At 38.2% G+C, this 72,089-nt stretch overlaps 1 protein-coding gene across 1 annotated transcript; it reads right to left on the bottom strand.

Moving 5' to 3' along the window:
• Positions 1-16,671: 16,671 nt before the first annotated feature.
• On the bottom strand, positions 16,672-69,543 carry LOC131230287 (uncharacterized). Its single transcript, XM_058226131.1, has 5 exons — positions 69,300-69,543; positions 55,571-55,703; positions 20,613-20,737; positions 20,299-20,445; positions 16,672-17,022 (listed from the first exon to the last, which is right to left on the bottom strand). The coding sequence occupies exons 1-5, from the start codon at positions 69,483-69,485 to the stop codon at positions 16,888-16,890; spliced, it is 726 nt and encodes a 241-aa protein (XP_058082114.1). The 5' UTR covers positions 69,486-69,543; the 3' UTR covers positions 16,672-16,887.
• Positions 69,544-72,089: the final 2,546 nt, after the last annotated feature.

The raw sequence follows: 72,089 nt of genomic DNA, 5'->3' as shown, positions 1-72,089 counted from the left end.
ACATACAACGCAACCTCATATGTATTAGCCGGTCATCTTCTTATGGAGAAGAGGTGTCGTTTATTTTGGACCCCCTATGCGGCCCATTATATTGATCTTATGTTAGATATAGGTAGGTTATTTATAAATGTAATTGCATGGGCTAGAAGAATTACGGTTTTTATGTATAAACACGTCATTCTTCTCAGTTGAATGAGAAAACACATTAAGGGTAACTTGCTATGTCTAGTAATCACCCGTTTGCTACAGGCTTTTTAACACTACAAAGATTACATATTTTAAAAAATAGAACTTATAAGCTTTATAGTATCTGATGAAGGCTGAAGGGAAACAAGTTCAACAAACAATCTTTTCCTAAAGTTTTTTGACACAAGTAGTAAATACGCTAAAAACATCTGAGCCATTAGTCACTGTGTTGCAATTAGTGGATGGGGATGAGAAACCTGTAATGGGTTACATATATGATGCGATGGAGAGGGCGAGATATAAGATCATTGACTATTTTAATTATAGAGAGCGTGATTACAAGCCAATTATAGATATAATAGATAGAAGATGGGGTAACCAAATATCATCTCCATTCTATTCAGCTGCTTACATCATTAACCTAGCCTACTTATTCGCTTCTTTTGATCCAGAAGAAATACTTATTATGCATATGGTTGGATTTATTAATGTATTGGAAAGAATGAATCTAGATAAAAAAGAACGAGACAAGATCTCAGCTTTACTGGACTTTTATACAAAGAATGAGGGCATATTTTCAAGGGATATTGTCATCAGGCATCGGACAATGAAATTGCCCAGTAAGTACTATAAATGCCTTACAAATATTATTATTATTTTATTTTATTTTGCAATATCATCTACAAAGTGACTCTAACCTACTTAAACTATTTTTCTCAGTTGACTGGTGGGCTGAACCTGAACAGGAAGGATCCAACTCTAAAGAAGCCTATTTAATTCATTGTTTAATTGGTTTTATTTTACTCAAATATATTGCAAGGGCATATAAAATTATTTATCTATTAACTTAGGAAAGTTATCCTTACTTTCTTATATTTTATTCATCTTTTTTCTTATTTTTCTCCTATTTTTCTATTTTTTTAATTTATATATATATGCAACTACATATGTGATTGTGCGATCACATGTGCACACAGGCATATGCAATCGCACACAATCGCATATGTGATTTGACAACATTGATTTTAGGCGGATCTTCATTAAGCTTCAGTTATTTTGATCGATCAATGGTGGATCCCTTAGATCTTGGCCTAAATTAATAGATCACATAATTAGGCATAAGTTTTAGGGGATCGGGTCTTTGCATTAGCTTCCTAAGGTATTTAATCAAATTTGTATAGTTCTTTAATGGTAACACCATGTATTTATTAGGATTGAGTATCGTGAAATATGCGATGTGTTACAATCTTCTTTCTTAATTGACTATTTAACTCTAATTTATAGAACTTAAGCTTGTTAAAAGAGAAGATTCAAGCCAGACTAATCCATTTTGAATCTCCTGCCCATACACCCAAAATCCAACTCTTCTTCTCCATAACTTCTTACTCTCTTCTCCTTCTTCAACTCTCTTTTCTCTCTTTCCTTAAGCAGGTTCTCAGCACATAAGAGTATTGGAGTAAAAGACCTCTTCCTTCGAGAATTATCCTATTTCTAGAGCTTTTAGTTGGCGATCTTGTAAAATTGAGGAAGATGAGAGGCATTTAAAAGAGTAGAGCTTAAAATTAAGAGGACTATTCTCATCCATTAGATGCAAGGACAAGGTGGTCTTTGCTTCTTTTAGATAAAAATATGTACTTAGTAAAGAATCTCTCCAAATTTTGCTATATTGGATATTTTTAAAATTTTCTTATTTAAGCACTTTTTAAAAGATCCTTTGGTTTATTCATGAATAAAAGAGAATTAAAAAGAGTTACTTAATCCCATTCAAGAAAGGGTACATTAAATTAAGCCCAAAATTCTCTAAAATTAACTAAAGAAGTCCTTCAACCCTCTTGATAGTCATTCATCACTATGGCCCCATGGATCTTATGATCCCAAACCCATTTCACATGATTATATATATATATATATATATATATATATATATATATATATATATATATATATATATATATATATATATATATATATATATATATGGAGTGATAGAAGTCTTGAAAATCTAAGATAAGGTCATGGCAAGACGAGCTATTTATCATTATGATAGGTGTCAAGTGGAGGTGCGGTGATGTATGCCGTTGAGGCATCCTAACAGACCGAGATGTATGAACTTTATTCCTACATGACCTGATCAATTCGATCAAGCATTCGCCATCTATTTTCACTGTTCAATAGTTAAAAAAAAAAAAAAAAAACCAAAAGCTCTGCCCTCCCTCTCTATCTATCCAAGGGATGGAAGGGCAGAAGACTTTGGTTTCCCTTCTAGTCAAGAATTGGGGCCTCAGTAGCCAATATGCCATTCTCTAATGCCTCTCTTCGTTATATATATATATATATATATAGGGAAAAGTTTCTATGCGCTCGACCTCACGAGTCCGTCCCATGAGTTCGAGTTGTGTGGGCACCACCGTGATGCGTTTCGAACGTCTACCCCATCAATTAGATGCACCATTCCATTGTGGGCCTGGGTCTCAAAAATCAAGTCAATATGTGACTTGTGTGGGCCACACCACATACAGAAGTGGAGAGGGGCCATGCACCATTAAAACATTCATAACCATTTTTTGGGCCCACCGAGATGTGGTTTGCAAATCCAGCCCATCCATTATGTGTCCCACTTGGATGAGGGTTCAGACCAAGTTTCAGATGCATGCAAATTTCAGGTGGGCCCCACCAAGTGCTTTTATATGTTTTAATGGTGTCTTCACATGATTTTAGATGGTATGGCCCACCTGAGTTCCGTATACGGCTGATTTTTGGGATATCCCATAATTTAAAGGGGACCCATCAAATGGACGGTGTTGATGGTCAACACGCATCATGGTGGGGCCCACACAGCTCGACCTCATGGGAGTTATCGTGAGGTCAAGCGCCATATATATATATATATATATATATATATATATATATATATTGGAAAGCTCTTTCTATGCTTGCCATAATGGGAAGGTAGATCAAGAACAATAGTAATCAATGATTATGGATAGAATTTTGATTATCGCCACTCATCTTACTTTGATTCATTGAGACACATTTTCCTGAGGGACCACTTTTCACTATCCATGGGCCTATTCACCAAAAGCCACTCTGATGCTTATGGGACTTTCCAGATACTTCATAATAGCCTCCAAATGAGTCACTCTTTTATAAACATTTATGCACATTTCACAAGGGAGAGTAAGAATTACTCACACACTGGCCGAGTGTTTATCATACAAAACTTCTTATAGATGGTTCTCCATATTCTAAAGCTAACTCACCTAGTGTAGGGTGTCTAAATATATCATTCAAAACCGGTATGCTTCGCTCAATACATACTTGTATCGCTCATGAATGATAAGGCAGTATCTGCCTGAAACATTTCAATGCAAGGGCGATATGGTATGGTATCACGCGATGATGAATGAATACACGAGTACTTGTACTCAACAGACATAGTTAAAACCTGGCTTGGTATGGCACACTTGAGTTTTGAAATAACATGAATTTTGGTGTGTTCCTTCATCTTGATTGAGCTCACTAGATGAATGGATTCGATGGCACAACGTGGACCCCACACATGGGAACTATTAACTTTGGTGTGGCCTGCCTGAATTTTGGATCAACACGATTTTTGGGTTCCATATGGTGAATATGAAGCAGTCCAGTAGATGGTCTCTCAAAATTTTGGATCAGCATGATTGTATGTGGCACCTTATGCATTTTGTATATGCTATCTAAATCATTCAAAAGATGAGACCAATACGATGAATGGACATCCCAAAAATTAGACCATCTTAAAACTCTGATGAGCCGCAATATGTGATTTTATGCATCATTTTACATGGTGTGGCCTAACCTGAGTTTCGGATCAGCCTGTTTTTTTTTTAAAAAAAAAAAAAAATCTAAGGAGAGAATGAGGGTGTGAACATGATGGAAGAGTGGATGTCATGCACCCAAAACAACGAAGCTCACACAAAAAATTATAAAGCTTATTCAATAATGATAGAAGAACCACCATCTTCTATCTTTGCCTATTTTCATATTTTCAGTTGAATGGGAATCACTATTTTAAGATGTGTTTCTTTTTCCAATTACCTAAGTTAATGAAAGAAAATAGGGAATGATTACAATTTGCTTTACTTATCTAGTAATGTCAACTATATTTTTCTATCGGTTGTTTTAGCCTTATAAAATTAAACACATTGAAACTTTATAATGTAAAATTGTAATGATTATAAATGTATTTATCTCTCTTTTATTACATATCCATTGATTCTCGATTTATATGCCATAATATTTATTTAAACAAACATTGGAAATAATAATGATTACTCACTTACAATAATTTACCATGGGTGGAAAAATAATAAGGCCCTTGGTTTAATCTTAGGCTTTTTATATAAATTCGCGTAAAGTTTCATGGAAGCATCGAAATAGCACCACTTTTCAAATCACTTTTTTTAACACCAAATACACATTTTTGTATTTTCATGTGATAAAAATGCCTTTAAACACTTTTTTTTTTTTTATTATTATCTATACATGTACCTACTTTTATTATTACTCTCCAGCTAACTCTTCTACCAATGCACTTTGATGATCTTTCATGCTTTCCCTCTGACAAACTTTCGTGTGTTCCGACTACTATCTACAGCATAAACTCATACTTCAGAAAAACAGGTTCTTCTTCTTCTTTTAGCTATTATGTTGAAAAGGGCTTGTTTGAAAAGAAAATGAATGAAAAATATTACAAATATTCTACTTTTAAAAAATGAGTTATTTTTTTTCTTCTTCTGTAAAAGAGTTTACTTAGATAAATCTTTTGCCAAGAAATAGAAAGAAAGGAGAGAAAAAAAGAAAAAAAAAAAAAGATAGCAAAACTTCCACTTTAAAAGATTTGTCTTTCATCATTCTGCAAAGACTCCACTTAGATGGGTCTGCTTATGAAAAAATCAATATAAGAAAAGATAAAATATCAAAAACTCTACTTTTAGAAGATGGATTCTTCTTCTTTCTTCAAAAGATTAGACTTAGATTAATCTTTTGCCAAGAGCTGGACTATGAGCTCATTTTTTATAGGCTAAAGAGTGCCCAAATGAGAAAAATTCTAAAGTCAATTAAAAATTTATTAAATTATCTTTCCAAACAACTTAAGATCATCGCAATCTAACCTATAACAAGGGAGTTATAACCATTTTCATGGGATTGCGCAATGTTGAAAACAAGAGCGAACGTGATTTAGAATTTGGGTCCACTTTTTAAAGATCAAATGGTCTCCTAATGATATGATTTCAAAGTCATTCGAAAGTTCATCAAACTATCTTTCCAACAAGCATAAAATCACACTGTCTAACCTATAACGAGTGAGTTATAACCATTTTATGGGATTGTATGAAGCTGGAAATTAGAGCAAATTTTATTATGGACTTTAGACCCACTTTTAAATAGTCAAATGGTGTTCAAATGAGACTATTTTAAATCTATTTGAAAATTTATCAAATTATCTTTTTAATGAGCATAAGATCACCCCAATCCGACTTATAATGAGGGAGTTATAACCATTTAGTGGAATCGCACAATGCCGGAAACAAGAGTGAATGCAACCGAATGTTCCATGGAATTTGAACCCAATTTGAATAGTCAAATGGTGTCCAAATGAAATTATTCTAACATTTATCCAATTATTTTTCCAATGAGAAGTAGATCATCCTGATTAAACCTCTAATGAGGCAGTTATAACATTTTCGTAAGATCATGCGATACTGAAAATGAGAGCAAATGCAACCAAACACCACCATGGACTTCATGCCTACTTTTGAAATTTTAAATGATGTTTAAATGATATGATTCTAAATCTATTTGAAAGTCCATTAAATTATCATTCCACTGAGTATAATACCAACATGATCTAACTAGTAACAAGAGCGCTGTGACAGTTTTCGTGGGATTGCTCCCTCGTTACAAGTCAGATCATGATGATCTTGTGTTCGTAAGAAGAATAATTTGATAAACTTTTAATTATCTTTGGTATCATCTCATTTAGACACCATTTAATAGTTCAAAATTGAGCTCAAAGTCTATAATGTCATTCAGTCGCGTTCGCTCTCATTTTTAATATCGTTCAATCTCACGAAAATGATTATAACTCTTTCATTATAGGTCCGATGTGAGTGATCTTATACTTATTAGAAAGATAACTCGATGAACTTTCGAATAGTTTTGGAATCATCGTATTTGGATACTATTTGATAATTCAAAAGTGGGCTCAAATTTCATGATGGCATTCACATTTGTTCCTGCATTGCCCGATCCCAAAAAAGTAGTAACTCTCTCATTACATGTCATATAGGGGTGATCTTGGGCTCGTTGGAAAGATAATTTCACAAGATTTGAAATAGGACATGAATCATCTCATTTGAACATTGTTTGACCTTTTAAAACTGGGCTCAAACTCAAGCTCACAAACATGATTTTAAAGAAAGAATAATAACCTATCTTGTTAAAGTCAACATTTTAGTATATATTTTTTTTTCATCTCATCTCATCTTAGTTTTTTTTTTTTTTCCTTAAAAAGCTTAGAGCTCATATTTCTGAGGTAATAGTTTTGCGGATGAGAGTAGTTGGAAAGCACAAAAGATTGGCGGAGAATAGTTAGAAAGCATAAAAAATCACTGGATTGCAATGATAAAAAAAGAGTTAGCTAGATATTAGTGATAAATGAAGTTACGCCATTTGATATTTCAAATTTAGACCGAAAGTTATGCTCACTAACTTCTTTTAATAAAGAAGAAGAACTCATCTTCTGAAAGTAAAACTTTCGCAATATCATCTTCATCCCATTTCCTCTCATTTTCTTTCCAGACAAGCTTATATCATTTTATTTTTTTTTCTGAAGTAATAGTTGTGCCGAAGACAATTATTGAAAAGTATAAAAGGTTACTAAAGAATAGTCAAAAAGCATAAAAGATCGCCACAATGTAATAATAAAAGAAGAGTTAACTGAAAAGTAGTAATAAAAGAAGGTCCAAATATATAAAACAAGCTATATAAGCTTTTATTGACACAAGGCTCGATGCATGGCATTTTCCTCAAGCGAAGATTCAAAATTGTTAGACACAAAAAATTAATGATACGAAGAGCAATGCTTCCGCAAGCTTGATTTATTTAGGTAAAAAGCCATTTTTAATCTTTTTAGCCAATGGAATTTAGTTACAGGATATTACAGGAATATTTAAAATAAATGATTAATTAAAAAAATCCACCTCCATGGTGAGTCACATCAAATCAATGGATAGGATCACTCACCGCCATGGTGTTTGTATGACATCTCCCCCATCTATCAAGGTTGTCCCACCCTAAAATTAGGATGCCCCAAAATGAAGTTGACCCAACTATTAAGTGGGGCACACAATAAAAAAAAAAACCACGAACAAACCACCCAAAAAAACTCAACATTCACGGTGTTATCCCTTACTTTCATGGCCAGATCAACCTGATTTTAAGAGCATCTTATTTTCATGATGTGACAACTTTGCTAGACGGTGAGATGTCATACAAACATCATGGTGGCCCCACACGCTAACTAGTTGAAAGCACACATAAGTTGTGTGTGAGCATTTCTCCTACCAAATGTTGAAAGTAAACCTTTTTATTTTTTTATTTTTTTTAACAACCGTCTTTTTAAGGCCACTGGTTATGCAGCTGGAATTGTCATTTGAAGTGCGAACCTTAAATCAATTTTGCATGGAACATGTCATCCACATAAGCGGTCGCATCGCTACATATCACAAGAAAACACTACCTTTCATTTCAAAATCATAGTTTTAGATAGAGTTATAGAAACATTGGACAAGGTTAGATTAAAATTTTTTATTTTTAGTAAAATTTACTATTTTATTTAGTCACAATTTAGGAATAACATTATGAATTTAAGATTTTGCACACTTGAGATGTACGGTGATCTTCCTCATTACATCCTTGAGAAATCCAATACGTCCATCAGTTTCTAAGGCTCACAGTAGGACAGGAGCTAAAAAATGAAGCATATCCAGAACTCATTTGGGCCCTATGACAAGAAAAAATGAAAATACATGTGCGACCGCAATAAATGTGATCTTCCCAGGTGTATTATGGTGCATCTACACATCCAAAATATCAGGCCGATCCAACCGTTAGATGGACCACCATGTAAATTTCGTGGCTTTTGTAAGGTTGTCCATAATTTTATATAGTTTGGCCCACCTAACGAACGTACGGGCTTGACTTTTAGGGCATGACAATCACTATGCTGAAGCTCACGTAATTCATGGGTTGGATGGCATATACACATCATGGTGGACCCCACTATAGAAAACAATGGACAACCATCTAAAAACCTATTAAATTCACGTGGCACACGTGATGGTTGGATTGGCTGATCTTCTGGATAGGTGCCATACAATGACTCCGATGGGCACTTGTAGGATTAGAAATGGTTTGCTTAAGAACCCACCTCATATAGACAAGTATACCATTTCTCATGGGGCCCACTATGTTGTATAAGTAAAATCTACACCATTCATCAGGTTTTATCCTCGATTTTAGTCCCTAAGGCCGAAAATCAGATAGATCGACAGCTCGGATGGGTCACACCAGATGGAACAATGAGGATGGGATACTAACCATATGGTATTTATCTTTCATCACACCCGTTAATCAGGTGTTAATCACCAGGATGAAGAGAATATACAAAAACAAACCTGATGTTTCTTCTTCATCTATGGTAAAAATAATACTTCTCACCTGATGGGCGGCGTGGATTTTACATATGCAATATGATGGACCCCACAGCTTGGGTGTTGGAGAAGATTCCTGTCCCTATCATGAACATCACCTGGCAAAATATCAGGCCAGTCTGCCCACCAGGTGGGCCATTGTTGGAATCAAAAGGTATGTCTCAACATACAGGTGTGGCCCACCGTTTGCATGGTAGGCAAGTAATTGGCATGTTGATGAGGAAAGATGGTACGGCATGACGAGTTTTGGTGCAGCAGTTGTAGGCCATTACTTCTCTTGGTGGGTATCCCGTCCCAACTGTTTTCATGTGTTGTGGACCACCTGATTCACGGATTGTCCTAATTTTTTAATCTAGGGTCTAAAATTGTGGGACACATCTGATGGTCGGTTTGGATCCCTGCAACACATCACTGTGGGCCAAAAATGTATAGGGACCGCACACACAAAGGCAAGATTCTCCCGACTTTTGCATGACCAAAATACACTTGCTGTGATCAAAATGCCCATGTTAATGCTGCACTTGCCGTATGAAATTTTGTTGTGAGGGTTCTTTCGTAAAGGAGCTTTGTCTATGGCCTAACCGTTTTGGGATCATAAGATCAACGGTCCGGATCATCAAGATATGGACCTCACTTGTACAACCAAGCGACCCTATAGCATGCATTTCCTAGGATAATATCCATGGCCTATATTGTGAGTAGGCTAGCTGAGACTATCTCATGAGTGGACTGTCAGAGTTTTATCCTACAATAAAACTCTCCGCCATGGATGAACCATTCCCAGAATAATATCTTGAGTTCTCAATTCTAACCTTCCTGTTGTTGGGATGCAAATACATGGTTAAAAATAAGTGCACAAAGAAACCACATTCAATGGAAGAAAGATCAAAAGATTCGACGGCTAGATGTTCCAATTTTTGGAGATTTTGGGCGAATTGTCCATGCATGCTAGGGGTTATTAAATCAATGGCTTGGGTGGACCAACCATGGAGCCACATCTACAAACTAAGTTACCAACAGGGAATTTGACCAATGGAAGAAAGATCATTAATATATTTTATTAATATATATTTTTAATCGGTTATATCATATGTAGATGAATTGGGTCTAGCTCCATGAGCTCACGGGTAGGCAGATTGTTTCAACACGGAGATCATGGATTGAGTGCCCATGTAGGGTGGGGGTGGGTGTGCTCCCACCTTTCTTGAAAATAAAAATAAAAGGAAATAAACTATAAAAATAAAGGAAGAGAAAACATATAGTGCCAGCTGATATATTGAAAAGTCCTAGTGACCAAACTCTTCCATGTTGATGAGACACGCTTTCATGCACTGACAACATCTTCTTTAAAAAATAATAATAATAATAATAATAAAATTTAAAGATGAGCAATATCATTAGGCCAAAGCCAAAAAGAAGAAGAACAAGAACAAGAAACTAACAAGAGTAAAACCAAACATAGAGTGGGAGAGAACAGAAAAAGAAACAAAGCACAGCACAAACTTGGGAACAAAACAACCCACAACTGGCAGACTGCACCCAACAAAAACTCAAAGAATTCCACTCAGTGAGATCCTGAAATACAACACCAAGAACCCCATAGGACGACCCACTCCTATTGCAAAAGCGACAATTATTTCTTTTTGCCCAAATGGCCCAAAGGGTACACGAGTTGAACTGAGTCGAACTCGGCTCGGCTCGGCCAGTAGCTAACCCCAAAGGGTACACCAAGTGATTGTTAACATTGCATCCAATCCAATTTTTCATGTATGGACTAAACATGTTAAAGTCTATTTTCACTTTGTCTGAGAAGTTATTGTTCAGAATCATTTATACACCTCATGTGCCTTCCAAAGACTAGCCAGTGGATGTTTTCACAAAGATTGTAGAAGAAACGTCTCTAGTAGATTGTATTCAAGCTGGGCATGCATCATAATTATACTCCAGCTTAAGGGAGAGTATTAGCATAAAGTAGGCGTGTGTGCGCACGCACATTGTAGGTTTGTAGTTGCCGGGACCATGATACCTATTTTTGGCTTATAAATAAGAGAAGGGGGATAGCTCTATCTCACCCTGATTAAAACACTGATTGTCCCTATGACACTCTTCTTCCCATTAATAGCTTCAATAAGATTTAGAATTTCCTCTTTCTTGACTTTATCTTGCTCAAATTTGAGCTGCTACAATCCTTGATCTTCAACTTGTGATACTCGGCTTTCTTGAAGCATCTAAAACCTTACCATCCTTCCACCTCATAATTACACCTAGGGCTGTTCACGAGTCAAATCTAAACGAGGTAGGCCTTATGAAGAAGCACCACTTGCACCAACCCACAAAATGCATTTCCAATTCTATTGAAATGATAAATATCGAGCTTACACACAATCAATCAACTCAACTCGACTCGAAGCTCGAACTCGAGCTCGACTCGACTCGATTAATAAATATATTAAATATTATATTATATTATATTATATTTTATATATATATATATATATATATATATATATATATATATATATATATATATATATATATATATATATATATATAAATTTTAAGTTTAAACTTAAAAATTAAAAAAATTAAAAACAAACCCTAGATTCTCTACCCGACCACGCGCACCCCTTCCCTTTCCCTTTCTTCCTTTCCCTTTCTTCGTTTCAGCTCAACAATAGTATGATTTCAATCTCTTGAGATCTACTTCTTAGGCGAGAAACCTAAGAAATTCGAGATAGGTTCTTCTCAGATTTGTTAGAGTTTCAAGGAAATCCAATGATCTGATTGACTAGAGCTCTTTACTTGGATTTTTGCTCTGTGTTCTGCTCTGTTTCTTTTCTAGTATTTGGATTGTTGCTGGTGGAAGAAGATCAAGAACAGATCGATTCTTACAGGTTTCCTCATCCGATTTGAAGCTTTTTTTGGTTTTTTCATCGAGTTTTGCTTTGATTCTCTTAAGATTTTTGAATTTTTCATCAATGGAGGAGGATCAAGAACAAAATCCATTACTCTCTCACCCAACAAGCTCGAGCTCGATTCGAGGTAAACTCAACTCGACTCGAACCACTAGCTCGACTCGACCTCGACTCGACAGCTTTGGCAAACAAGCCAAGCTTCAATGTTGAGCTCGAGGCCAAGCTCGAGCTCGAGCTCGAACTCGAGTACATCATGGACAAGCCAAGCCAAGCTTGGCCCAACTCGACTCGACTCAGCTCGATGCCCACCTCTAATTACACCCACCATTCTTCAATTGTTTGAATACAATCCTCCTCTTCCAACCGCAAATTTTCAAATCTAAATGAGGTAGGCCCTATGAAGAAGCACCACTTGCACTGACCCCACAAAATACATTTCCAATTCTGTTGAAATGATAAATATCGAGCTTACACACAATCAACCTCCCTTGAGACCAGGTGAGCGACTCCCAGCCAAAGGAAGATTAGTTTGTTATGACCGACAAAGTCGGGAAATTTCCTCATCAAGTACTAACTCGGTTTCTTGCTAGCTTTTCATCAGTAAAAATGATTTGTATTAATGTCCCCCAAATACACAACAGGAGTTTCCATCTCATGTTCACCCCCCAACAGTTCAGACCAGAACTGGGACCACAAACTTGGATTATTTGGACCATAGACAACAAATAGTGCACAACTAAAATTCTCGTCAATCAGTCTGCAGACAATTAATACTGAGAAGGATCCTACACAGTCCACCTCCACCAAGATTCTAACTTTGTTCCATATCAGTATGATACCCCTGGCTGAAAGTGCAGGTAAGTAGACCTAACCTTTGTCATTATATCCCCTTTGCTCATCAACAGTGGAGTGGTTCTCCCGACCCAGCTTCAAGTCCTGTATCAGCACAATATTTTATTTTCTTTTTAGTCTTTTAGGGCCCATTTGGATACCACCAAATAAGTTACTTATTCTACTTACAGCAGTAGATAAGTGACTTATTTCAGAAAAGTTTGGTTTATGATTAGTCATAACTTTTTTACTTAAAAGTACATAATCACTTCCGTTAATTTTTTTAGCTTTTCTACTTTTCTTAAGCTGCTGAAGAGAGGCATCAGGAGAGATGAAAGAGAGGAAGCTGATAAGTATGTTGTTTGCCAAACATACTTATCTTCTTAATAAGTAGAAACTAAGATAAGCTACTTGTGGAATAAGTAGCTTATCTTAAGCAACTTACAATCCAAAGAGGCCCTTAGCATGTCTACAATCAGAATTCCTGAGCCCTCTAACAATCCACGACACAAACTTCCTTAAACACAAGATTACCCCATTTCCTTCCTTTAGATCTCTTTCTAGCCTTCAACCCAGACAACTCCATCGCTTTTTCATTGTTAACCAAACCGAGAAAGCCTGTCAGTTCCCACTTTCCTCTCTTTTTTTGCTGCTGGAGAATGTATTGCATCACTTTGATCTTCATTCATGTCATCTAAATTAACAAGAAGCTTATCGAGATCCCAATTTTCCGGACCATAGGAAAGACCATGCATGCAATTGAACTCCCCATCAGACAGTTTCCACAGTTCTCATTCACAATCAAGGGTTCTTCTGGTTTCTTCTAAGGGCGTGTTTGGATCGCAGGCCCAAGATGTATTGCATTGTTTTATTTTAAAATAATACATTAACGCCCGTTTGAATTTGAATTGATATCTGCCATACACGCGCTGCCCGTGTATGTCGCCGAACCAGAAAATGAAGGCCACGCATCTCTGTGCAGTTGTCTCTTCACATCGTGCAGTGCAACGACTTCGTTGCGTTGCACTGCCTTCGAAAAAAAAAAAGAAGAAGCTTTTTCTCTCTGGTGTTTCGAGAGACTATAGCGCACACAGAGCCTCCAACAGGACAAACCGTCAACTGCAACCCATTTCTCATCCAACAGGATGTTTGTGGTCTTGACCTCGCAATGGATGATGGTGTGTTTGGCCCCAGTATGGAGGTAATGCAGGCCACAGGCTGCACCAATGCAGATCTCGAGCCGCTGCTTCCATGGCAGCGGCGGCTTCTGCGTCTGGTAGAGGTGCTCCAGGAGGGTCCCGTGGGCCATGTAATCATAGACCAGGATCATCTTACAATTCTCCTCACAGTAGCCAATCAGGGAGACGAGGTGGCGATGGCGGAGCTTAGAGAGCATCTCGATCTCGGTTTGGAACTCATGGACAACTTGCTTGGAGAGCGGGTTCCCACGCTTGATGGCAACCTTCATGGTGCCAGCATCAATGTCACCCTTGTAGACCTTACCGAATCCACCTACCCTGAGGAGAAGAGCCTCATTGAAGTCGTTCGTCGCTGCTTTGATCTCAGCGAAGGAAAAGTGGCGGCAGAGGTTTGATGGTGTCGATTGATTGAACACTGTTTCCTAAGTAGATGGACGGTTTGGATGAAACACATACATCATGGTGGGCCCCCAGAGCATCGAACACCATCCATTGGGTGGTTTCAGGTTTTAGTAGCCAATCCGTGGTCCATAGCAAGTATTGTACGTGGTATGTGTTATAGACACTTTCTCACTACGGAGTCCGATCCTTCAACAAACATTGAATTAGGTATATCTGCTGATTACGTTTCCAAGGTCACTCCATACCAAACATTTTACTGATGAAGGATAAACCACATGGATACAGTGTACAATGTCCAGAGTATACGCATTGTACAGTATTACATCGCAATACAGTACTATACGCGAATCCAAACACGCCCTAAAGGTTCTTCTCGCCCACCATAATGGCTTTCTTCAATCCGGCCGCACATCCCTGCTTTCACATCCATTTCATCTTGAATTTCATAGACCATCGCACTGACCAGAAAGGATAATGCTCCCTCCTAGTTAAGGAAGAGAGGACAAATCAAGCTTAGGTTTTAAAAAACTGTTTCAGGGAGGCTCCTGCAAGGATAATTCATCAAATCCACCACAATCGTGTTTCACCAAGACTATTCTTCCTGCCCATGTCCCTGCCCTTAGCACTTCACACAAGCATTAGCCAATTCACTGAATAAACTGATGCTGCGCCAAACCTCAACCTGATTGATGAAGGCTGTGGATCCCCTCCCTTGACTCCATCCTAGACCTGTCTCACTTTTGCACCTGCACTGATGTTGCAAGTCCTCAACACACATCCCTCCCCGAAACCAAAACAAAGCAACTTGGCATGTTAGCCATAAGTAACCATGTGAATGGATAAGTGGCTCCGCAAAGTAACATGCACAAAATATCACTGCAATTTGTCATCTCCTTATACAACAAGAAATGAGAACTAATCTTGTAACAATACATCCACAAAACTCAACTTCGAAATGGAAACAAAATCCTTCATGCGGCTATTTTGTAGGAACGTAACACCATATAGTGGTAAAGGTTTCAATGTTTTTAATCTTGCCTTAAATAGAGAGGAAAAGAGAACTACTCACCAGCTAACCATTTTCCTCATGACCTGCAATTTTATAGCCAGTAATTGTATTATAATTATGATTATTAGATCTGTGTTACTTTTGGGCCATGCCCCATCCACAATGTGACCTTCAATTTGGACAATTAGAATCACTTTGCATTTATGGGCCTTGCAATCTTACATAGGTTTAGATTCTTCTAGTAAGGATGGGCGGGAGCCATAGTTTAAGAACTCGAAAACTTGACTTGACGCGATGTACCTGATTGGGTCAACTCAAATACTCGATCAAGTCCTTGAATCAATATTTTAAAATTTTTAAATTTAACATATTCAGTGGATGATGACTCAAGGCCAATGATGACTGTCCTAGCCCAACCCAGCCCATTGACACCCGAGTTGAGTTTCTTAGGGACTCAACTTGAAATCCATCAAGTTAACTCAGCTGAGTTTTGAATCAAGACAATGAGTTTTAGAATCATGGTCTTCACCAGATACTATCACATTTTTCAAGCAAGCACCATCAAGAAACATGGGTGCAAGCCTGATAAGTTAATGAGGCATTATAAAATGCTCTAGCAGAAAGGCCTTTGAATTTCGGTTTTCAGTTCATACAAGTGAAGCCAATGGTTCAATGACCCAAAACATCAAAACAATTAGCCCTGCTGTGGATGGACTATGCACCAAAATCCCCCAAATCAGAAGAGCTTTCCTTGGTTAAATGTTATCCATAGCTTTATTTTAACTCTTACTGTCTATCGGTTGACACCTATTGAAGGGTTAGGAATCTTCCAACCAGCAAACCTTTTTGGTGCATAGCCATCCATAGTGGGGTCCGTCATATCAACTGTTTGGATCACTGAACCATGGACCCCACTTGGCCCTGGTACTGTACAATCTTTGAACTTGAATCCCTGAGCATTTCAGAATACCTCAAAGATAAACCAACCAAACAATACAACAAATAAATCAGCTGCAAATGTGTGAATGATTTCATCTAAATGCCACCGCATATTTCCGTGCAGCACGCAGCTGCAATATCCAAGCCATCTCTGCCAGGTGGGTCCAACCTTGAAGATGTTCTCACCCAAAACTCAAGCAGGTTAACCCATAAGGAGGGTCGTAATGTTAGAAACAAGTGGGGGAATTAGAAAACAAGTGGGGGAATTAGAAAACCTCAGCCAAGTTTTGTTCAGCTGTATATTTCTTTCGAAACTGTGGCATCTACATGGTGGGAGCCTCTTGATGGATGGACTAGATCTTGTAGATATGTGCCATGTTAGCACATACAGTGGCATGTTTTCGAGATGCCTCATACCATGTAAGCATAGCAAAGCTCAGAAAGGAGAGTCCTTTTGCGGATTATCACTCAGGCAGGATACTTGAACATGACTGCCATACTCATTTGTCGTCCAAATGTAACAGAAGAAAGACTTAGGATGGTGCACATTTTTCTAAGATTTTCTTATAACTCTCATATATTAGATAATTTACTTGGGTGCGTTTGCTTACTGATGATTATGTTCCTTTGAGATAATATTACTCCTGCAGTTAATCTTCGAGCATGGCCTTAGCAGCATCGATCAATAATGGTCTGAGATCTCCAGAAGCTCGACCTAGCACAGTGTATCCCTCCTTGTCTTCTACGTCAACTTCTGCCCCGTGCCTTATCAGAAGAAGAGCGGCCTATCAGAACACATCACCAGATATGTTAGAGGAAAACAAATTTCTCTCTTTTTCATCCCCCTCCCTTTGTGCTAAGCCCAGACATGTATAAGGCAGTTCATGTACTCACATGCATGTGCTGGCATGGCACATACATGTGGGATCCAATCCATCCACCAGAGTACAGACATGCCCTGTTCAAGAATCAGCTCAGTCCACTAGTAGTGCAGGGCAGAGTTTACACAACAATTGTGTGGCTGAGAAAGCTTGGCGGAAATTTTCTAACCTGTCCACCTGTTTCTAATGCCTTGGCCCACCTGCTGAGCAGACCAGCTTTATTTTTTGAGCCAGACATCTAAAGGACCAGATGCGCCAGATGGGATGGTTTGGATGTTGCACTTGTCTGCCATGGGGGCACACATAGTAGCATGTACATGGCATGCCTTGTACATGCACATGGGTCAAGCAAAGCTCTACTTTCTTTTTTCCCTCTTTACATTTCTCAATCTGATGGAACTCTATCAGCTGTGATACAATTTTATATCTGCCATTTTCAGCCTTTTCCCTCGAAAGAGGAAATTTATGAACCTCAAACCTAACATACGCAGTGTACTCAGGTTTTCAGATTGTACAAGTGGGCGCATGGTTCAGCGACACTGACCATTGATTTGTTGTGCGCTAACATGGGTAGACTATACCCCAAAATATCCTAAACCAAGAGATCTTAGCCACCAATTGGGCCATTTTTTCAGTTGAATGTGGATTTTTTACTCATCTCTTCTCGATCATCTATTTGCAGGCCACAAATTGAAGATTAGGATTGTACTATTTAGGATGGTTCGTTCATGGTAGAGCAAGACAGACTTTTGTTCTGGATCACTGAACTATGGGCGCCATTTGTACAAACTGAAAACTTGAGTACTCTCTGCATATCCTTGGGTCGAGAATCACATAATTCCTATCCACTAAATGCCCATTGACTTCCTCCAATCAGTGTTCGAAATATCAGTATTGCGTTACGTATCACACGTTGGGATACGGATACGTATCGGTTATTGCATGAGATATATCGGTTGTATTGCGTAATGTATCATTGTTGTTGGAAACATGGGAAAGCATTGAGAAATTGGCCGAATTTTTCAATGAAACTTCAGTGATTGTTAAAAAAGACATCAATACACACTTATAAATCAAAACATTACAAAAAATAAGTGCACATAATAGGTTTTCTTTATATGGGGTCCTAATCTATGAGTTGTCTAACTGAATTGATGCAAGTATATTCAAAGTCTATTCATATAATTTATAAATGTAAGAAGACGTGTGGAAACACAAGCAATACATTTAAAAGCAAAAGAATAATCACTAGATCAGGTTACATACATGTTTCACTTTATGTTTGGACGCAAAGATTGCGACCAATTTGCGAGAAATTAGAAATTTTTGATTTTTTTCAATTTTCTGCAACTCAGCCCATCTCCTCCAAATCTCGAAATCGAAGCTCCCAATCCATGATTTTTGTGTTTTTTTTTTTCATGCAAAACATGAAAAATCTTGGATTTGTAACAATTTGACATTGATTTAACATGATTTATAGAAAAATAAAATTTGATCAAAAATCGAAAATGCTCACCGGATTGAACATGTGGGATATATCCCACTACTTGTGTGTTTCGCATTGCATAGGTGGGATAAAAGATATATTGTAGGATATATCGGCCGATATCATCGATACTTAAAACACTGCCTCCAATCAGAGTTTACAAGAAAAAGTATTACACGTCCTTCATAAGCAGAAAAACTTGGACTTCATAGTTGCTTGTTTCTCTGCATCCAACATATAATATTGCTTCTATGCTGCATTTGACAAGGATGGGGTAGCTAGTCTTGTGTGCAAGCCTTTTAAATTGGGAAGTGATGCAATTTCTTTATCTACCCCAGAGGGAAAATTACTGACTGATAAGTTCCTCTACATATCAAAGTCAATGTGTTAAGTATTGATATTGCTGATGGCTGACCGACCGACCGACTTTTAGATTCAATGCGCTCATTTGTCACAGTGATGATGTCCAAGATAGCAGAACTTCATAAAACCCCCTGGAAAGGAGAGAGGATAGTATGAACAACCTCCTTTAACCTAATTGAGAGGATTTTTGCCAAGATTCGTTATTCCCGCTAAGCTAGCCGGACGGGAGTCTTTAAATTTCCGTGGCCCCTTTGATTTTCTAGATGAGGGTTATAAAATTCATATTTAAAATTATATTTCTCCATTATGACACATACAAATTCTACAATATATATGAGAAACTTTCCTTAATAACCTCCCAACAAACTCAAACATATGCCATAGTAAAACCATTTGAACCTGGAGCCTTGTAAATCTACCATAACGCCTTGAGAACCTCACTCTTCATTACAATCTCTTCTTAGCCAAGCGAGGAACTTTTCGAGGAGCCTCGTAAAAGCTAGCCCATTGTCTACCCAAAGTAATTTGTTCCTTCATGTAAAGCTCTCTACAAAATTCCACAATCTCTTCCTTGATTTGCATAGGATCTTCAACTAGATAACCATTTATAAACAACTTGGTCAGACACTTGGACAAAATAGGGACTTCCTTTCCTCAAGAATTGAACTCTAGATCAAATAGGGTTTTATTATTAACAACTTTTAGCAAATTATACCAGTTTGGCTACAATTATGAATTGTAACTAATCGTTCTCATACTCATTCCAATATCCTCAAATTTTGGATTTAGAGACTATGCATATATCCAGCTCACACAGGTTGAGATGATCTGTAACCATGGCTAGTAGGCTTTTTGAGTAGAACACAGTACATCAACATTAATTGTTGCCACCCAACACTTATAGCACCATACCTTGGAATCACCAAATTGATTTTGTTCCCTAAACATGATAGTTTCATGCCTTGAATTCACCATGCCGGTGGGTGGTGGGTAGGCATATGTGCATGTGGTGTTGGGGGATCAGGGGTGGCTTGGAGCTCGATCAACATAGTGGTAAAGGCTAACAACGATCATTGAATCCAAGCTAGCAATCCTGGAAATTATTAAAGGGATGATTCCTGTCGCTAATATTCTTAAGCTAAAACAAATACGATGGCGGAAATATGGCTAACCCGGGAGTTAGCATCCCTATTTATGTGGCATCCCCCGCCGCGAACGTTGATACCAGGTTGTATCATCTTACATTTGTTTGCAATAAAGAATTAAAACATCAAAAAAGCAAAAACAAACCAAAAAAAAAACTATCCTTGAGAGGCTCTAACATCATTTACCTGTTTGTTTTCGCATACCACCGCATTCATAAGAGGTGTCTGGCCTGCTTTATCAACCACATCAATCTCCGCTCCTTCCTCTATCAATAGCTCACACAATTCTGAGTTACCAGTACTTGCTGCCCGATGCAATGGTGTACAACCGACCTGGATTATATGTATTTCAGAACAACACTGATAGAAGAGAATAAATGCAGGTAGAAAGTGGGATAGATTCAGAAGGATGCATGTTGAAAACTAGATTAGAAGGAAACTCTTCCCATATAAATTGGACTTTTGGATGTAAGGAACAAATCCTGAAAAAAGTTACAAACCTTGTCCTTCTGATTAAGCTTTGAACCATGGGATATCAGAATTTCAGCTATTTTCAACCACCCTTTGCTCGCAGCATAATGAAGAGCAGTTCGACCGCCATTATTTGCCAAATTGACAGAAGCACCTGAAAATGGTCATTCCCTGTTTAGCACAGATTCCAGGTTCTTTTTTATAACAAGCAAGAAAGCAAAAGTATTACTAATTAAAAGGCATTTCTAGAACAGGGTCAGAAAGGCCCAATCATGCACACAACTAGAATTAAGATCTAAGTTCCAACCAATGTTTGTGGTATCGATAATATCAGGCGACATTATCGGTATCGCAGTTGGGTGATACGATACAGGCCTGAAATGTAGAAAATTCCATGTATCGCATGTTATCGGCAATGTATCGCGATATTATCATCAATTTCTCTTTGTGAAGTTCCAGCGTGTTGACAATCAATGTTATCAAATGTGATCGTATATGCACATGAAAATCGCATATGCAACCAGTGTGCATATGTGATCGCATAATAATCAAACGATCGCATGGTCAGAAATCTGACCGTTGGTGCTTTATTTTTTTATTTAAAAAAAAAAAAATCACTTTTTGCCTCCCCCCCAAATTTGCAACTTCCATTCACTCCAATACTCTCTTTTACTCCTACTTTCAAATCTCTCTTACGTTCTCCTAGTTTCAAGTTTCATCTTTCAACTCTCAAGTTCCAACTTCATACTTTCAACTTTCAATCAAGATTCAGGAAGCAAGAATACATTGAAGATTCTACGAGACCACAACCACATTTCTCTCTCATTCAAGTTTCAACTATCATTCTACATTTCTCTCTTTCTAGTTTGAAGTTTCTAGTTTCTACATTTACTCTCTAGTCTCTAATCTCTTCGAACATACATTTCTATTTCTCGCTTACATTCATTCTCTAGATAGTTACATTCATTCTACATAGTTACATAATCTCTCTCTTTCTCTACATTCATTCTACATAGTTACATAATCTCTCTCTCTCTCTCTCTCTCTCTCTCTCTCCTACAACTATAAGTGTAACTCTAACACCCTCTCTCCTTTTCTTTTCTCCCCCTTTCTTCTCTTCTACTACTAGTGTAAATGTGTGTAACTCTCTCCCTCTCATTTATTATATACTCTTAGTCTTTGCATCTTAGAACTTAAATGTTAAAACTTAAAACACCACCAATACACCATGCCTTCTTCTTCCCAATATTCTTCCATGGAACCTAAGTCGAATGACCGAGGTTGGAAGTACGAGCACTATCGTAGTGCTACGGAAATGATTCACATACTATGTGACTTATATGGGTATGTAAGTTCCGATGGCATTGCGCAGCACAGGCAACACCTTGTACATACACTGGGGTAAAATGCAAGAGCATGTGGCAAAATTACTCCAAAAAATTGAAGAAAAATCATGGAGTACATGGATAAACAATTAAGAAAGAAATGCGATAGTGCACTATTTTGATGGGAATTTATGGAACAAGAAGCATACGAGAATAAAAAAATAGTTGATGTAGATGAAGCTACCCCCCAACATCGACAGGTCAGTCTAGACTACCAACCTCAAAAAGAGCTCTTGGGCATGGACCCATGGATAGATGGTGTAGACTCCCCGAGGATGTGGTCAACCAATTGGGTCGGGGCAAAGGGCCCGCTCAAACAACATTAGAAAACTTTTATAAACAAAAAGATAGAAAAATCATTGTTCAATATATCACTAAGTGGTCCGATACACGTGGTTGTGGGTGATTGCGTGTATCCGCAGGGATTAGTCTCACTTCAAAAAAGAGGTGGGGACACCCACTGTCATAAAAAATTAAAAATTAAAAATTAAAAATTGAAAAGCTTCAAAGTTATGGTTGAGTCAATAGGTCAATTTGAACTTGGGCTTAAACCTTCTTTATATCACAAAATGAGGGAGACATGCCTCAAATTCAAGGTTGATTACACATGATCTTTCATAGCCGAATATAAGGAATCGTGAAAAACCTATGGTTGTTCACTCATGGCCGACGGATGGACTGATAAATTCAATTGGACTCTTATAAACTTTCTGGTGAATTGTTCAGTTGGGACAATGTTCTTGATGTCCATGGATACATCGGATCATCGACATACTAGAGATTACTTTTAAAGTACTAGATATTGTAGTTGAGGAAGTAAGAGAGGAATATCTTGTCCAGGTAATTGCAAACAACACAGCCTTGTATGTAGTTGTTGGTCGTCTTCTTATGTTAAAATATATAAGTAGGTTATTTTTAAAAGTAATTATGAACAAATATGTCATTCTTCTCCATCAAATGACCAAAAGCATTGGGTGTAAATTGCAACATCCTGTAGTCACCCGTTTCACTACAGCTTTCTTAACACTACAAAGATTGCACTAAAAAAATCCGAACCTAGAAGCTTTGTATTGTCGGCAAATTGGACAAATGAGCCTTGGTCAAAGAAGGCTGAAGGGAAGCTAATTCAACAAACCATCATTTCGCAAAACTTTTGGACACAAGTGTTAAAGGCACTAAAAGCGTCTGAACAGTTGGTCACTATGTTGCGATTGGTAGACGAAGATGAGAAGCCACCAATGAGTTACACACACACACACACACACACACACACACACACACGATGGAGATGATGAGAAATAAAATCATTGACCATTTTAACCATACAGGGCGTAATTACAGGCCAATTTTAGATATTATAGATAGAAGATGGGCAGCCAAATGTCATTTCCATTGTATTTGGCTACCTACATCCTTAACCCAGCCTGTTTATTCACTTTCCCCGGTCCTGTAGAATCATAGACTACGCATGTGTTTGGATTTATTGACGTGTTGAAAAGAATGGTTCTGGATAAAGAAGAACATCATAAAATCTCAGCTCTACTGGACTTCTATATAAAGAGATGGCATATTCTCAAGGGATATAGTCATCAGGCATAGGACCAACGTTGTCATGTGCGATCGCACATTCGCATATGCGCACACATGTGCACAAATCGCATATGCGACAGTGGCATATGCGATCACTGCACATGTGGCATATGCGATCGCATACAACATATGCGATTATATAGTTGCCAACAGTCAGAAATCTGACCGTTGGAATTTCTTTTTTTTAATCCTGATTTTTTCTCTATAAAAAGGGATTCTAAGCACTCCTACATGCACTCAAAGCTCAAAATCTCTCTCTATCTCTATTTTGCTCTCTCACTCTCTCTTACACAATTCCAAGCCCCAAACTCCACTCCTCCATCCATATTTCTTTCAAGATTGAAGTTTCAATCAAGGGACAAGTACGTACATCTACAAGGATTCAAGAATCAAGATTCAAGAGACATTATAAGACAGCTAAGCTCTCCATCATCCATTGAATTGAACTCTCTTTCTAGTTTCTAATTTTTCCAAGTTATAAATATTCACACAACACACCCACCACTCTCTCTTTCTATCTCAATCTCGCTTAAAGTTCATAATCATATCCAAGTTCTAAGTTTTCTAACAACTTCTAACATTTATTTTTTTTTAGTTTGTTACTATGTTACAAGTTACAAGTTACAAGTTAGTGTTGTGTTAGTGACTTATTGTTACAACTTACAACTTACAACAACATAACTTTACAAGTCTACATTCTACATAATTCTAGAATCAAGATCAAGGCTCAAGGGTCAAGGACTCAAGGCAAAAGTGAAAACTGAAGATAACTTAGACAAGAAGTAAAGATTGAAGAATTTGGAACCTCTTTTTAAATTTGTATTTGTAATTTTGTTTGTGTGTAAATCTCTCTCTCCCGTCTTTTACTACAAGTATACAAGTTTAACTCAACTCTTTCTCTCTTTCTACTTTTCTTTTCCCTCTTCTTCTCCCTTTCTACAAGTGTAACTCAACTCTCTCTCTCTCTCTCTCTCTCTCTCTCTCTCTCTCTCGCAAGTCCCATCTCTTTAGTCTCTTTACTCTTAGTCTCTTACTTTAATTTTTACTTTTTAGTTTACTTTCTAGTTACTTTTTAGTACTAGGCTACTAGCAATCAATACACACACCACCAACATAATGTCTTCTTCCCAATCTTACTCTTTGAAACCAAAGTCGAATGACCCAGGTTGGAAGTATGGGCACTACTGTACTGTTTCGGATAAGACTCACATAGTATGTGAATTATGTGGGTATGTGGGTTCCGAGGGCATTGCAAGACACAAGCAATACCTTGCACATTTACCGGGGTCAAATGCAAAAGCATGCGACAAAATTACTCCAGAAATCCTACAGGAGATCATGGTGTATATGGAAAAACAGTTAAGAAAGAGATGCGATAGTGCCCTACGTCAGGAGAAGTATTTGAAACAAGATGCATGTGAAGATATAAACGTAGTTAATGTAGATGAAGCTAGTCCCACTCCCCCTACTTCAACAGGCCAATCTAAACTACAAGTACAACCAACGGTCTCAAAAATAACCGGAGGGCATGGGCCCATAAATAGATGGTGTAGACCACATCCCGAGTATGTGATCGACCAAAGGAGTCGTCGAGGTAAAGGACCGACTCAAACAACTTTAGAGAACCAGTATAAATAAAAAGATAAGAAAACCACTATTCAATATATTGCTAAGTGGTTTTACTAAACCGGCATTGCTTTCAATGTCGTTAAATCGAGAAGCTTCAAAGTAATGGTTAAGGCTATAGATCAATTTGGACCTGGGCTTAAACCTCCTTCATATCATGAAATGAGAGAGACATGCCTGAAAGCTGAAATTGAATATACACGATCCTTCATAACTGAATATAAGGAATCGTAGAAAACATATGGATGTTCACTAATGGCCGATGGATGGATAGATAGATCTGGTCAGTCTCTCATTAACTTTTTTGTAAATTGTCCAGCTGGGACAATGTTCTTGAAGTCCGTGGATGCATTAGGCCATTCATACACAGGAGAATACTTGTTTAGTTTACTAGATAATGTAGTTGAGGAAATAGGTGAGGAATATGTTATACAAGTAATTACAGACAACGCAACCTCGTATGTAATAGTTAGACGTTTTCTTATGGAGAAGAGGCGTCGTTTATTTTGGACCCCTTGTGCGGCCCATTGTGTTGATCTTATGCTAGAAGATATAGATAAGTTATTTATAAGTGTGATTGGAAGGGCTAGAAGAATCACGATCTTTATGTACGAACACACCCTTCTTCTCAGTCAAATGAGAAAACACATTGGGGGTAACTTGCTACGTCCAGCAATCACCTGTTTCACTACAGCCTTTTTAACACTACAAAGATTACATGCAAAAAAATCAGAACTTATAAGCTTTGTAGTGTCGGCCGATATTACAAGCAAGCCTTGGTCAAAGAAGGCTGAAGGGAAACAGGTTCAACAAACAATCCTTTCACAAAGTTTTTAGACACAAGTGGTAAAAGCACTAAAAGCATCCGAGCCCTTAGTCACTGTGTTGCGATTGGTGGACAGGGATGAGAAGCCTACAATGGGCTACATATATAATGCGACGAAGAGGGCGAAAAATAAAATCATGGACCATTTTAACTATAAAGACCGTGATTACAAGCCAATTTTAGAAATTATGGATAGAAGATGGGGCAGCCAAATGTCATCTCCATTGTATTCGGCTGCTTACATCCTTAACCCAGCCTGTTTATTCACTTCCGCTGATCCAGCAGAAGTACTTACCATGCATATGGTTGGATTTATTGATGTCTTGGAAAGAATGATTCCAGATAGAGAAGAACAGGACAAGATTTCAACTTTGCTGGACTTCTATACAAAGAGTGAGGGAATATTCTCAAGGGATATCGTAATAAGGCATCGGACAATGAAATTACCTAGTAAGTACTACTATGAATGTCAGTCTTAGTGTCTTACAAATAGTTTTTCTACAAAGTGTCTCTAACCTACTTAAACTGTTTTTCTCAGTTGACTGATGGGCTGCCTATGGAGTAGACCCGAACAGGAAGAATCCAGCTCTAAAGAAGCTGACTATGAGGATTTTTGGACTCACGTGTTCTACCAATGGTTGCGAGCTCAATTGGAGCACGTTCGAGGCGATAAGTTTAGTAATTATAAACTTTATTCTTTTATTGTAAGGCCTAAGCTCAATTAATTACCTAAATAGCTAATGCCAAATGTGCTTTCTTTCATGCAGATTCATACTAAGCAAAGGAATCGCCTTGAGCAAAAAAAGCTCAACGACTTAGTTTTTGTTCAATATAATCAAAAATTGCGAAAGCGATTCTAAACTAGGAAAGAAAAGCCTGGTTTCTTTGACCATATCTACTCGGATGAGTTAGATACAGATAACGAGTGGCTCGTAGAGACGGAGGACCCGGTATTTGCTAGAGAGAACCTTACATGGGCGTAAGTTGAAGATGGCATACGGATCGACACCTGGTGAAGGTACCACTTGAAGGCGAAGGATGGGGGGAGCTGTGGGGCGAGTAGCAGCCGTCAACCCGTTGAAGAGATTAAGGAGATGGTAATAATGATCAAGCTGAAGATCTATCATTGGATGTTAATGAAGCATTAGTACATACAAATGATGAAGAAACGAAAGAAGAAAAAGTGTATGTGGAAGAAAGAGATGACTCGGATGATGATGGTACTGGTGATCTGCCACAATGGCAAATAGATCAATGTATGTAGTATATGATTAGATGAATAATAAATAAACTTCTTCATTTTATTTACTAAGTGTGTTGATGTAGTGTTGAATGTTGATATTTCATATTTGTTAAATGATAAGTTAACTATATTGTAGAATGTAGAATTGTTGATGAATGATGACTTAATATTTAATTCATTATGTAATTGGTTTTATTTTACTTAAATTAAATGTATTGCAAGGGCCAATGGCATATAATAATTTATTCATTTTTTTCTTAATTTATCCCTATTTTTCTGATTTTTTTTAATTTTTTGAAAAATGTTAAAAAATAATAATAATAATAAAATGTGCGACCGCATATGCGATTGTGCGATCGCATATGCGCACAGGCATATGCAATCGCGCACGATCGCATATGCGATTTAACAACATTGCATAGGACAATGAAACTACCCAATAAGTATGAATGTTTTAGACTCCTACAAATAGTTTTTTAGAATCTAATCTACAAAGTCTAACCTACTTAAACTGTTTTTCTCAACTGGCTGTCGGGTCGCCTATGGAATGGACCTAAACAGGAAGAATCCAACTCTAAAGAAGTTGGCCATGAGGATTCTTGTACTCACATGTTCTGCTAGTGGTTGCAAGCACAACTGAAGTACAATCGAGGCGGTAAGTTTTGAAATTTGAAAATATTATAATTTAGGATAATTTATAAATAAGTCCTAGTAAGTTGATGCCTAATGCGCTTTCTTTCATGCGGATTCACATTAAGAAAATAAATCATCTTGAACAAAAGAAACCCAACGACTTTGTCTTCGTCCAATACAATCATAAGTTGTGAGAACAATTCCAAGCTAGGCGAGAAAAGGCTAGTTTTTATGACCCTATTTGTTTAGATGAGCTGGATGCAGATAATGAATGACCCAAGTTGAAAATGCTGCATACGGATCAGCACCTGGAGCAAGTACTTCCACTCGAAGGCAGAGGAGAGGGGAGAGAGCAGTAGCAGTCAGCTGGTGGAAGAGATTAACGAGATACAAGGCGGAGATTATGATCAAGCCGAAGATCAATCATTGGATGTTGATGAAGTATTAGTACGTATGGATGATGCAGAAACAGAAGAAGATGAAATATATGCGGAAGAAAGAGATGACTTCAATGACAACATCGATGATGACGATGGTGGTGATCAAATGCCACAATGGCAAAAAGAGCTATATATATATATATATATATATATATATATATATATATATATATATATAGATATATATATATATATATATATATATATATATATATAGCATTAGACATTTAGACTATTAGCATTATTTTCTAAGTAGAGTATAATCATTGTTAAGCAATGTTTTAAATAGCGGAAGCGTGTTGTGTAGCGTTCGACCCTCTGTAGAGTGTAGCGTAAGCTACACAATACTTCTATTTTTTAATTTATATAAATATATAGTAAGAAAAAAGAAAAATATATAAATGTCACATTCTTCAAAATAAAAATCCCACAGTTAAGAGCATCCAAGTACAATACAAATGTCACATTCCTCAATGGACCCCACGCTGTGGGCCATGCCATACACACACCACAATGGACTCCACGCATGTAGGCCATGGCATAAAACACCACAGAGGACCCCACACATGTGAGCCATGGCATAGAACACCACGATGGACCCCACGCATGTGTCCCACGTGATGGTTGGATGGGTCAAATCCATGCCGTACACACCACAACCCCCATACATGAGAACCGACCTCCTAAAAAGAAACAAAAATTGAAAAAATGAAAAAATAACCGCAACTTTTTAGCATAAATAAAAAGAAAACTCATTAGTAATGATTAAAGGGCCAAAACATCCTTAAATAGGGATTTAATCAACTGAAAATGGATTTTTGAGAGCTACGTGTCCACGCGGCTGCGAAAAGAGGGATACGTGATTTTTCTCTTATTTGGGCTTCAATGCTCCTGAAAATCCAGCAAGATGATGCTCTTGTAGGTCCGATTGAATGCCAAAAATCAGATCTGAGAAAGGGTTGTTCGAAAGTTTGGAATCAAAGCTTCAAAATGGAAGCACCCGCAGCTATTGCGGCACTGCAATGGGGTTGTTCGAAAGCCCTATTTCAATTGTTTTGAGTTAAAAAACAAAACTCTTATAATGTGAGTCTCCCATCATCTACTCAAAGGGAAAAATGCCCAGCCACGACCATTTTAAAATAACTTTTTAACTAAAAGAACTTTTATTTTAAAAATCTTACGACAGTCCTGAGGCGAACGCTATGTATGCTACACGCTACGTATGTGTAGCGTACGCTACTGCTCATTCACGCTATTTCATACGCTACGTAGCGTTTTTTGTACGTTACACGCTACACTACAGCCCTATTCAATACACTGTTGTAAAGTTGTAACTAGTAAATTATATTTGTACAATAATTAATAACTAGTTGATTGTGTTGTTATTACTTATTAACTACATTGTTGAAAGTTGATGTACCTAAATTCATTGTTTAATTGATTTTATCTCTCAAAAGTATTTTAAATATGTAATTAGTTACTATTAACTTGGAGTTCCCCCTAATTTCCTTTTTTTTTATTTCTCCTTTTTTTTAATTTTTCAAAAAATATATATATGCAATCACATGCGATTGTGCGATTGCATATGTGCATGGGCATATGTGGTCGCACATGATCACATATGCGATTCAACATCATTGTTGATGATATATGTCAATATCAACAGATATCGTCGATGCTTCACAGGAACCGACCGCATTTCTCCCAAAAACCCATTCTACCTCATTTTTTCACTATTTTCTTTCAATCTTTCCTCTTCTAAACATATTTTAGGTGGATTTTGGTCAAACCTTTGCAATCTTTTCATAGAAAAACGTAGATTTGAAAGCGGAATCAAGATTTGAAAGGATTTGGAGCCAATTCTCATTTGGTGAGTTTTTTTTTTTAGAAGCAACAACCTTTATTAAAAAGTCGTAAAGTGCACAAAGAATACAACTCTCGCTACAAAGCGGATAAAGAATACAACCCCCACCGCTCAACTCAAACAAAAGAGCCGGTGGTGGCCACCTTTACATGCACCACCCAACTCAACACAAAGTTCTTCACTTTACAAATAACCTCTTCTATAACAGCCCTTTCATTCCGAAAACAACGCACATTTCAGGATCCCCATAAAGCCCAACAAACCGCCATTAAAAGCAATCTCCATATAACCTTTCCAGCTTTACCTACTCCACCGCCATGCCAAGCCCAAATCAACTCACTAACAGACTTTGGCATAACCCAATCCACATTCAAGGCTTTTAAGAAGTGGTCCCAAACACACCACACACCAAGCAAAGGAGCAATGGATAAAAATGTGGTCGATAGACTCCTCATTAGCCATACACATCAGGCGAATGTTTGGCAACACAAGGGATCTTTTTTGCAGATTATCAATTGTGAGAATCCTCTTTCATACCAAGAGCCAAACAAAGACCACCACACAAGGAGCTCTGTAATACCAAAAGTGGAAGGGGTGGGGCAGGATGATCTGCAAGGGAGTTTCTGCAATCATCTCATACAAAGACTTAACCGAAAATTTACCAAGACGATGCCTCGACCAATACATCGAGTCATCCTGGAGGTTCATGGGCTAAACAGAACTTAGGAACCTCAAAAGCTCTATAAACTCAGTTATCTCGTCTTCTAACAAGTTTCCTCTACAATGCAGGGCCTGTACCATTGTTCCCTCAATGATAGAGAAACAGTCAACCACTAAAATCGACGAATCCGAAACAAGACGAGCGATCATCGGAAAGAGATGTTGAAGTGTATGATCCCCACACCAACGATCGGTCCATAAACGAATGCGATTTCCTTTTCCAAGCTTGAAGCGAATCCCTCTCTTCACTAAGTGCAATGTTCGAATTATCTCCGATATTATCTTTATCTCTAGCTCAGCGATACCGATAATACTGGTAGCGATATCGATAACGCTGGTAGTATCAGAAATTCCAGGTATTAGCAATGTATTGCTATGTATCGCCAACATATCAATATCGCTAATGTAATCGTCAATATTTTCAACTATGTAAATTTTAGGTGTCGCTTGTATTGCCAATGCATCAATATCGCCAATATATCACTAATATTTTTGACTATGTAAATTCTAGGTAATGCTTGTATCATAAGTGTATTTACTATATTTCAATAATATTGCCAACGTATTGATATCATCAAAATTTTGTTTACATGGTTGCATGTAGTGTTCAATTTGCCATTGATAATATTTTGATATTATCGATATCGCAACATGCGAGATATTAAGACCACAATCTTTCATTTCCTTTCCAATTGTTGATGATTTCATGGTGAAATATCATGTGTCGTTGATATTTTGCAATATCGATGGATGTTTGGATGGAAGTTTGGATGGTTAAATAGACTAGAGGGGATGGTTAGATTTCTTACACCAACACATGCTTTTAAGGGCCCATTAAATGGAAACTTGTTATGTATGCATTCTTTTGCAATTTTATTTTATTTCTAAATATGCAAATATGTACATTTTAACATCTCCTAAAGTTTCACTAAAAATTCCATCATTTTTCCCATGTTTCCTCACATTACCAGATATCAGTGATATTATCGGCGATATCGATATTGTTTCCATATCCCTGGCCAGCGAAACTTGTAGCGATACCGATACTTCGAACACTGACTAAGTGTTCGATATTTGCCACCTCTTTCCAAATCACTAATGCTCTATATATTGAGGAATTCTTCACGAATCATCCGCATTCCAGGTTTCCGTACTTGGATGTTATTACCTGTCTCCACAGCCTGCCTTCCTCCTTTCCAAACTGCCAAACCCATTTCCCAAGAAGGGCGGTATTCAACACCCCCAGTGGTTTTATGCCGGCCCCTCCCTCTTTAGCTAGTTAACAACCTTCATCCCACCTCAGAAGATGGAACTTTCTTTTATCGCTCGCACCCTCCCATAGGAAATTCCTTCTCGGCTTCTCCAACTTATCCAGCACCACCTTGGGGCATTTGAAGAGGGACAGGAAGTAAATGGGCATGTTAAAGAATGCCAACTTCGGGAGATTGAGCATACCCCCTGAAAATAAACAATGACACTTCCATGTGGCCAACTTCCTCTCGATTCTTTCTACCACCCTATCCCAAAAGTGTTTAGCAGGCTTTCCTATACATAATGGCAATCCAAGGTAAATAGAGGGGAAGGATCTTGTCTTACACCCGAAAATGCCAACAAAGCGGGCAAGATCCTCGTCACAAACATGCACTCCAAGCATCTCAGCTTTGGCCACATTCATCTTCAAGCCCAAAATGGCTTCGAAATAGACCAGGATCTTTCGAAGATTATCCATAGACATCTCCTTAGCCTCATAAAAGAGGAGTGTATCATCAGCATATTGAAGATGGGAAATATGGATATCGGTCTCCTGAATATCAAAACCTCTGAACAACCAGTTTTCTACCCCTTTAGCCAACATACCCTTGAGAGCCTCCCCCACAACCACGAACAAATACAGCAAAAGCGGATCTCCCTATCTCGGACCACAAGAAGCTTTGAAGAATCCTTTTGGGGAGCCATTGACCATCACTGAGAAGGATGCAGACTCACTGCAGGCCTTAATCCACCCTCTCCACTTCATACCAAAACCCAACCAGCATGTAATCTAAGAAGCTCTAATTTACGTGATCATACATCTTTTCAATGTCCAACTTGAAAACTAACCCTGGATTCTTCTCCTTGAATCTAGAATTGATGCATTCGTGGGCCAATAAAGCGCTATCCAGGATTTGTATACCCGACACAAACGCCCCTTGGTTCTCGAACATAACAAAAGACTGTCATCCAAAACCTGGAAGCGAGAATCTTAGCCAGAATCTTGTATGGACCCCCTATAAGATTGATAGGCCAGATATCTTTCAAGTTATCTGCCCCATCAACCTTAGGGATTGGAGATTTTTTTAAAAATGCCCCAAGCTCAAAAGAAAGGCAGCTCCTTTCCCAAAATTCGACCAGATAGTCCATGATATCTTTCTTAACTACTGCTAAAATCTCTGAAAGAAGAGAATAGGAAATCCATCCGGGCTCGACACCTTCTCCCCACACATGGAACCAACTATTGCTTTGACCTCCTCTTCCGAAAACGGCTTCTCCAATTCAGACCCGACCTCGGGGGAAATCCTATTAAAGTGCAAGTTTTCCAACCTAGGTCTCACCCACTGCTCTTCGGTCAAAGGGGATTCATAAAAGGAGATAATAGCGTGGCAAATCTTGTCCTTCTCCGAAGTGAGAGCTCCATCAACCATAAGAGAGAAAATTCTATTAGCACGCACCCTCATACTAGCAATGCTATGGAAAACAATGAGTGTTTTTGTCCCCTACTTTTGACCACATCGCTCTCGAACTTTGACGCCACTTAATTTCCTCCTCTTTAGCCTGATTCGCATATAAAAGGGAGAGATCTGCATATTTAGCTATCTCTTCCGGGGTTAAGCTACCAACCTCCTCGAGCAAATCAATTTCATATATCTATTCCACCATCTTGTTGAATTCCTCCTCCCTTTTTACCAAGGACTTCTTTCTTCCAAACTATTAGCTTTTCTTTAAGCATTTTTAATTTTTTGAAGATTCTAAATATGACATATCCGTTAACCACAAAGAACAACCACCACTCCTCCACAAGCTGACTGAACCCTTCTACTTCCAACCAGGTTGCCTCAAACCAGAAAGGTCTTGGGCCCCAATTTTCTTTTGTGACTTCCAGGACGACCGACCATATCCGAGAATCTTGACATAGAATAAGTCACCCTCCTTCCGCCAAGCTTCTCATGAGAGAAACGGAAGATGATGAAGTCGCCCCCTATGCACTAGGGATACGCCCATCTCTGACTAATTCCATCAAACTCTACCCAGAACTGGTCCCAAATAGAATATTTACAAGGCACAGAGACAACAGAGAAGACCCATTTCAATCCAGATGAAACTTCTTGCAACAGAATAGAAAGAGAGAGAGCCTAAATAAACATCCACCTTTTTCCAAACGTCGGATTTCCAGGCCACGAGGATCCCCCCAGTTGATCCCAAAGCATTAAGAGAAACCCGATCAACACCATTGAACCCCTAGATAGAGTTGATCATACCTTTGTCCGCAGATTGGAGCTTGGCTTCTTGAATTGCAATAATGTCGGCCTTCGACTTCTTGCATAGCTTCTTGACCTGGGCCTTCTTGGCGTTGCTCCCCAAACCACGAACATTCTAGGACATTATAATCATTTATCACCCATCTTCCCCGATCTTGCCCTTTTCGAACCGCTACCTTTGGCTACAACATCGTAGTTTATGGAACTTTCCAGACTCGACAACTCTCTTCAACCCTTAGGAGACTTTCTAGTTTTCAGCATCTAGTGATATGGGTGTCGTTCAAGGTATGCAAAATCAATTACGTATCGGCCATCCCCCCTTATTTTTTGGATCGTAATGGCCGTTATTGCCCCATTACGGTAAAAAAAATGGCTACTTTTTTTTCCCCCTTTTTAAGTTGCGATTTTTGTCATTTTTTAGTACTTTTCTCTTCCAAATTCTTCATAAACCATTCTACCGCAAATTCTAACCACTCTTAGCTTGAATTTGAAGATTAAAACAAGTTATTTCAAGGATTTTGTTGAATCGAAGCTCTATGGACTATTTTCCAGAAAATCTTTAAAAATAGGTATTTATACCTCTTTTTTAAATCTCCGTTGTTATGGTTGAATACGATGTGTTATTCCAATTAGAACATGGGAATGTGCATTTTACAGATTATGCAACTGATTTTCTATTATTATTTTTCGGACTATTTTCAGCCTTTTTAAAAAATTAAGAAAAATATATATTTTTTCAATTTTTTTTATTTTAATGGTTAAATATGATGTGTTAATCATAGTAGAACATATCAATATGCATTTAACATATTATGCAACTAATTTTTTATTTTTTATTTTTTTAATTTTCGGACTATTTTCGTCCATTTTTTTTAATTAGAAAAAATCATTTTTTCAATGTTTTTCTATTTTAATAGTTGAATATGATGTGTTAATCATATTGAACATATCAATCTGCATTTAACATATTATGCAATTGATTTTACATGTCTTTTGATTTTTTTAATTTTCGGACTATTTTCGGCCAATTTTTAAAAATTATGAAAAATCATTTTTTTCAATGTATTTCTGTTCTAATGGTTGAATATGATGTATTAATCATAGTAGAACATATCAATGAGCATTTAATAGATTATGCAACTGATTTTTTATTTTTATTTTTTTTTAATTTTCGGACTATTTTCAACCGATTTTTTAAAATAACGAAAAATCATTTTTTTTCAATGTATTTCTTTTTTAATGGTTGAATATGATGTATTAATCATAGTAGAACATATCAATGTGCATTTAACAGATTATGCTAGTATTTTTTTCATTTTTTTTTTCGGATTATTTTCGGCCGATTTTTAAAAAATTATGAAAAGTCATTTTTTTAAATTGTATTCATGTTTTAATGGTTGAATATGATGTCTTAATTAGAGCCAGGCATCGGTCCTGATCGGAACGGATTGCATTGATTTTACATGTCTTTTGATTTTTTTTATTTTCAACCAATTTTTAAAAATTATGAAAAATAAATTTTTTCAATGTATTTATGTTTTAATGGTTAAATATGATGCGTTAACTATAGTAGAACATATCAATGTGCATTTAACAGATTATGCAACTGATTTTATTTTTTTATTTTTTTAATTTTCAGACTATTTCAGCCGATTTTTAAAAATTACAAAAAAACATTTTTTCAATGTATTTCTATTTTAATGGTTGAATATGATGTGTTAAACATAGTAAAACATATCAATGTGCATTTAACATATTCTGCAATTGATTTTATATATATATATATATATATATATATATATATATATATATTGGATTAGTGACTTTATTTTTATATTTTTTTATTTTGGATAGGTTTTGGAGCTTCGTAGGGTTTATAACATAATTTCTTCTTTATTGATTAGATTTAGAAGTTCGAACTTTATTTTATTAATCTATTTACATTAAGTTTTGAGATTTAATTAATTCATTCTCCTATAAAAACTGTATTTAAACTTAGAGAATCGAGTAGACTCTCACATAGGCCATATCTACCTAAGAAAATGTCTGGGTCTAGCCAACAAGGAAGTGAGGATATTGGAGGGCAACATTGTCAGAAGATAGGTGGTACTATGCACCAAATGAAGAGCAACTATTGTGACAAACTAATAACTGATGGAATTACGTGACTCAAACAACATTTGGCACTTCGGAGGGGTCGAGTTGCGGGATTTACTAGAGTACCAAAAGAGATAATGACCTCAATGCAAGCTAATTTGGATGAATCAAAGGGTAAACATGCTGCTGGGCAGAAGAAAAAAGATGAGATTTTGGAGGTGGCTCGACATGTGTTTGGTCCTGAATATATGGGCGTTCACGACGAAAATATTATTGATTCCGACGAAGATTCAGATCGGGAAGTAACTATAGTTAGGAGAAAGAGCTTGCATTTTACTCGCGAAGAGGAATGACATCAACGCATGTTTAGCACGAGGGGGGGTCTATACGTGATACGGGGGAGGGGTCGTAGTGCAAGTGGAGGTGGGGGTAGGTTGGGTGGATTACGACGTGCAGCCAATGGGAGGCATCTTCACCTGATGGCCATGTACATTTGGACTAAGAAGTAAATGATCCCAGGAAACCCTTTATTGATCCAATCCTGTTTAGGAAAGAATCAACTAAACAAAAGAATATAAAACAAATATGGAGTAGAACTTCCATTGAGAAGCTAGGTAGGGCAACAGCAAAGTTATTTATACATGCCAACATACCTCCTAATGCAACCAATTCTCCATATTGGCAGGTGGTAATTGATGCAGCAGCAGAAGCAGGTGAAGGAATTAAAGCTCCCACGGCTAGGGAGATTAGGGAGAAATGGACAGATGCAAAGTATGCGGATGTGAAAGCATACGTGGCTACCTTTAGACCCATATGGCAGGGCAAAGGATGCACGATTATGTGCGATGGTTGGACTGGCTCAACCAAACGCAGCATGATCAACTTCATGGTGTACTGCCACTTGGAAACTGTGTACCATAAGTCAATTGATGCCTCGGTCGAAACAAAAAATTCTAATTATATTTTTTCCCTAATAGATAAAGTGGTGGATGAGATTGGAGAGGAGAATGTGGTGCAGATTGTGACAGATAACGAAGCAACATAAAAGGTTGCAGGACATAAGTTGATGATAAAGAGACTATATATTTTGGTCACCATGTATTGCCCATTGTATTGATCTGAAGATATTGGGAAGAAGAGTGTTGGGGAAATTGTTGAAAGGGCAAGACAAGTGACGATATTTATTTACAATCATAATCAAGTAGTCGCAATAATGAGGAAATTCATGAAGGGACGAGAGTTGTTAAGGCCAGCGGCGACTAAATTCGTAACAAACTTTATAGCCTTTGAGAGTTTATACCAGCATAGGGGAGAGTTGAGTGAGATGTTCGCTTCCCAAGATTGACTCAATACAAAATATGATAAGAAAATATCACGGACACCGGTTGATGTTGTGAACACCATACGGGACAACAAAATATTGGAAGAATGTCAAGAGAATCCTAAAAGTGATTGAGTGACTAATGAGGGTACTCCGTCATGTTGAAACCGATGAAGCACCTACCATGGGCTTCCTCTACGATGTTAGAGATAAGGCGAAGTTGGCAATTCAACGTGATTGTACGAGCTGGGAGTCTTATTGGAAGATGATCGACAAGAAATGGACAACACAACTCTATCACAATCTTCATGCAGCAGGTTACTACCTAAATCCTAGGTACAGATATGCCCAATCACTTGTTGTGGATAATGAAGTTCGTGTCAGGCTAAAGAATGTGATAAAGAGATTAGAGCCTGACTTAGATATGCAAATAAAGGGGTTGAATGAATTAGATACATTTGGAAATCACCAGGGTAGCTTTGGAGATACTCTTGCACAGTACGCAGTATCTAAGTTTCAACCAGCCGAATGATGGATCAATTTCAGAGAGAGTAAAAAGGCTTTCCAAAAAATTGCAATGAAAGTTCTAAGCCAGACAACATCTTCTAGCTGCGAAAGGAATTGGAGTTGTTTTACACTTATTCATTCAAAGAATAGGAATAGATTGCAGACTAGGACGTTAGATAGACTTGTCTTCATGCACTACAACATGAGGCTAAGAATGCGATGACATCATATGAGCATTGCAGCAAGCATTAGTGACACAGACTACTGTCTAATAAACTTGGACAATATTTATGATGAGGACGACCCGCTTCTACCTTGGTTGGAAGCAAGGGAAAAACTGATTGAAGAGAATAGTGAAGAATTGAAAGTTGATGACCTAATAATATGCACAGCGCAGCAAGAGAGTCATGAAGTTGTGTTGGACCCAAAAAGAGGGCCAGCTTTCATGAAAAGTTCGGCTCAAGTTCAACGGAAGAGTATGAGTAGTAGTAGCAACGAGACTGAGTCGAATGATCATGCCGGTGGTGGTGGTGATGCCCCTAATGCTGGTCCCACTTCTAGTGTTTCTCAGCACACCATACAACCGTCTACAGATCACGAAGCCGATGAACATCAACAAGGTACACAAGGTCGGACTTATGAGTGTATTAAGTTACTATACAGCTAACAGGAGGAGGCTAGGTCTAGTGGTACACCGAGAAGTCCAGAACATCAGCAGGCCCATGGTCCCAGGCATTATGATGGATATTCTTATGGCCAATGGGATTATAGTTATACTAAGCTTGTTCCGTCACATTCATGTTGGAGTAGTCCTCCTAATTCATATCCATATGATTATAGATATCCAGATCAAAATCCAAGTTACTTATCACAAACACATTCTCAATCTCAATATTCTCAACAGCTTGAATATGGGCACCAATACGGCTATTCAACAGGCACCGGTGGATATCCTTACTCAGGGTCGAAGTCGTTGCCTAGTCAGGATCAGTCATTATCTAGTTTCGTTGACCTGGTTTTTCCCTCTGGCACGGGATATTCTGGATATCCAGCACCTTTTTTTTTTTTTGGTGGGTTAGCTTGTTAGTACACACCCAACTGTCAGTACACACTCCATTGTTAGCCACCCCCACTAGGGAATCGATACCAAGACCTTATCATTGAAATGAGGTATCTTCACTCAGTCTACCACTTGAGCTATGGATCAAGGTGTGATATGCAGCACCTATTCCACAGCTGCAGCCTGATGATGACGATGACGTTGAGGTGGACGTCAAGCAACCACAAAGCAGATTTTCATTTTGGTGGTGAGTGGTGACTCGTGAATTTTATTATAGTGACTGTAAGTATATATTTTTATTAAGGTAAGTATTGTTATATACCCATTAGTCTATTATCCATACATTCACCAAGCAAGCACACACTTGAAACTGCCGAACTTGTACTTAAAATAACCCCCCCTGACAACCAATCAAGTAATCCTGAATCAAGTTGCAGGGGAGTATATCAGCCACTACTAATTATATATATATATATATATATATATATATATATATATATATATATATATATATATATGTATGTATATATATAGATATAGACATGAGGCTGACAAGATAGGAATCACAGGATAGGAGAAGTCTCTGACATGTTGAAGACTTTAAAATAAAATAAACATTGTAATTTATGTAAGTCTGGAGACCTCACTCCTCAGGTATGTTAATAACTTAATAAAGAATAAATTATGAAAAACAATTGCAAACACCTACACGTGAGATATTTTGATATAACATTTATTCTAACATATCTATCATTGATATTAGATAGTTATAAAATTAAATATATGAGTTTTGCAGTCAATTCCAGGTTGTCAGATTCATAAATTCATCAGAGAACCCGATACAACTTCTCACCAAATAGTGGACCGTTACACCACCATAAACATGTTCAAAATTATAAATGAATGCATATTTGGAATATTTAGAATATTCCGAATTTAATGGATATTTTTTTCAGATTTTTCTAACAAAAAAAATTGACCGTCACAGGCCCCGTATCGGCCTTTATGGCCCCGTATCGGCCGATACGGGCCGTATCCGTATTGGTAATGGTGGGGACCGTTACACCCACCATTACCACAATGGTACACCTTGGTGTCGTTGCTTAGCCTTATTTTGCACAAAATGATAAAAATCATATACATCATCATCCCTTGTGTCGTATGTCATGCCGACCATACCACCTACTCTGTCCAGAACAGCTTTAGTCCACTGGAAATGCTCTGTTATTGCCCCATGATCTGGCCTTGAAACTGGCTGACCGTTGAGATAGCAAACGGAGGACGAGATTGCAGCGATCTTTCGACACGCAAAGGGGCAAAGACCAACCTTTCAACACACAGAGGAGTGACCACGAGAGCATCTTTGAGAAGGGCCTCATCTAACGATTGAACTTCCTCTAACATCCCTCCAGGTTCAGATGAAGCCCTTGTCACAAATTTTGATGCATACATAGCCCCTTGAGAGCCATCCGATTCGAATCCCACTCCTGCTCCTCTCTGGCGTAAATCGCTTCCCTAAGCAAAAGTCACTAGGGCCGCCTCCAGATAGGAAGCACAGCAAACCATCCCTTGTCAATGCTCCTCCAGAGAAGAAATAGTGTTGAGAGCAATAAAAGAGGGTCTCCTCTAATAAAGTTTGTTAGATCTGGGTTCAAACATGCTAATGTCTCTCGCATGAGCAAGAAACTAAAAAACATTTGCGTGTGTGAAGTTAATATCGGGAGAAGCTGAGTGAGCGAGAGTTCCCGCCGCACGCTCGACCGAGTCCTCCGAGTGATACGTGTTGGTATATGAGCCTCCTTCATCTTCTGAATCGAACGAAGCATCAGACGAACGGCTCATCAGGCATAACCCTCTCGTTGCGTGACACATGTCTTCCCGAAGTGTGACATCGCGCCAGTTGTCCCCTTCTTCCGAAACTCCACAACACAAGTCTTCCTAGGGGGCCATTGGTCCAACTCAAACAGCTTGGATCAGAACGGGTTTGGGTTCCGAAGAAAGTTCAAATAGATGGTTCAGGAGGGCATAGTTGTCTATTGATGCTCTCATGTCATAAGGAAGGCCACGCATCATTCCCTGCCTCTCTCCTTCAACATCGACTTCCTTCCTGCCAATGATATTAGACATGTATCCTCTCTGGTTTATGGTGTTCCTATGGAGCATCGAATTTATGGTTCCTCACCTCTGTTGCTTCGGATTCCATGGATTCCCAACCTTTCTCCCTTCTCTTTCATCCTCCAGTATCCCCCCCAATGGAGCCAAAAACCTTCTACCAACTCCCACTGGACCCACATCTCCACATTCCTCTCTCCGACCATCGCCAACACAATTTTCGAGTCTCATAATTCCTTCTTCCTAATACGGACTCTGGCCACCCCCACCTCGTTGTTTTCCGTCATCGGATCTAATGTCACTTCACCAAGGTAGGAGGCTACAACGATGTAAAATCTGTGAAGCTTAACTCAAAGGGGATCCCCCAGATGAAGAACCATGCATCATCCTACCCAAAAAGAGTGCTCCTCCCATCTTAGGATCTGAAGAATAGGTCCATTCTTCTGAATGGCTCCCGCCAAAAGAAGCACATCAACCCTAGTCTCCATACGCAATTTGATCCAGACCTCTTTGGAACTAATCAGTTTAAGCATATACATCTTCGACGACAATCTACAAGAATCATACACCCCGATCCATAGCTCAAGTGGTAGACTGAGTGAAAGATATCTCGTTTCAACACCAAGGTCTTGGCATTGATTCCCTAGTGGGGGTGGCTAACAATGGAGTGTGAACTGACAGTGGGTGTACTAACCAGCTAACCAAAAAAAAAAAAAATCTACAAGAATCATCATCATCAAGCCATTCCCTAATCTAATTGAGGTTAACCCCTTCCTTAGTGATGGCAACCACCGAGTGATGAATTCCCAACCCCCAAAAAACTTTCAATAGATACTAACTTCTCTTCTCTGAAAGCTTCTCAGTCTGCTCCTCCATTTCACGTCCGCTTGATCCCACCAAGGGTTGGCTTTCCAGAAGTGCTTCTCTAAAGGATGATGCTATTTACCCCTGTCCTGTGAGGGCTGCAGCATTGTTGGGCAAATCTTCACCCCCTCCGGAGCCCTTCACGATTGTTCCAAGGTCTGAGATTCAACCACATGCTTCCCTCTGTTGTTGTTGAGCTCAGGGCCAAAGCGCACCCTCTGGACCAGCAGCTTCATCCCACCAAAGCTCTCCCCGTGAAGCAGCTTCACTGCTCTAGCAAGCTCCTCTTCCGAGCTCACCCAAACGAATGCAAACCCTCGGATCACTCCCGAGACTCTTATCTCTCGGAATCACCACGTCCATGATCACCCTAGCTCTGTCGAACACCCTGGAGAAATTGATGGGAAGCCAACCCTTAGGGAATTCGAAAACGAATAAAGTTGGGTACTCAGTCAAAGAAGGTTTCTTCCTATCATTCAGTGCATCCTTCTTTTTCCTTTTTTGTACCATCTTCCAGGAGCCCCCGTCTTCATCGCCTTCAAGATCATCCCCTTCCTTTGCTTGGGTCCCTGCATCTACTATTCCTTTTCCATTTCCTTTGATCCCATAGCTCCTATAATGCCACATTCCCACTCGAGATGCCTTTCCATCTCCACTACCTCATTGCCACTTTTTTATAGGACAACAAGAGTGAAATTGAGGAATTAGTTAAAATTGTTGACTAAGAAGTTTCCCAAAATGACCAAATAACTCATTTAGTGAGTTATTTTACATTTTGATCCATTTTTTTTAATCATACAAAATTAGTATGAAAATGTAAAAAATCCTTCATTCTTCATATTTTGCATGGAAAATCAAGGTTTTGAACCTTCGATTTCGAGATTTGAGAGTAAGCGATCCGATTTGGGAGAAATTGGGGAAAATTCAAACTTTTCCACAATTTCTCCCAAATTGCTTGCAATCTTATACTTCAAACACAAAATCAAACATGTATGAGGCCAGATCTACTGATTCATAAAAATAAAATTAAAAAATTTGTGAATTTTCAGGGAAAAAAAAAAGAAGTTATTTTTAATTTTATTTTTTGAAAGTATTTTTTAATTAAAGAATAATTAAAAAAATATTAAAATATTTTTTTCCTTTTTAAATTTCACTTCTATCAGTTGTCAATTGAGTCCAATTTCATAGTATTTAGGAGTGTTTGATGAAATGATCACCATATTCACTCTAATTTCAATCACCATATTCACTCTAATTTCGATCATCATATACAATCCAATTTTGAAATTTGAGGGCAGGAGGTCCAATTTGAGGGAAATTGGGGAAATTTCACAATTTTCCCAATTTCTCCCAAATTGGTTGCATTCTTACACTCCAAACAAGAAATCAAGCATGTACAAGGCATGATCTATTGATTCATGTCTCTTTTTTTTAGAAAAAAATAATTAAAAATTATTTAAAAAATAAACAAATAAAAAATCATTGTATTGGTTGTTTCCATCTCATGTCTTCGTACATTTATAACTGTTATGAACTCACTTTGAATATAGAAGCATCAGTTCAGTCAGATGGCACATAGCTTCGGACCCTATCCAAGGAAACCTATTATGTGCACTTTTTTTTTGTAAAAAGTGTATATTAATGTCTTTTTTAACAATCCTTGCAGTTTCACTGAAAAAATCGACCAAATTGCCAATGTTTCCCAAAAAGTGTGATACATTACCCAATACAAAAGATATACCCCATGCGATAACCGATACATATATGTATCCCAAGGGTACAGTACGTAGTGCGATACCAATACGGTAAACACTAGTTTCGACACAGCACATAAATTCCACCCTACAGTTTGAAAGCATATTGCACAATTTCCTTCTCTAGGGGATATGTAAGATGAGACCAACTAAAATAAAAGAAACATTATGCCCAGTCTGCTGGGACTATGGAAGGAGCCACAGATGGGCCAGTTTCCTTTTAAGGATCTGCTCTAAAAGCAAATACTATAAAGTAGCCTGGCAGATTAGAAATCTCTCAAAACAATCACTTCACTTGAAAAGATTGTCAAATGGAGGTAGGAAGCATAAAGAAATGCCATCTGGAGAAGAAACCCAAACAATTAACAAATAGTTCCACATTGAAATAGGAATTCAACCGAGTAAATTACATGTTCCCATATTGCACCTCAAAAACAGGTGGACATCCACCCGACCCTTTTAAGGACACTAAGGCAAAAAAAAAAAAAAAAGGCTTCAGAATGAGGGAATCATCATCACAAGTTTAGAGCAGTAAATCATATTGTTCATCAACCCAGAAATTTATCATAATAGCTAAGAACTACAAAATGTGAGTGCCAACACACGGACATAATCGCCAACCATCAAAGCCTTATCCCAACCAAATGGGATCGGCTACCAAATGTAATCACCAACCAATGGGACTAATTATTCTTGTTAAGAGTTAGTTGGATGAGGCTATTCTTGTAATTTCCACATACCATGATGGTACCTGTTAATCTGTAATCTTTTCAGTAGGCTTGAGAAGATCTTTAGGATCTTTGTAAATAAGCTTGAGAATATTTTTAGAAACTGTTTAGATAGATTTGGGAATAATCCCATTAATACTAGACCTTTGTACTCTTTCCATTAATTCAATAGAGAAAACAATTCACATCTTATACAACTCAGTTATTCATTTGTGTGGCCCGCAAATCTAATCCCCTCCATCTTTAGCGTCTACTACCTCCCATTCTCCTACTCTAATCTCATGCTCATGGTTTCTTTCCTTCCTCTTTCCTTTCCTGTTCTACTAGATTTGTTCTTACCAATCCCCTTCTCTCCCTTTAGAATCTCAAACTCTTTCATTTAAAAGAACTATGGTTTCTCTCATAAACTCAATAGTTTTTTAAATACCGATGATATTGACCGATATACCATTTTTCCTACAAGTGCAATATGATATATGATCGAAATATATATCATATTATATATCTTCCTATGATATATGATCAAAATATATATCATATTATATATCTTCCAATAAATTACGAAATTGATAAGTTGCAAAATTGCACTGTCTCACGAAATTTCATAAGTTTCAATGCAACATCATAACTCAGTGTAAATTAGAACCAAAAAACAAAAAAACAAAAAAATTATTTTTTGCCCAAATTTTTCTGGGGAGTCCCTTTGTAGTTGTGTTCTAACATGGCTTGAATTGTGCCACATCAAAACATAGATATGGTGAAGAAATTACAAACAGAGAGTTTCGGGCTGAACCCCAAAAGTGAGAAAAATACATTTTTAAAAAATTTGAATTTGTTGGTTTCAACAAATAAACAATTTTGAAATCCATATTTACAGATGACTTTGATGCGCTCAAATGAATTTCAAGCAAGAAATTTGGATTTCCAAGGTGAAAAACAAAACAAATTGAGGAAATCTGAATTTCTCAAGTTTTTAACCTATAGAGCTGTTACATAAGGGTAGAAAAAATCAATGTTGATGTGTGTAAGCCAATCTACATAGTCGCTGGAGTTTTTCATTTTTTTTGGAAAAAATATTTTTTAGAATAATTATTTGATACATTTTTACAATAATCTGTGTTATAATAGAGATATGAACTCATTGTGGACGTAATTGTATTCTTTCATAGTGCTTTATTGGTTGTATTGTGTCACATTTGAATGATATGAACTCATTATTTATACAACTGTATCATTCAAGTCTAACAATGCAGAGTTAAACAATGGATAAGCACAAGCATAGTTCTTTGTAATGTTTTGAGCTCTAAGCATCAGCCATGTGTCTGTTAACATCTCCTGAAGTCTAGCTGAATTTTTCAATCATTTTTCTAAATTTTTATTCAAACTGCGAAACTTTACATGTTATCTGCAATATTTCCCAACATATCCAGTGATATTTTCCCTTCTTGAAGGTGGAGTATCATGTTGGTAAGATACGCCCAGATCCATAGCTCAACTGGCAGACTGAGTGGAGATACCTCGTTTCAACACTTGAGGTCATGGTATCAATCCGTAGCAGGGGTGGCTAACATGGAGTGTGTGTACTGACATGGGTGTGTACTAACAAGCTAACCCAAAAAAATAATAATAATAATAATAATAATTAATAAATAAAAAATCATGTTGCTAAGATGTTTAAAACCTTGCTCCCCTTCTCCCTCTTTTAGCTTCTTGATGGGGACATCACGCGCACACGCGCACTCACGCCGCCCCCCCTACGCACGTACGTACATAGAAGGAGGACCCCACCATCGATCTAGCTCGATGACGCCGTCCAGGGAGGGCCTCCTAGCTAGAAGTCAAGTTTTGGTTCAGAAAAGTGGCCCGATAGTCAAGAAAAGCCCACCATGAGATCTCATGATCGTGGCCCACTCATCGGATTGGTTTTATATTTTAGGTTTTGCTTATTGTTATTATTTAGAACATCGTGAACGCTTTAGATTTCCTTGTTTGGTTTTTATTTTAGTTTACTTCATCGCCAAGTAATAGGTGTCGCACATGGTGCGAGTTATTGGGTATAGGGTTCTCCCTATAAATAGGCACCCCTTGTAGTTCTTTTCATTGATTGAAGTTAATAAAAAAAATTCCTGCTTTATTTTTCTGCTCTCTTCGTGAGTTGTGAAAGAATTCAAAAGTGGGTGCGAAGCCCTCCCTTTTCGAAGGGCTAACTACCGTGGTGCGAAGCCACATCGATCCCAATTCACCCCCATCTTCCATCATCTTTTTTTCCATCTTCCCCCATCATCCGTACTTCGAATTTGTCCTTTTGTTGCATCAGATTTCTTTATTACAGCGGATTTCCAGATTACAGCCCGCAGGCGAGCTGAAACTTCGGCAGAGCACCACGCACAAACCGTACATCGGATCGAGCTGAGATTTGGGGGTTTTGGAGTCCATCCCTGGCCGACCAGGGCCAAGGTGGCCTTTTTCTGAATAGTGGGCCCCACACACGTGCGGCCGGGATCACACGCACGTTCGTCTGGGCCATTGTTGTTGTCCACACGCGGGATCATCTTTTGGCTCAGGTTTTTATCCTCTTTTATCCTCTCATAGCCGTTTTTCATGAATCTTAACCCTAGATTACATGATCCCTAATTGATTTGCCCCTTTTTATCACCTTAGGGTTCCTTGAATTGAAATTAGGGAATCCCTTGGATTAGGGACTAATTTTTATGCATGAGTAGTTGATTTTATTTCCCTTTGACATCGTTTGGTTTATAATTTTTATTGGTCCAGTCCTAGCCTGTGTCGGCTTGGACCCGCATAGATTCCCCTTTTTAATTGAATGTTTGGATTTTCATGTGGGACGTGGAATTTGTGTGATTGTTTCTGAATTGGTAGGATCTAAGCCTGAAATCTTGCATATCATATTTAATTTTCCATGTCCTGCATCAGTTCTCCTCTCTTACTTGACCTTATTCCACCCCACCCCTCCCTTTTCTCCTTTTCCCTATCCCTTCCTCTCTCTTTATCCAAGCCCAAGCCCCCCTGCCCCTGCCCCTTAAGAAGAAAAAGAAGAAGAAGAAGAAAATTTTATTGAATCTTCTCAAACATCTACATTTTCTCCCTCTGATTTTCTTGCTACATCTTCTATTTTATTTCAGCCTCAAATATGACCAACATAGTTTTCATTAAATTGACATACCACAAATACCTTTTGTTGAAAAAGTTGGTTTCTTCCTCTCCTTCACCTACAAGGACTTGAGCAACTTGTCGGTGGCCCATAGCCTTCTCCATCTTTCACCTGACCCCTGCTAACCCAAAACTTCAAAAGTGAAATTGTGTGGATCAATTCATTTTGTCCAACATCAATGCCACTTGAACTAGGAAGTACTCACATTGGTTATTGGTCTAATCACAAGACGTGTGGCAAGACCAAAATGGTTCTATAGGTTCATGCTTCCTTTTAAGAAGTCAGGAATTGTGACTTTCGAAACCAGCTTCAAAACATGAAACCCTATTCCATTTGGGGCCTGGGCCCTCTTAAAGTGTAACAGCTTTGAAGCTAGCCAGCTGAAAAACTATTGAGAGCGCTAGCATGCAATGGCTTTTGAGCAGTTGTTGCTTGCTGGCTTCAAAGCTCATTAGTAAAAAGGGCTATGACTACCAATTGATTTTTATTTTATTTTTTTAAAGGTGGCTCTAGAAGTGCATCGGTCCATCATTTCCTACAACCGAGAATACTTTGGCTGGTTTCCCAATTGAGATCTGTAGAATCGGGATGGTGGAAGGTGGTAGCTGGCTTGCTTCAAAACAATCATGACTATGACTATCTATTAAAGTCAAAGGCGCTAACACGTTTATATATAGACACTTTGAAGCCATCTTCAAAAAAGCCCCTATCATGTGCCACCATTTAAAAAAATAAAATAAAATTAAATCGTACTAAAGAAAAATGAAATGAAATGAAATGATTGAAATTCTAAGTACATCAATCTGAAAGAAGGAAGAGAGATCAAACAGCGTCCCCTATTCCGACGACAAATGGCAGTGAGCTTAACTACACTCCCTGCAGGATTAGAGTCTCTCTATAGCGGGAGGCCTCACAACCCTGGAATGTGCTCTCCTTCCGATAGGGGTCCTTAGCACAGTGTCAGTCGAAGCTATGAATATTTTTAACCCTTGAATTTTGTCGCCTCTTCCTTAGTCTTTGGTGGATCAGGCTAGGCCTCTCCTTCCTTTAATGGGGGAATACACAACTCCATTACGATCCAACTAACCGAAGTTGATGGATCGACAACAGCCTAGCTGTGTGGTTGGTGCCACCTCCCGTGTGCTAGTTGTGCATTCATCGGATGCTTATTCGCCTACTCTTTCACTGATTGATGACTAAATACCAGGGATTCATTCCATAGAGACATGCACGTCGGCTTGATTCCACCCACTTCGCCATTCGAAGTACTACCTATGCCTTCCCTTTCTATAACATACTCAAGCACTGTCTTAGTGATTAAAAGAAGGTCAGAAAGGCCACCTTTGCCCAAAGGGATCAATTCTCGCTCGATAGAATACAGGATTTTCATTGTGGAATCTGACTGAGTTGTCCAGCCCACTTACGGATGGACAACCGGCAGTAATCCTTGGCAAAAAGGTCACTCACTACTCACGTTCGATTGATCAGGGTGTAGCATTGATTCTGACCCTCTATTTCCATAGCGAAGAAAGGCTCTTGCTCGAAATGCGTGACTACAGTGCACCTATCGCCCTAACACAGCACTCTAAAATGCATGTTGGGTTGGTCCAACCAAGAAAGGCATGGGAGTTCCAATGAAGGGAAGTGGTCGCTCACTAAACTCGTTGCCTGACCTCATCTTAAGAGTTAATACCACCTTTATTCAATAGTCTCTGGAAAGCATGCTTTATCTAAGGGCGTGTTTGGAAACTCGTATTGCATTGCATTATATGCTATTAACACAATGATTATTGTTGCAGTACTGGTCTGGAAAAACCATGGCATTTTGACCATTAAATCCCATGTTTAGGATCGAATTCTCCCTTTGGGAAAAACACTGTATTATAAGAAACCAACGTCTGGTGGACACTTGAATTGTAATAAACAAACTAGATTTCACATATAATGTTTGTCAGTCGTCACTCATATTCATATGCAAGTCAAGTGTCACGTGTAAAAGGCGCATATGGATGGCATGGATAAAACAAATGCATCAACTTGGGGCCCACAAATGTAGTGGATTTCGAAATCCATCAGAAATCACGTTGTATCTCCCGTTGAGGCTGGAAGGTCAAATACCTAAATTAATTCAATCCTTCCCATCGATTCCGAACGCCGGATGGAATTTATATCCAACCAAATGTGATTCAATACTTTGAAATTTTGCATGCCAAACACACCCTAAGTCTCTTCACCATGGCTCTTCATCCATCTCTGACTACTTTTACAGCAACAAGAGCATTTGTGATCATCTCGGCACTATTGACTATTTCATCTCTCTTGTAGACATTACAGTGGGCATACACTGGCATTGGACCAGATGTAAGGAATGTAAGTCATTTATTGACTCTCTTCTCTCTCCCCCACTAATACTTACCTTCGCCAAGCTATTTGCCACTCTTCTCCAAAAAGAAGTTCATCTTCAGCAACATTCTACTTAGAGCCTAGTCAGCCCTTAGTTCTCATCCTTATTGTGCCTATAGTGATAGCTGTGAAAATAGTGGCAACTTTATGGACCGGGACTTGGAACAATGGCATTGGACCAGATATGAGGAATGTAAGTCATAGACTCTATTCTCTCTCCCCCACTAGTACTTACCTTCGCCAAGCTATATACCACTCTTCTTCAACAAGAAGGTCATATTCAGCAACATCCTACATTAGAGCCTAGTCAGCCCTTAGCTCTAATCCTTAGGGCCTACTTGGAACGTGAGATTAGGTGAGATTATGTGGTATGGAATTGCATTTGGTCCAATGTAAATTCCATCCGGCATTTGGAAACGATGGGAAGAATTGGATTAATTTAGCTATCATATCATCAAATTCAGCAGGAGAGATGGTGGGATTTCTAGTGGATTTTGAAATCCACTACATCCGTGGGCCCCACATTAATGCATGTGTTTTGTCCACGCCGTCCATCCATATGTCCCATTTACACATGACAATTAAGTTGCATATGCATATAAATGGTTGGCATGAGTTGTGAAATCTAGTATGTTGATTACAATACCATGGTGCACCAAATGTAGGCTTCACTTAATACGGTGTTTTTCTCAAAGGAAGAATTTGATCCCAAACATGAGATTGGACGGTCAAAATACAATGGTATTTCCAGACATATAATCATTGTGTAATAATGGTGTTAATTCCACCTAATGCAATTCAATACCATTTAATCCCTGCATTCCAAACAGGCTCTTAGTGTGGCCATAGTAGTGGATGTGACTGGTAGTGGCAACTTTTATGGACCAGGACTTGGAAATCATTTATGAAGTGTACTCGACTATTAAGAACTTGTTTGATGCAATTACCCAAGCATATGGAAACGCATTAGACGCATCCAATTATTAGAGGAGAAATTCAATTCCACTAAAATGAAAGAATCAGATTTCATGATTGATCACATGCACAAAATAACGGTGAACGAGAAAGAGCTAGCAGCACTTGGAAATCCCTTTCTAGACAAGATGCAAGCTTCCACCCTTTTACAAAGCCTACCAGATTCATGGGAACCTGCATTGGTGGGTACAAGTGTCAGGCAGGCTAGTCACTATGCGGGAACTACACATGATGTTGGCCATGGAAGCCAACAATGTGAAAAGAAGGGATCTTCATCTTCACAAGTGAATCTTACTTAAGCCACTCCTACACAAGTCAGTGTCTCCCATCAATCTGTTTCACATGTAAATGTAACCCAAGTCTCTTCTTCTTATGAAAAACCACACGTCCCTGGTCTTGTTGAAAAGGACTTCAAACCAAATACTAGCAACAAGAAGGGCAAATTAATAAGAAAAAAGAAAGGAAAATGTTATAATTGTGGAAAACCGGGACATCACATGGCTGAATGTTGCTCTAAAAATAACAATTAGAAATAATGGTCCAAGGGACCCAAGATGTGGTCTTGGAATCAATGCTTGCCAACTGTGACGCAGATGCTTGATGGATCAATTCAGCTTCATCCATGCACGTTGCGATCATATAAAATACACGGGAAATAACACATACAGTGATGTCATGGGCACAATCTGATCTCAGCGCCCCAACTTAATGAAAAGGGTTACAAAGTCCATTTTCAATCGAGAAAGTCCATTTTCAATCGAGAAAGGTATCTGTGGAGAAACATTGGATAATTTTGTTTTGGGCGACCAAGTTTGATGGGTTGTGTCTTTTGAACAAAGATTCTAGAAATAAAAATGATCTTCTTCTGCCTATTTCAGCGAGTCTTCTGATATAGTTATTACAAGTAGAAAATGCTCAATGTTTCTTAATTGTTTATTTGATATAAGCGTTTAGGACATAAAATGAAACGTATGTCCAACTGTGCATTAATACCTAAATTAAATATAGATTTCATAGCTTGCAAACCTTATTTATCAAGCAAAATGCCTAGGAAACCTTTTGGAAAGACCATTAGATCTAATGAATTGTGAAGCATAATATGTTCAAATATTTGTGGACATACGAATGTAAAAACACAAAGGTATAACCTACTCTATACCCTTCACTGATGACTATTCTAAATATGGTCAAGTATATTTAATTCACAAGAAATCAGATGCATTAAATATCTTTAAAGAATACAGAACAGAGGTGAAAAAATAATTAGGAAAAGAAATTAAAATCCTTAGAACAAATAGAGGTGGAGAACAGGGTTTTGATATGTTTGGGGAATATTGTAAAAATGATGGGATAATCTATCAAAATACAATGCCTCACATATCACAACAAAATGATGTTGCTGAGTGTAGAAACAGAACACTTTTAGACATGTTCAGAAGCATGTTGATTCATTCAAACTTACGTACCCAATTTTGGGGAGAAGGCGAGAAGCCTTGTATACTGCCATATACATCTTAAATAAAGCTACTTCCAAACCAATTACAGATATGCCATATGCGTTATAGACTTGTAGAAAACCATATTTAAGCAATCATAGAACCAAATGAGACCCAAAAACTATTCCTAAAGATAAAGAAAATGCAAGCTCAAGAAGAAATAGTAGTGCCACCACAACCTAAAGAAGACACTATAATCAGATTATTAAGAGAAAAGAATCCACGATCATATACAAAAAGATTTTTATGCTTTAGTCAATGAAGAACCATTAGAACCTGATCCTATAAATTGTAAAAAAATAAAATAAAATCTGAGGATGCAATTGAATGGCAAAAAGTGATAGATGAAGAGAGAGTCAATTATTAAGAATGAAGTATGAGACTTAGTGGAATTACCAAACAATGGAGAAGTTATAAGATGCAATTGGGTACTGAAGAAGAAATTAAAATTGGATGGATCAATGAAAAATATAAGGCTAGATTAGTGGCTAAATGATACACCCAACAAGAAATAGATTATGATGAAACATATTCTCCAGTTGGAAGATTCACATCCATTGGAATATTAATGGCTATTGTTGCCCATCTAAACTTAAAATTACATCAAATAAATGTCAAAACAACCTTACTAATTGGAGAACTTGTATTTTATGATGTCAAAACAACCTTACTAATTGGAGAACTTGAATTTTCAACATAAAATAATGGCCCATAACCTCATTTGATATGAAAAGGATGGGAGAAGCCTCCTATGTTTTACGAATTCAAATAACTCGAGATAGAGAGAAAAGGAAATTGAACTTTATCTCAAGAACCGTATCTTGAGAATGTCTTGAAAATGTTTAAAATAAATAACTGTAAATCCATAAGCTCGCTCATATGTAAAGGGACATAATTTTCAACGAAAATGGCTCCTGATGATAAAGAAAGAAGAAATGAAATGAAGGACAAACCCTTTGCATAGGCTGGGGGAAGCATAATGTATACAATGTTACGTACTACACAGCTGACTTAAGCATTGCAATAGGCTTGGTTAGTAGATATCAAAACAATACACGAATTGCTCATTGGTTAGTGATTAAGCCCATTATGCGATTGTAATCAAGGAACTAAAAGTAATAAATTATGTTATCAAGATGATCAATTGTCAATTAAAGGATTTGTTAATGCTTTTCTGAAGATATAGATGATAAAAAAATCCACTACAAGATACGTGTTCACCATAAGATATGGAGCTATATCTTGGTGTAGTAAACAGTAAGGTTGTGTAGCTACATACACAATGGAGGCGGAACGCATCACCTATAGTATGACAGCTAATGAATCTATTTGGATCCAAGGATTCATAAATTACTTAAAACTGAAGGAAATCCCTGAACAACCAATACATTTTTACGTAGTAACCAGTATAAAGACTGGAGTGGTACTAAGCTCAAAAGAAAAACACATTGAAATACAATATTTTTACATATATTATGTTCTACAAAAGGATAAGATACCAATAAATGTTTTACCATCTAACGAAATGATTGCAGACCCATTAACAAAAGCAATGACTAATGAAGATTTCAAAAAACATGTGTTCCTTATGGGTTTGAGAACTGAATGATGATGAGCGAAATCAGTCAGGTAGCCATCAATCATTACATTACAGCAATAGATAATGGAAAAAGCATCATAAAAGGTAGCCATCAATCATTAGATTACAGCAATAGATGATGGAAAAAGCATCCTCATATTGTAGGATAAAAGGATAGATGCTGCTACATCAGGGAGAGTTATACTTGTTTTGGGTACATCATAATCAAGATCAAACTACATTATATTGTTACCGTCCAGATAAATTAACAGACAGATTGAATCACTCATTATTGAAGAAGAAAAAAAAAAAACTTGTAGAAGTGATATTGGCCATAATGGCCAGGAGAGAGATGTTGACACGTGTGGCCATGCCTCTTTATCTCATTGAAACGATCCTCATTTCTCCTATGACAAAAGCAAGAGGACTCAGTCGTGCGGAGAATGTGTTTGAACAGGGAACAGTTTCTCCCAGATTACAACAGCAAAACCCAATCGGTTAGAAAAACAAAGTCTATAAATGTATAGCCATGGTTGAATGAAGAAACAACAACAAAAGGGAGGAAACATGGGGGAAAACAAAAAACCGTTTGTGGAGATAATTGACGCTCTCAGCAATCCAGGGCCTACCGGCAAACCCTCCCTATTTGACCTACCTCCACACCACACACCATTGGGACAACAAGTTGATCAAGGATGCCATAAGGCTGGTGATCTCCTGTGGGTATTGGATATTTCACGAATGGGTATGTATGATATATATATATATATATATATATATATATATATATATATATGGCCATTTACACATGTTGTGTAACACATGCCAACATGTATCACTCCAAAATTGTCAATGTTCCCCGCTCAACATATGATAAGATTTACTTCAGGCCTTATCAAGTTAGCCAATAAAGGATGCATTTTTTACAATGCTTGGTGCTCAACAACAGTAAAGCAAAAGCCAAACATTTGACTGCTTAATTCCTATCTTGAAAATAACACACCTTCACTTATGTTCCAAGAGCATTATTCACAACTCATAACATCTAATGAGTTACTGGACAATGGAAAGCCTCACCTCTGCTTAGTAAAATCTCAACAATTTCCATATGGCCGCAGCTAACAGCAGAATGAATCGGAGCCCAACCTTCTTCATCAGTGCTATTTATGCCACTGATAGACGGATCACCAGCTGACAATATACTGACAACCTGTTTCCAAGTACGAGAATATGAATAAAGCAAAACCAACCACCTAACGGAGGTCTTAGCAAGAGAAACAACTGTCCTAAACTAAATAAATCAACATGATGTTTACAGAAAAAGTGAGCAACATGAAGCCAATGAACAATTCAAAACTTTGAACAGCACATAATTGAGCGTGCCTATCATACATGTCGATATTATGTGTTAAGATTCATTTGTACGTATACATACTTTATATGTTTCTTTGAACCTTTGTCTACAACACGATTTCTGTCGAACAATAGAATTTAGTTTTTTGAAACATAACTTAGCCATAAACAGTAAATGGAAAGAAATTTATGGATCTGCGATGAGCAACAAGCCTATGACACATGTTGATATTGGTGTGTGTACAATAATGGGTCTGTGTATTTGCACTTTAAATGTTTCTTTGACCCTTGTCTACAACTTGATAGCTGTTAGAGACAACGGGATTTTAATTTTTTCACACACTGAACTTCATAATCAAAGAGGTACATGAAAAGAAATGCACCAATCTGTGATGAGACAAATATTGCAAATCAAACTGAATGTGCTTTGGGGCATACAGTGGATGGCCAATCCATTTCAAATGATAAGATAGACATAAATAAGGATGGCAATCAATTTTAAATGATAAGTGTCTGTAGCTTAGGATACCAGTTGAAATTATGTGCATGCGTATGTTTGTAATAATGTCTTTGTATGCATGCATGCTTTATACGTTTCTTTGAACCACTGTCTACAACTTGATTGTGGTTGGGGGCAACAGGATTTCTTCTCTTTAGACACTGGTACTTCATAATTAGAAGGTGAAAATGAAAGAAATGCATCGAGATCTTTGATTAGCAAAAAAATTGCAGCTTGAACCATATGTGCTTTTGGACGTAAATGGGGATGACCAATACATTTCATATGATTAGTAATCGTGTTTGAAATCCCAAGTACGATGTTGAGACAGTGAATAGAAATAGTCAATGGAAGTACAAATCTATACTACTGTATAAAAGCAAATAACTCACTTTGCAAGACTATATGCCCTAAATACCCAAGGTATTTAAATCAAGAGTCTTTACCATACAGCCGCCTGCCTTTTGGATCATCGACAAATCAGAGCCTGCTTTTAAATTATTTTTAAAGACCCACCTAATGTTTCCACCGTTAGCCATATCACCAATCGCTATTTGGTAAGGATACGTATGAGCTCCCATATTTCGTAAATGATGAAAACACCCTTATTTGGGGCATAAATTATTTCGTAAATGATGAAAACCCTCTTGACCTTTACAATGAAAAAACCCCTCGCCCTTTTGCCCTCTCGCTCACACCCATCGCCTTCTCGTTCCCTCGCATCGGAAGCTCCCTCGCCACTCGTGCCATACTCTCTCGCCTTGGAAGCTCTCTCGTCCCTTGCACACTCTCGCCCTGAAAGCTCTCATCTGGTACGTATACATCTGTGCTTGTGTCCTCTTCTTTGTCTCTCCTTCTCTCCCTCGTTGTGGTCGTGCAGCGGCTCTCTCTCCTTCCGTGTCTTTGCATGCTCTCCCTTTTGTCGTTGTCTCATGGGATGTTTGGATTGGGGTAATGTAATGGTTGCTTCAATTGGGGGCCATTTTGATTGGGGTAATTTAAAGACTGTTTCCACTAGAGGCTGTTTCGATTGGGGGCTGCTTCAATTGGGGTAATTTTAAGAATTGATTTGATTAGGGTAATTTCAGGGCCATTTAACATTGGGTTAATTTTAGGGCTTTTTGGATTGAGAGTTGCTTTCATTGGGGTAATTTAAGGGTTTTTTATATTGACGTAATGTAAGGGCTGCTTCAATTGGGGGTTCTTTCGATTAGGGTTTGGATTAAGGGTTGTTTGGATTAGAGTAATGTATAGTTGTTTCGATTAGGGTAGGTTTAAGTAAAGGTTATTTCAATTAGGGTAATTTAAAGGCATTTAGATTGGGAGTTGTTTCGATTAGGGTAATTTAATGGCTTTTTTTATTGGGATGATGGAAGGGTTGAATTGATTGGGGGTTGTTTCGATTAGGGTAATGTAAGGGCTGTTTTGATTAGGGTCATTTATGGGCTGTTTGGAATGGGGTGATGTAAGGATTGTTTCGATTAGGGTAATCTAAGGGTTGTATCAATTAGGGTCAATATAAGAGCTATTTGGATTGAGGTAATCTAATAAGAGCTGTTTGGATTGAGGTAATTTGTGGGTTGTTTCTATATGTGGATGGTTGGATTGGGGGCTGTTTATATGCTGAAAAATAGTTTGCTTCTTTTTCAATTGTGTTGGAACAAGTCGAAACATAACTTTGAACCTTGATGAGCAAAGCATATATGTTGTTGTACCACTTACTTTCCAGCATAAATAGTTCATCCATGTTCTTCCAGATAAATACCAAATGAATAGCCATGAATAATTTGTATAAGTATTGTAGTATTATTAACATGAGAATACAAATTGATGGGAAAATTTTACTAATAAATGTTTGTTTTGGGACTAATTGATGCAATCGTCCCGCATCCCACACGTGCATGCTCCGCATGTGTACAAAAAAAAAGGGCCACCTTCCTTTTTTAGCCCATCACCACTTTCCATTTCCTTCAAATCTCTAGATTAGGAAATCTGCTCTTCATATCTTCATTTTAGGTAGGGAATAATTTTAAATATTTTCTTATCTAAGTATCTTCTTATTTTAGGCATTTTCTTAATTAGAATGCTTTGTTATTTAGGTGTTCTCTATTTTTGCAGATTTTTAGATTTCATATCTTTTATTACAAATTGAAGGTTGATAATAAATAGGACCTATGGCCTATGGAATAAGACAAGCTTATTAATACTCTTTATGAAATTCTCTTATTTTCTATACGGTAGCTATTGAAGGGAGGGAGAGTGGTCTCTAGTTCTAGACTAGAGGACTGTTGAGCTTGCTCACGGTCTTGCATTTGTGATCTCTAGCATTCGGCTAGAGGACTGTTGGGTCTCTTCTCACAATCTCTTTCTTTTCTTATTGATTTATTTGCTTTTCCTTTCGGATTTGCATCAAATTGGTTTCAGAGCAAGTTCTACTCTTGGGAAAACTAGAAGGTAATTTTTTTCATCTCAGTCTAACCTTTCATCTTTCCCCTTCATCCATCCGTCATCTTTCATATTCTTTTCTTTCATTTTTTTTCCATCTCGAAAATCACAAAACCCTAACTCTACAAAAAAAAAAAAAAAAAAAAAAACTCTTCCAACCCCACCACATCCTAATCCCGTTCCAACATATCAATTCCTTGCCCTTCCTCTCTTTCCTTACCAAAAAAGAAAGAGAGAGAGAGAGAGAGAGAGAGAAGAAGAAGAAGAAGAAGAAAAATTGTCGCATACTTTGCCAAAGCCTGTTGTCTTATGTGCCGCACTAGAAGAGGGATGATTTACAATCCTGAGATGGCCATACAACCTCAAGATGAAATTGTCACAACCTTGCAACAAGTGATCGATTTGATCACAAAACGGGTGGATGACCTAAAGGCCCGTTCCACAGCCAGAATGAATGCTTTGGAATGACATTATTGTTCTAAAAAACGCAAACAAGGGAATCAATCCAGACCGCCAAACATCTATGGATGACCTTGACGAAGAATTGAAGTCCAGAAATGTTGACTCAAGGCATTCTGGTCGGAATGGTAATTTCCAAGAAGAATAATACGGGCCTGGCTACGGGCCCAACAACATCCGAGAGCTAGAGGGATGAACAACCTCCGACGAGATCATCCAATTTATCCCGAAGGAGGAAGGAATATTCGCACTTCGGATTCCGCCAGCATGTCAAGATTGATATTCCATATTATGATGGTAATTTGGGTCCCAAAGTGTTCAATGACTGGCTAAAGTCAATGGAGCGATATTTTCATTGGTATGAAATGGAACAAGTTGTCAAGTTGCGTTTTGCTACCTTGAAACTTAAAGGTGCAACTCAAGGCCGATGGTACGCCATCGAAGAAGATCTACAACGGTGTGGCCTTCCTCCCGTAAGCAATTGGGAGGAAATGAAAGCAAGAATGAAGAGAAGGTTTTTGCTGCTAGATTACAAGACAACCTCTTTTCAAGAGCTCCTCACACTTCGACAAGACAATCTGACCATGGAGGAGTACACACAGCGTTATTATGACTTAGTCATTCGGTGCCGCTTAACAAAAACTGGAAGACAATAAGTGGCATGTTATTGTAATGGGCTACGGTTCAAGATTCAAAGAGAGTTGGTACCTGTTCGGCTCAACAGCATTGACTAGGCGTATCAAATGGCCTAAAAAGTGCAGGACCAGAAGTTGGTGATAAGGCGCAGCAACCTTCAAGGTGGGGGCTATGCATCCACCCGTCCCATTACTAGTGGCTCCATTTCGCGCCCACAACTATTCGTGCCCCACACTAACTTACCTCGGGATTATAAAATTGATAAAAACTCCGCCCAATCCGCTTCTAATCATCTTCCCAGAAACGGTGATACAAAGGGAAAATTTGTTGCAGTAATGCAAGGGAGGTCGACCAACAATTGTTGTAAGTGTGGTGGTCATGGACATTACAGATTACACGACTGAGTGTCCCTCTCGCAATCTCCAATTTTGCAAGACAAAAGACTTCATTGCAGACCAAGTGACACACAAATGATCCAGAAGATGAGCAGGAACTTGAGGAAGGCCTCAATGGCCTAAATGAAAACAAGTTATCATTGGTGGTCAGAAGGATTCTGACAGCACTAAAGGAGGAGGCACAAGAAGACTGGCTGCGAACGAATATTTTTCATACACAAGTATCATGTGGTGGAAAGGTTGTCAAGGTCATTATTGACGAAGGCAGCAACATGAACGTGGTCTCACAAAGCATGGTGGACAAGTTGAAACTGAAACCTTAAACGCATCCCAAGCCATACAAGATTGCGTGGGTGAATGACACGTTCATCCCTGTGACTAAGAGGTGCTTAGTCAACTTCTCTCTGGGTCATTATAAAGAATCACTTTGGTGTGACATCATTCCAATGAAGGTCACACATATATTACTGGGGCACTCGTGGATATACGACAAGGATGTAGCTCACAAGGGTCGCAAGAACACATACAGCTTTATATACAAAGGAAAGCCCATTACTCTTAACCCTATGAAGGATGACAAATATGAAGAGGCAAAGTCAGCTTCCACAATCTTGAGTATGGCCCTATTCGTAGAGGAGAGTCGTGAATGTAGAATCATGTATACTCTAGTAGGATGCAAGACTAATCCAGTTGATAATGTTGTTATTCAACCACCTGAGATTTGGGACATTCTATCCCAATTTCAGGATTTGGTCCCTGGTGAACTACCTAGTGAGCTTCCACCCATGCGCGACATTCAACATGCAATTAATTGATTTGGTACTTGGAGCGCCATTACCAAATCTTCCAACATATCGAATGAACCCGACAAAGCATGCAGAGCTTCGTCGACAGGTGGAAGACTTGTTAACAAAGGGGTTCACTCATGATAGCCTCAGCCCATGTGTCGTGCCGGCATTGCTGACACCAAAGAAGGATGGCAATTGGCGAATGTGTGTTGACAGTCATGCCATCAAGAAGATAACAATAAAGTATCACTTTCTCATTCCACGCCTGGATGACATACTGGACATGTTGGCAAATGCTACAATTTTTTCAAAGATTGATTTGCGAAGCGGGTACCACCAAATAAGAATTTGTCCTGGCGATGAATGGAAAACTACTTTCAAGACAAAGGATGGATTGTATGAATGGCTAGTTATGCCATTCACCTTGACGAACTCACCTAGCACATTCATGCGAGTGATGATACAAATTCTACGGCCGTTCATTGGCAAGTTTGTCGTTGTATACTTCGATGATATCCTCATCTATAGCCATTCATGAGAAGATCATCTGGACCATCTTCGCCAAGTGATGAGAGTACTACGCCATGAGAAACTCTACATCAATTTGAAGAAGTGTACCTTCATGAGTTCTAGCGTGGTCGTTCTGGGGTTCGTCGTTTCAGTAGAGGGCGTGAAGGCCGATTCAGAAAAGATAAGGGCCATTGTTGAATGGTCTATTCCCATAAAAATTCATGAGGTTCGCAGTTGCATGGGCTTGCGACATTTTATCGAAGGTTTATTCGGAACTTTAGTTCCATCAAGGTGCCAATTACTGAATGTATGAAATCCAATCCATTTGAGTGGACTAAAGGAGCAACAAAGGGCATTTCAAGAAATCAAGCAAAAAATGACAGAGGCTCCAGTTCTTAGACTTCTTGATTTCGAAAGAGTGTTTGAAATTGCTTGTGATGCATCGCATGTAGGCATGGGAGGTGTCCTTGGCCAGGAAGGACATTCAGTGGCCTTTTTCGGTGAGAAACTCCATAAGGTACGAAAGAAGTATTCTACATACGATGTGGAGTTTTATGCTATTGTACAAGCTCTGAAGCATTGGCAGCATTACCTCATTCATCGACAGTTTGTGCTCTATTTTGATCACAAGGCATTACGCTACTTGAATTCTCAGAAGAAGTTGAGCGCAAGGCATGCTAAGTGGAGCACTTATCTTCGAAAGTTCTCATTCAACCTAATACATCGCGTTGGTATTGAAAATAAGGTAGCGGACGCCCTCAGCAGAAAGTCACATCTATTGTCTACCTTATCAATTTCCGTTGTTGGGTTTGAAGAACTTAAACAGGACTATGGCACAGATGGTGATTTTAGGAAGGTATTTTCAAAACTCATTTCCAGTGCAGACACCAAGTACCCAAGGTATAGCTTGCACGACGGGTACTGATTCTTTGATATAAGGTTGTGTCTTCCTAAGAGTTCCTTGCGAGAGCTTGTTATACGAGAGCTTCATTCATGTGGCCTAGATGGTCACTTTGGTATCGATAAAACGACAGCCCTGGTTGAGGACCGTTTCTACTGGCCAGGTCTAAAGAAAGATGTCGGGATCGTTGTTCGTCAATGTCAAGCATATCAGTTGGGTAAAGGTAGCGAGCAGAATATTGGTCTTTATACACCATTACCTGTGCCAGATGTTCCATGGGAAGACATCAATATGGATTTCGTCTTGGGATTGCCTAAGACTCAACGTGGCTATGACTCTATTTATGTTGTAGTTGATAGGTTTTCGAAGATGGCTCATTTTGTCCCTTGTAAGAAGACATCGAACGCCATACACATCGCCAGTGTTTTTTTAAAGAGGTGGTTCATCTACTGGTGTTCCCAAAACTATTGTATCTGATCATGACGACAAGTTTATAAGCTACTTCTAGCGTGCCTTGTGGTCCAAGATGGGAACTAAGTTGAAATTCTCAAGTGCTTATCATCAACAAACAGATGGGCAGACTAAAGTCGTAAACCGTAGCCTTGGGAATCTACTTCAATGTCTGGTTGGTGATCATATCAGCTCATGGGACATCGTGTTACCACAAGTTGAGTTTGAAATAGCGGTTTACACCGCTGATACTGAAGAAGGAATCTGAGTTAAGGTCCTAGAGGGGGGTGAATAGGACTTTTCAATTATTTTTACCTATTTAAAGTCCTGATTGCCTAACTTAAATAATCATTCAATTTTAACCAAGTTAGGCAAAATAACTCTAATGGCCTCCAAGCCAGTTAGAGGTTCCAATCACAAAGGCTATAAAGGATATGCAGAATATAACTAGCCTAGTGTTGTGAGCTTGTGTGTGGAATGTGCTTCCTTTCAATCCATAACATTCATTCAATCATGTATGAGAAGTTAAAACATTCAAGCATATATAAGCATGATTAAACAGATGCGCAAATGACAATTCCAAACACAAGCATTTATAGTGGTTCGGCTATGTGCCTACTCCACTCCCGGCATCCACACTCAATCCCAAAGTGCACCGGATTTCACTATTAATGGTTTTAAACAGGTTCACCAATAACCTTTATAGTTCTATACTAAGGACACCAATTTATGCTCTCCGCAAGAACAAAGTTTCTACACTAAGAACCCACGTTTAGGCCCACCGGCCAAGGTCCCACACTAGGCACCTACCGTTTAGGCCCACCGGCCAAGGTCCCACACAAGGCACCTACCTTTTAGGCCCACCGGCCAAGGTCCCACACAAGGAACCTAAACGAGTTTGTTGATAGCAAACTCTTAGCCTCAATCCTACACGAGGAAAGAGACTAAACTTTGAACTCTTAACTATGACACTTACTTATCGGATAGAGTTCTCTTTTGTAGCTTGTCTTGGGATGCTTGATCTTCGCGCTCTCATACTTGAATCAACTTCCCAGTGCTCCCCCAATCGCGTCGCCTGGATTTACCTGTTAGGTTCGGCTTCACGATCAAAAACCTTGCATAAGATGTACCTATAAAGATGACCAAGGTAATGGGAGTTGGTTGAATCTCCTATCTAGGATAATGAGTGGATTTCCTAAGGGATTTAACCTATGGATGCTCTAGGGTATCAAAAGACAAAGGGTTTTACTATTGGTTTGGCTTTTGTACTCTAGAGAAGGCACGAGTTCATGTTCTTCATTAATAGGAGCTTTGAATGCTCATAGGAGTGAAGGATCACAATGAAGAGAACATGAAACTCGTATGGATAGAGTCTAAATGGGTTAGGATAAGCTTGGGATACGCTAGAGACTATAATGCCTATTTTCACCAATTTTGCAAGTTTCTACAAGCCGCTTTTATAGAGAAAATGTTCCAACGGATAGAAAACAGCTAGTTTACGGTGCTACTGAAGCCAGCTTCGGTATCACCGAACTTGCTTCGGTGGTACCGAAACATCTTTCGGTAGTAACTAATAAATTCCCCAAGTTGCTGTCTGAAAACAGTCCTTTTCGGTGGCACCGAACATTGTTCGTCGGTGGTAGTCGGTGTCACCAAAATATCCAATCAATGACACCAAATTAACGTTGTAATCTTGTTGGACTATTTTGAGCCCCTTTGGTAACACCGAAGGTATCTTTGGTGGTACCGAAGGTGCTATTCGGCGGCACCTTTGTCCTACCGATAGTGGGCAGATTTTCCTGTTTTTCCTATTTTGTCCAATAAATCTTTCACCAACTTGGGACTTGCTTAAGCCAAGGCTAAAGGATAAAAACTATGAGTTTGAACTTGGCTTTGAATAGATGACCAAAGTAGGTTTTCCTATTTGGGTTGGGATCATCTATTTGCAAGGTCTAAGGTCGTAGAAGCAGTCCTTTGTCTTCAATATGGCTTCGATGCTTCTAATTCAGTTGCGTCGCCGGTCTTCATTTGCCAAGAACTCATCCGACTACAAGACACAACCAGTCACGTAATTGACAAACAAGTGTGCAACGTTGGGTACACTTACAGAGTTCGCTCATAACAATTCTATGAACTGCACTACGGGACTCTCCTTTCGAAATTGCGACCAGAATGCGACCGCAACAACTTATTTATTTAGTCTCACTTCCTAGTATGACTCGACCGAGCCAAGACGCTGAAGCTTTTGCACAGAATGTTAAGGAGATACATGAAGAAGTTAGGCGAAAGATCACCCTTAGTAATGAAAATTACAAGCGATATGAAGATGTTCGAAGACATTATGCACAATTCCAAGAAGGAGATAAAAGTCATGGTGCAACTTAAGCAAAAGCGGTTTCCAACAGGCTCTTATATAAAGCTCCACTCCAGAAAGGCAAGTCCTTAACACATTTTGAAGAACTAGGTGATAATGCATACCAAATCGAGCTGCCACCAGAAATGAAGATCAGTCTCATTTTTAATATGGAAGACCTTCCAGTTTATCTTGGACATCACGCAAACAAGAGCACGGAAGAACATGCTATCCAGATACCTGAGGTACCACGCCAACTAAAAGAAATCATTGAGGATATGTTGGATGATCAAATAGTTTCCACAAGGGGGTATCAGAAGTTTCTTGTCAAATGGAGGGTCGACCAAGGTTTGACAGCACATGACTTTCAGCAAAGGATTTCAGGCACATCAACCCAAAACTCTATGAGGAGTACATTGCCATTAACTCGACGGAGCCGACTTTTTTTAAGCCGGGGGGAATTGATGCAATCGTCCCACATCCCACACGTGCACGCTCCATAAAAAGGGCCACCTTCCTTTTTTAGTCCATCACCACTTCCCATTTCCTTCAAATCTCTAGATTAGGAAATCTGCTCTTCATATCTTCATTTTAGGCAGGGAATAATTTTAAATATATCTTCTTGTTTTAGGCATTTTCTTAATTAGAATGCTTTGTTATTTAGGTGTTTTCCTATTTTTGCAGATTTTTAGATTTCATATCCTTTATTACAGATTGTAAGGTTGATTATAAATAGGACCTATGGCCTATGGAATAAGACAAGCTTATTAATATTCTCTTTATGAAATTCTCTTATTCTCTCTACGGTGGTTGTTGAAGGGAGGAAGAGTGGTCTCTATTTCTAGACTAGAGAACTATAGAGCTTGCTCACGGTCTTGCATTTGTGATCTCTAGCATTCGGCTAGAGGATTGTTGGGTCTCTTCCCACAATCTCTTTCTTTTCTTATTGATTTATTTGCTTTTCCTTTTGGGTTTGCATCACTAATTGTATTATTTTTTGTACTAGTTGGAAGTAGCTGTTTAGTTTTGTTTACTGTTTACAACCCTAAACCCTACAATCAAATGGAACTAGCTATTTAGTTTTGTTTATTGTTTATAACCCTAAACCCTATAACCAATTGGAACTAGCTGTTTAGTTTTGTTTACAACTGGAATCTATGAACAAAGTGTTAGTAGTACTAACAAATGTTTGCAATTAGAAACCTAAAAACCAACAGCTATTAGTTCTGTTTACAGTAACCAAAACAGCTATTAGTTATCAACTGGTACAGCTGGAACTACTGTTTAGTTTTGTCTACAACTGAAATCTATCAAAGACTGATACAACTGAAATCTATCAAGAACCAGTTGATAACTAACAAGCTATAGTTATCAACTAATACAACTTGAATACCTGTTTAGTTCTGTTAAGAAATGAAATCTATCAAGAATTGTTAGTACCGTGAATTGTTTACAACCCTAAACTCAAAAACCAACAATGTTATTGCTATGAACTATTAGTTATCAACTGGTACAGAATTCATGTTCCTTTACTATGAATTGCATGCTACTTTACTTCTTACTACTAGTACTTCATGCTGCTAATCTTGTTAGTACTACATGCTGCCTTACTTCATACTACTAGTACCTCATGCGGCCAGTCTATTAGCACTACATGCTTTTTTACTTCATACAGTTAGTGCTTCATGTTGCTAGTTTGTTAGTACTTCATGCTACTTTATTTCATACTACTAGTTAACAAATGGTTAAGAATTTACGATGCTCTACTAGTACTTCATGTTGTTTTACTTTCCTGCAATCGATGCATATCTAGAATTTCTTGCAAGGCTGCAATCTATGCAAATCTAGAATATTTGCATTTAATTAAGCCAATTAGCAGTGTAGATTCTCATAAAATAATCCATCTACTGGTTTAAGAATTTAGGTAGAATAACATATATTATCCAATCTCTATAACAAGCTTGTGCAACTCAAATAAATGCATGTCATAATGAGCACATTTTGTTATAGTTAATTAATTGAAATTTCTTGTTCTATATGAATTCTTAAATTGTCCAAATCGTGGACAGTTCGGTATACCATGCCATGTACGTAGGATGTTCTTTACATAATTTTCATGTGGTTTCAAATTCAACATACCACCCCTTATATTATTCGGATATATGGTTCTTTATTGATCAAAGGCCTCCTCCATGAACAACACTATCTAAAAGGCAAAAAATCAGTTGAGAATTGTTCATATATTTGGAGTCATGGGGAGGTGCTGCCAAATTTTCGACTCGTGTGTAAATTGTGTGAGAATAGTACATGATAATGATATTGGATGGGATAAAAAGTGAAACTAAATCAAAATATTAGATTGTCGAACCCAATTTAAAGCTGAGGGTGCAATATGATAGGGAGGAGTGTGCTATGTTGTAGTTAGACTGATTTTATATGCATGCATGTGCATTATTTAGGTAATGAAGAATGTCATGTGAGATGGATCAAAACAGAAATATATTGTAGCGGAATACTTACAATGGATGTTACTACTAATTAAGTGCAATACATCGATAAGAACATGGAAGAATATGATCTAGATATTGATCGAAGGTCGTTCTTGGACATAAATATCTCTTTTAAAAGTTTAATGGAGTGTGCTGAGATTTAGAATATTCAAGTTAGATATAAGATTCAACGGGTTAAGCCTGGAGTGATGATGGGAGAAGTACACAATGATTATGAGTTGATGGAGATGTTTGGCCACTACAAGAACACGAAGAGAGAGTTGAGATTGCATTTGACGTATGTGCCTGAAGAAGGCGAGAACAACAATGATGAGGACAATGAAGGTGAATATGAAGACGATGTTGTTAGACTTGTAGAAGATGATACCCTACTTTATTATAATGAACCAATAATCTCCAATCAGTGCATTCTTTATCTGAAGATGTAGTCGAAGATAATAATGATCTAGAGCTAGAAGAAGAATATGGTGAGAGGCATGCTTTTACCAGGGATGATCCTAACTTTTACATCAAGCATGAATTTGATGATTCTGATGCATTTCATTTGGCATTTTGGCATTATTGTGCTAGTAGAAGAGTTGAGCTATCATTCCTCAATAACGATCAAAAGTGCGTCCCCGACTCACTGCAAGTTGCAAGTGACATAAATGCCCATGGAAGATCCATGCCAACGTTCACCAAAATGGGAAGAACTTTGTAGTGAAGACATTTAAGGAAGAACACGTGTATAGCTCAACCAATGAAAGAGGAAATCAAAATGGAATCTGTTGCATGGATTTGTACAACGGTGGAGGAGAAAGTTCATGAAAATCAAGAAGTGAAGGTAATTACTTTGTAGGAACAACTTCTCAAGAAATATGGTTTAAGAAGTTGATATTTTTACTTCTCTAGTAAAGGGACTATCTTAGCAGTTGATATTTTTACCCTAAAAAAGGAGATTTCCTAGCTATTAGTATTTGTGATTACGTAGAGATTTGCTTAGTTGTTACTTGTTAGTCTCTGTGTTTAACTGGGAGATTTGCTTATTTGTTAGTATTTGTTATTAGTTGTTACTTGTTACTCTAGGTAAGATTCCATAGCTCTTTTTATGTAGTTCTCTTGGGAAATAATGAAACGTAGATGAATTTTACCTTCAATCGTGTTTTTTACACAAGAAGACGCCCTTCACCTCTTTTCACGTGGACTGTATAGGGCTTGGACCCTATCATCCACACAGATATTCTGAGGGGAAACCATGTGGAACCCACCCACAAGTGGACCCCACAAGCGCATATCCAACACATGCGACATGAATATCTAGGTTTTAAACGCAACTATAGATTTCTGACTTGTTTCCCACATGAGTTTCAGGATCAGGGAAGATGAGGAGGCGCACCAGATGCACGGTTCAGATTCCACGCAAACAGCACGGGTGGGCCCACACAGCTACGTGATCATTCGCCATGGATTAACAGAAGAAAGACGGAAACTGGGAAGAATCAAACCCTAGGGTAGGGAGGGGACTCGCCTCGGTACGACCTGAAGAAGTGGCGACATGAAGGAGGGAGCGGCCGTCTTCATTCCGCAGCGATCGAGCTCTATCCAGCTGTTCTTCGCTCAGAGCCGAGAAAATCGAAGTATCTCCCGTTTCAGCAGCTTTGAAGAGCTCCTCTTCTCCTTTTATCTGGGTTGGATGATCGATCTCCATCTCCATTGCTGATCGATTCCGGCTGTAACAGGAAAGAATGGGAGAAGATGGAGGAAATGGAGAAAAAGACTTTGTTACTCCGGCGGAGTGTGTTGTTTGGTAGACGGGCGCTGAAAAATTGCGTACTCACATAGCGGTACACGAACCGAGCTAGCTGGGTCAACTCGCTCCGCTCGGCTCGAAAAGGTCGATTCGACTCTATTCAAAACTGAGTTCGATCCAACTCGAGCTGGGTTTTTTACCTCGAAAAATTTTTGAGCCGAGTTCAAGCTGGCCCAGGCTCGACTCGGTTTGACTCGGCTAAACTCGGTCAAGGGATATATAAATATTTTTTAAGCCCTAAACCCTATCCCTTTCTTAACCCAAACTCACGCCATCGAACCCGAGCTCTCTCTCTCTCTCTCTCTCTCTCTCTCTCTCTCTCTCTCTCTCTCTCCAGTGCCCGGGTGTCTCTGGTCGCATGTTTGCTGCTCACCCGGCCTGCTCACCTACTCCTGAGCTGTCTCTCTCTCTCTCTCCCCCTCTTTTAGCCACTGCAGTGCCCGGCCGTCTCTGGTCGTCTGTCCAGCGAACCCTACTCGCCTATCCGGTTGCCTCTGATCACCTGTCCGGTGGACCATGCCATGCCCAGTCGTCCCTGCCCACCTATCCAGTGAACCTGCCCTGCCCGGCCCGATCACCCCTGCTTGCCTGTCTGGTAAACCTTGCACTGCCCGATCGCCCTCCCCCGGCCCTGCTCGCCTATGCAATGGTTCATGCCTTGATTGGTCGCCCTACCCCTGCCGTAACTCGCCAGTCCAACCGCAAGTAAGCAGTCGGACCTGATTTTTATTTTTTTATTGCATTATATAAATTATAATATTATTTGGATTATTGAAATATAGACTCCAACTTATACAAACTTAAAAACCAGGTATGTTATGTATATGTATATCCACAAACTGAGGATAATAGAATTCTTTGACCTATTAAATAACAATACTTCGGCTATTATCTCATACAATTGGTGTCACGTGTTAGTGATAACCATAAATGATTTTGAATATAAATTGAACAATGATCCAAATTCACTAAAGAAGGTCCGAGACTCATGGTTTAAGGCTTAGACAAGCTTGTGCAACTCAGAATCGATTGGACCCACTTTAGTACGGTACCCATAAAGTTGTTTAAAATGGGGGGTGTTTGGATGTGACCTAAATATTCTGATTACCAGTATCATAATGTATTGTCATTGTAATTATTGATGACCACATTTTATTTTTTTTACTGATGCCTTTTGTAGTAGGGTACTACGATTTTCATAAACCATAAAGCTTGTGGTTGGTTGGCTTACGTGTTCGAATCACTTATAGTGTACTTTTGTTTTAATGTTTTATTGTTATACTTGTAGTATAGGATAATCAGTTACTCATTTGAGGATTTTTATGTTGTCAAACATAAATTCAGTGTATTTTTTTATACATATAAATTCTCAAATTGTTTTTTTCTTTGGATAGTTCAACGTTTGATAAAAAATAATGTTTTTATTTATTCTAATTTAAATGCACATGTCTGTTTCGATTTGTCTCTCATATTATTTCCGGATATATTTATTAAATTTATTTCCTAATCAAATATCAACACTTTGTGTTGATAGTTGACGTGGGAATCAAATACAAGATTAATATATTTTAGAAAGATAATGAGAGATGCTGCCGAAATTTTGGCATGGCATTTGAAATAAATAATGAAAGCATTACAATTTATTCAACATTGAATGAGTGACTGATTTAAACACTTATAAATTTATTGAAAATTTAGAGGACACTTATATACACACCACTTGTGCAAATAAGTGCTTAAAAGTTAGTTTCTTATCTTTATATTTATATATAGCTAGTGAAAAGAAAGTCTCAACTACCCCTGGTGCCAGTGCGTTGGCCACATCTCATCTTATTGTTGAAGGAGAGTAGTCTTCAATTGCAACTGCAATAAAATGAAAAAGTGGTCAGTTGTGTGGGATGATTTTGAAGAAATTATAGTTAATGATGTACTTAAGATCAGATGTATGCACTGCAAAGCACTGTACAACAAAAATCACGGGGGTCAACTACTTATTTAAACAGACGCAGCCAAAGTTGTTCAAACAGTCAAAGAATTCCACTTATAGGCCAACAGTTGCTATCATTTAGCAAGTCTAAAGGAGATACGTTTCAATGTAAACTTTCAACTCATAAGTTTGATAAAGAGAAGCCGAATGAGTGATATGTAAGACATGTGATTATTGATATATAAAAAAACCATTTAGAATGATAGATAGTAAAGTTTTCATGGGATATAGTAAATTCTTTAATCATTAAGTTGAGAATGTCTCCTGCAATACTATGAAGAGGGAGTATATGAAGATGTACACATATGAGAAAATAAAACTGAAATTAGTTTTGACATTAGTCTCAGGGTAAGTTTGACTTCTGATTTGTGAACGACGTCTAATCAAAGAAAGGGATACATTTCATTGACCGCATACTATATTAATGAATATAGGAAACATTGTAAAAGAATATTAAACTCCCTCCACCTTCCACGTCCTCATACCGGTTTAGTTATTTCATATTGCATTTATAACTGTCT

This window comes from Magnolia sinica, chromosome 17 (assembly GCF_029962835.1).
Source record: "Magnolia sinica isolate HGM2019 chromosome 17, MsV1, whole genome shotgun sequence".
NCBI lineage: Eukaryota > Viridiplantae > Streptophyta > Magnoliopsida > Magnoliales > Magnoliaceae > Magnolia > Magnolia sinica.
The sequence above is the reverse complement of the archived record's forward strand: the minus strand, read 5'-3'. Positions and strand labels throughout refer to the sequence as shown.

Bases quoted from the DNA above. Each gene is read 5' to 3' on its own strand.
- LOC131230287 (XM_058226131.1), bottom strand. From the start codon at position 69,485: ATGGAGATGGAGATCGATCATCCAACCCAGATAAAAGGAGAAGAGGAG. The intron at 55,704-69,299 runs GCGAGTCCCCTC...ACTTGGAAACAG, and splicing joins CTTCTTCAGGTCGTACCGAG to GTTGTCAGTATATTGTCAGC. The intron at 17,023-20,298 runs GTAAATGATGTT...GTGTTCTGATAG, and splicing joins TGGTATGCGAAAACAAACAG to GCCGCTCTTCTTCTGATAAG.